Below are 72,089 nucleotides of genomic sequence, written 5' to 3' on the forward strand. Positions count from 1 at the left end.
TGAGGCTTGTTGAGCTATACGATCATCTAGTGCGCGCGCGTGTTAAACAACAGCCGAGCATTCGATACACAACGATCGTCTACCTCATCATCTACACGACACAACCAACACTTGATCGTCTTCTTCCACGAAGAACGACAACCCTTGCTCCGAACTTCATCACAGACGACTCAAGACTCAAACTAACTTAAGTAATTAATTGTGCCCAAAAACGCAGGGGCCTTTACAATTAACTTAAGAATTCAACAAACCAAGGTTACATCCCAGAAAACTCCATTAATCCACACATCCATAAACGAATTAACAATTAAAACAGAGACTAGACATGCTGCACGCACCGTGAATGTAAACGCAATTCTTTTGCAGAAATCGAGTTCTCTGATACCAATTGAAGAAACTCTTATTCAAGAGTACCTATGAGTGGAAGCGGATAATTCCAATTCATTGTGACAAAATTACCACATATACATTCAAACATACGAAAATGCATTCATAATGCTAAAGAGATCAAGAGATCATACCAAAGTTGAAGACTTTTTCTTCACAGCAAATCTAAAACCCAATCGTCTACCTCAAATAGTCACCACATGAACACGAACAGAAGGAAATGGAGATCATACCACCATTCAGAGCCCTCCGTATTCTTGGAGTGAGAATCCAAAGGGTGGGCTTTGTTCGGATTTGGTAGAGGGAAAGAGGAAGAGAGATCGTATACTACAATCAAGCAAGTGGGAGATGAGCTTGTCTATCGTATTGACAAAATGCTTGATCGTTTTGGTGAAGTATAGGATCGTGTAGGAAAAAGGTAATCGATCGACTAAACGATCGTGTAGGAAAACGAGCGAGCGATCGTCTAAACAATCGTGTAGGAAAAATTAAGCGATCGTCTATACAATCATTTAGTAAATATCGGGAGCTAAACGATTGCTTAGAAAAAGGTAAACGATCATTTAATAAATAGCGCGCGAGGGTGTAATCGGTAAGTAATCGCTTAGCACTATTGTATAGGTAAGCGATCGTGCAGTCACTATCATATACGCACAGATTTTCTAAGCGATGACACATTGTTTAACACAATGTCCACGCATCTCATGCATAACACACCGTGAGCTATTTATGCATCTCAAAGTGATCTTTCAACTCACTCATTCGTTATTAAAACAGAAGAGACGCCGTCCCATTTCCCTTTTAACCGTCCAATGAATGTGATCACATCATATTCATAACTTACAAATTAATATCATATATTAATTATAATATTTTTCCTCCACTAGATATAAATCATATTTATATCCAATTTCCTCCAAATTAATGTATCTCATACATAAATTTAATTATATCATATACAATTAACTAGTTCAATTATATGATATATAATCGATCTCCCTCTTGTCAATTTGAACACAAACTGACCCAAAAACTGACTCTCAACTTGTATCCAAGCTACCATGGGGACCTTATGGACCTATGGCTCGAAGCTTCAACAGTACGTGAATAGCTAACTAAACTCTTTAGTCATGATATCCACCATCTGTTAACTGCCAGGCATTCCATTAAAGACCGTCAGTTGAACTCTTTTTGCCATAGATATATTTCTATGTCCATTAGATATAACCAATCATTAGTATGATGACCCTTCACAGATGCTCGTAATTATAGCAGGTTAATTTACCATTTTTCCCCTATAATTACATCTTCCTCCTTAAGTACCATTGATCCCTCTAATGAACAATATAACATAATCCTACTATGTGTGAACTGAAGGAAATCGATCACGAGGATTTTCCATGAGCAACGGAAAAGATCATTTGAAATTACAATCACGTATAACATTATAATTGCAGTCATAAAACGAAACAAGCAGTTATGCATTCATTACAAAAATTATGACATGAATATATAGATGATCAAGAAGAAATCTACACACTTTTGTAGACTCATCTCCATGCTTCTTGATCACGAATGCTCGAACACAACAACCTCGAACGCTCGAACAAAACGACCACTACATAGCACGAACATCGCAAACTCGAATTCAGCGATCGCCGCGGTCACGAACAACCCAATAGCATGAACGACCTCCACAGCACCTCGACGGCGTCGAATTGAGTATGACACCATCAAGAAGGCTACCTTGGTATTCTCGGTCTAAGAATCCAGAGTGTGGGCTCTGTCGGGACTTGGTATGAGGCAGAAGAAGGAAGATTCAATAATCGTGTAAACGATTGAGCAAGTGGGAGATGCATGAAACCTATTGTATAGGTCGATGCCCAATCGTTAAGAAAAAGCTAAACGATTGTTTAGCTCATCGCTTAGTTTTATGTTTGTCGCTTACACAACACTACACGATCGTTTACATTGTCAAGCTATCGCTTAGTAAATCGTATTTACTTGACAACTTCCGTGAGATTCTTTTTTTTTCGAGAAAAAATCTCAAAATCAATTTTTTCCACATCTTACTAAAATTAGGAAAACAAATTTTCTTTTATTTCACGGTTACCTTCAAACCACCAATAACCTCCCGCTCAATTGGTTATTAAAAAAAAAGAATTAATTATCCAATAATTAATATTATTATAAATATAAATGATAACCAACTTATCATACTATATTTATAACCTATAGTTTTAATATTTCATCTCATGAAACATATAAACCATAGTTCTTTTTCTATTCCATGGTACTTAATGTAAATCTCATTTACATTAATACTCCACTAGATGTATCTCATACATTATACCAATCATATCATATATAATTGAATTACCTCTTATCAATTTGAACATTTCCAACCAACACCAAGAACTGATCCTCAATTGAATCCATTGAGCTACCGAGGGGACCTTATGGACCTATAGCTCGAAGCTCCACCAGTACGTGAATAACTGACTAAACTCTTTAGTCACGGGATCCACCATCTGTTAACTGCCAGGCACTTCACTAAAAATCGATAGCTAAACTCTCTTTGCCACAGATATATTATGTGTTCATCTTAACCAATCAGAAGTGCGACAACACTTCACAAATCACTCGTAAGTATAGCTGGGCCAATAACTGCTATACCCCTGTAGTTATATATAACTCCTTAAGTATCATTGATCCCTCGAATGAACATAAGTCATAGTCCTTCTATGACTGAGTCATTTCTTCCAAAGAGAAGCTGTGGCCATTATATTCAAGCCCTAGAATCAGCCCTTAAGGGAGCAATCTCTCTACTTATCCCTGCTACGGGAAAGGAGTGAATTCCATCTTGTGGATTCAGTTCCCAACTCCCAGATTAGACAAGTCCCCAAAAAGGTAGGCATGTTGAGTTGGCAATCTTGTTACTCTCATCCATACTAATCAAAGGACCGCCCTCAAAGGCAGAAGTTCGTAAAACACTCAGGATTGAGATTGTGTCACCTATGGTCGTTTACGTGAGATGTAAGTCTCTAGTATCAACAACGTTATATACAGAGTCTTGTCATCTCTTGGTCCGATCTTATACAAACTCTTTGTATAGGACACCCTCACTCGTACGTCTCCACATGAATGGTTAGAATCTACCATCTGTAGCAGTTTACAACACTTAGAAACCTCTACAAAGTGGGTCGTATCCGTAGTGTCACCAGGATCAGGTGTCCCACTTTAATCCTTACACTACAGACCTATTTAGGTTATCACTTAAGGCATGATCCACTTGTATACCACATATACATGCTTAAGTTCATATAAGATAACCAAGGAGCTTTAGTGAAGAATGGACTTCTAAGCGAGTTAGAAGAAAATTCTTTACCTGTGTGTGAGTCATGCCTTGAAGGCAAAATGAGAAAAAGGCCTTTTACTAGAAAAAGTCATAGGGCCAAAGAGCCTCTAGAGCTAGTGCATTCATACCTTTGTGGTTTGATGAATGTAAGAGCTAGAGAAGGTTATGAATATTTCATCACTTTCATTGATGATTATTTGAGGTATGGGTATGTTTATTTAATGCAACAAAAATCTAAGTCCTTTTAAAAGTTCAAAGAATTCAAGGCTGAAGTTGAAAATGCATTAAATAGAACGATTAAACACTTCGATCTGATCGAAGTGAAGAGTTTTTGGATTCGACTTTCCAGAACTATTTGAAAGAACATGGAATAGTATCCCAACTCTCAGTACCAGGTACACCTCAGTAGAATGGTATATCAGAGAGGATAAATTGAACCTTGATGGATATGGTTCGGTCTATGATGAGTTACGCTTCCTTACCTAACTCGTTTTGGGGTTATGTAGTGGAGACTGCGACTTATATCCTGAACTGCGTTCCCTCTGAGAGTGTTGCTAAAACACCTCTAGAGTTATAGAATGGTTGTAAAGCTAGTTTACGTCATTTTAGAATTTGGGGCTACTCAACACACGTGCTTGAGGCCAACCCTAAGAATGGAATCGCGTTCAAGGTTATGCCTATTTGTAGGCTACCTCAAGGGAACAAAAGGTGGTTATTTCTATGATCCCAAAGAAAACAAAGTATTTGTATCGATAAATGCTACTTTTCTTGAGGAGGACCACATAAGGAAGCATAGACTTAGAAGTAAAATCGTGTTGAATGAGCTTTCCAAAGAAACTACTGAATCTTCAACAAGAGTTGTTGAAAAGCCTATTACCTCAACAAGAGTTGTTGAAGTAGGTTCATCTAATATGTCAAATCCACCTCAAGTATTGAGGGAACCTTGACATAATGGGAGGGTTGAGAACCCACATATTCGCTATATGGGTTTAACTGAAATCCTAGCTATGGTAGCTGATGGTGAGGTTGAGGATCCATTGTCTTATAAGAAGGTAATGGAGGATGTTGAAGAGATGAATAGATCAAAGCCATGGATCTCGAAATGGAGGCTATGTACGTCAATTCAGTTTGGGTTATTGTAGATCAACTTGATGGGATTAAACCTATAGGTTGTAAATGGGATTAAACCTACAAGAGGAAATAGGGTACTGATGGGAAGGTGTTAACCTTCAAGGCTAGACTGGTGGCAAAGGGTTATACTAAGGTAGAGGGAGTTGACTATGATGAGACTTTCTCGCCTGTTGCCATGCTGAAGTCTATCCGGATCCTCCTATCCATTGCCTCATATTATGACTATGAAATATGACAAATGGATGTCAAGATTGCCTTTCTGAATGGCAATCTTGAGGAGACCATTTATATGGTGCAATTCGAGGGATTCATAGTCCACAGTCAAGAGCAAAAGGTTTGCAGGCTTAATCGATTCATTTATAGACTGAAACAAGCATCTCGATCTTGGAATATAAGGTTTGATATTGCAAACAAATCTTATGGCTTTGATCAAAATGTTGATGAGCCTTGTGTTTACAAGAAGATCATCAATAGTTCAGTGGTTTTCCTAGTGTTGTATGTAGATGATATCCTACTCATTGAGAATGATGTAGGTTTACTGACTACAGTTAAGAACTGGCTAGCGAGCCAATTCCAAATAAAAGATTTGGGAGAGACTCAGTTTGTTCTTGGTATTCAGATCTTGCGAGATCGAAGGAACAAAATGCTAGCACTATCTCAGACATCGTATATTGACAAGATGTTGATCAAGTATTCGATGCAGAACTTCAAGAAGGGCCTATTGCCTTTCAGACACGGAGTTACTTTGTCTAAGGAATAGTGTCCTAAGACACCTTAAGATGTTGAGGATATGAGATGGGTCCCCTATGCATCTTCCTTGGGCAGTTTGATACATGCGACGTTATGTACTAGACTTGACATCTGCTATGCAGTGGGGATAGTAAGTAGATATCAATCTTGAAGGAACTCTTATCAAAGAGTACCTATGACCGGAAGTAAGATCATTGCAAACTCATTGTGACAGAATTGTCGCATTAACAATCAAACAGGCTAGATATGCATTAACAACAAATTACAGGCATGCTTTGAAACTTCAACAAGAAAGAGATAAGATACATACCAGTTGAAGAACCCTTCTTCACTGAAATCTCCCTCTCGTCAAATAGACTGTTCTTCTTGCTCTCGCTGAGATCGTCCAAGCAATCATCCGCTAAATCACGGTCGTCTACCTACGAACGGACTCCACATGAACTCGACAGCAAGGAAGGCATCACCACTTGAAACCCTCAGTATTCTCGATGTTAGAATCCAGAAGGTGTGGGCTCTGTTGGATTTGGTAGAGGGAAGGAGGAAAGCACAATCGTATACCACGACCAAGCAAGTGGGAGAAGTTGGGTGTCTATCGTATAGAGATGCTTGATCGTTAAGGTAGAGGTACACGATCATTTAGTAAAAGGGCCGCGATCGTATAGACGATCGTTTAGTAAACACTCGGACGCGCGATCGTTTAGAAACAGTTAGACGATCGTTTAGCAAATCCTATGCGATTGTTTAGTAAACCGCGTGCGTGTATACGATTGTTTAGAATCTTTGAGTTATTGTGTAGGCTCTCGGTTTACTATACGATAATCAGTATACTCCACTTGTAAGCGAATGTCTGATCTCTTTGCAAAATGAAAACAATTTTCATTTTATCCTTTAGTTACGAAAACTGAATGCAACCTCCCACTATCATTCAGTTATGGAGAAAAAACCGGCACAATTATTAAATAATAAATATAATCATATTATATTCATTAAGCTATGGTTGAATATCAAATCAAATGCAACATATGAACCATAGTCTTTTCTCCTCCACTGGATATAAATCATATTTATATCAATTTCCTCTAAATAATGTATCTCATATATAATGTCAATCATATCATATATAATTGAACTCCTTTTTGTCAAATTGAACACTTCAAACTAACCCAAAAACTGATTCTCAACTTAAATCTATTGGAGTACCAAGGGACCTTATGGACCTATGGCTCGAAACTCCAATGGTATGTGAATAGCTGACTAAACTCTTTAGCCACGAGATCCACCATCTGTTAACTACTAGGCAATCCACTAAAGACCGGCAGCTGCACTCTTCTCACTAGAGATATATTTATGTGTCCATCGGATATAACCAATCATCAGTATGATACGCTTCACAGATGCTCGTAAGTACAGCTGGGCAAATTTACCGTTTTTCCCTCTGTAGTTATATTTGACTCCTTATGTATCATTGATCCTTCTAATGAACAATACAACATAGTTCTACTATGTGTTTGACACCTCTCGGGCCATGAGAAGATGTGTGGCACAACATCGTCTCAATCCCAGATTTATTATTAGGAGCAATCTATCTACTTACCCTTGCTTCAGGATTGAGGTCATGTTACCCTATGGTCATCTTAGTGAAGTGAAGTCTCTTGTCATGAATGGCATTCATATAACGAGACTATAACACTTCGTGGTCCGGTCTTATCAAACTCTTTATATAGGATGCCTCCGCTCGCATGTCTCCATATGAATGATTAGGGTCAAACCATCTGTAGTAAGTCATAATACTTGTAACTTTTCTACAAAGCGGGTCGCATCCAAAGCATTACCAGGATAAGATTTCTCTCCTTTATCCATATACTACAGACCATTTTGGTTATCAATTAAGACATGATCCATTTGTATGTCTCCACCATACATGCTTAAGTTACACAACAACAAACAGTGGATTTTGTTTATTTGTTTGTGGTAAAGAAAATAAAACATCCAATGTTCATAGACAAAAGTGAAGAAAATATCGTATATTATTACATCACAAGCGTTTGTTCAAAAACTGTGTTTACAAACTACAGAACCCAACAAGTGTTTCGGGCATCATCCCTAATAATAATCCAGGATATGATCACTGGACAGCCGTTAAGAACATCCTCAAGTATCTAAGGAGAACGAGAGACTACATGCTCATGTATGGTTCTAAGGATTTGATCCTTACAGGATACACGGACTCTGATTTTTCAGACTGATAAGGATTCTCGAAGCACCAAGCAGGGGTGCATCGCAGACTCCACCATGGAGACTGAGTATGTAGTGGCTTGTGAAGCTACTAAGGAGACTGTTTTGCTTAGGAAATTCCTGATTGATCTGGAAGTTATTTCAGACATGTCAAAGCCCATCACACTTTATTGTGATAATAGTGGTGCTATGGTTAATTCCTGTAAGCCTAGGAGTCATAAGTGAGACAAACACATAGAGCGGAAGTATCATCTCATCTGAGAGATTGTGCATCGAGGGGATGTGATTGTCACAAACATAGCTTCGAAGCACAACATTGCTGATCTGTTTACAAAGGCCATCACGGCTATAGTGTTTGAGGGTCACCTTTAGAGTATGGGTTTATGGGACAGACCACGGCTGAACTAGGGCAAATATGAGATCTTTTACCAGGCGTGTTGTGCCCTAGTTTATTGTTTTGTGTACTTATATTTTATTATCTTGTACACCCCACTAGCTTTAGGACAAGTGGGAGATTGTTGGGGTTGATGTCGTAAATCTCGTAGGGTTCTATAGTTTCTAAACCTTGTATAAACAAACTACTATGTGATTAATACTATTTGATATTTTATTCACTTTGTCAATAAAATATGTGATATTTTAGTTGCATTAACCACAAACAAATAAACTAACATCCAAGGTTATCGTTGTAACTTAAACATGTATGTGGAGACATACAGGTGGATCATGTTTAAGTGATAACCAAAATGGTCTGTAGTATATGGATAAGGCTGGGTACTTTATCTTGGTGACACTATGAGTATGGCCTGCTTTGTAGGTATTACAAATGTTGTAAAGTGCTACAAATGGTCTGATTCTGATCATTCATGTATTAGATATGTGAGTGGGGATATTCTATATAAAGAAGTTTGTATAAGACCAGACCATGAAATGCTTAGTCTCATTATATAACACCGTTCATAATAGAGATGTTCATTTCACAAGGATGACCATAGGTAACATGACCTTAACCTTGAGTAAGTTGTGAACTCCTGCCTATGAGGGCGGTCCTTTGATTTGTATGGGTGAGAATGGCCAGATTGTTGACTCAACAAACCTACAATTTTAGGGATTTGTCTGATTAAGGAGTTGGGAACTCAGCTACACAAGATGGAATTCACTCTTTCTCCATGCAGGGGTAAGTGGATAAATTGATCCCTTAAGGGCTGATTTTAGGTCTTGAATAATGTGTCACCACACCCTCTCCTGGCCCGAGAAGAGTTTAAGCATAGTAGGACTATGATCTATTGTTCATTAGAGGAAACAGTGGTACTTAAGAAGTTAGATGTAACTACAGGGCAAAACAATAATTTGACCCAACTGTACTTACAAGCAATTTGTAAAGGGTCATCGTACTGTTGATTGGTTATATCCAATGGACACAGAAATATATCTATAGTGCGAAGAGTGCAACTGTCGGCTTTTAGTGGATTGCCCGACAGTTAACGAATGGTGGATAATATAATTAAAGAGGTTAATTAATTATTCACGTACCGTTGGAGCTTCAAGCTACAGGTCCATAAGATCTCCTTGGTAGATTAAAAGGATTTAGTTGAGAATAAGTTTTCGGGTTAATTTGAATTGTTCAAATTAATAAGAGGGAATTTAATTATATATGATATAATTGACATAATGTATTTGATATATTATAGTTTAATTGGAGGAATAAATATTTGAATGTGATTCACATATATTTTTCTATGAATGAGATTCATAGTTGTTAAATTTAATATAAATATGATTTATATTAAATGCCATAGAATAGAGAAAAAGAATTATTGTTTATATTGTCTGTGATGCAATATTAAAACTATAGGTTATAAATATAATGTGATAAGTTGGTTATCATATTTATTTATATTATTTATTATTTTGGATTATTAATCCCTTTTGCTATCAAACCACCTTAGTGGGTAGTTAAACAGTTTTTTTTATGGTAAATAGAATAAATAAAATATAATTTTATTTTTTCCATAACTAATCTACATGAAAAAGGATAGAGCCTATATAATATACTACACAATTGAGAAACTTGGTATGAGATAGTCATCTTCCTCAATGTTCTTCCTCCTTCAAACTCACAAACTCCCTCCTAACCAAAATAATCAAAGCCCACAACTCTCGGGTTCTCATCCCGAGTATATTGAGGAATCCGAGTGGTTGTGTCTCGTTTTTTGTTCGTGAAATTCATGAAGAAAGTCTTCAAGGTTGTAGTTTGAGTTTTGTATCTATTCGAAGAGTTCGTGACAGTTCGAGGGTTGTACAAGAAGAAGTGTTCTTCAAAGGTATAATCACTTGATTCCTATTTCTTGTTTTAAAAAAAGCATGATGTAATCTACATAGAATGCATAATCTGTTTGTTTTACTGTAAATGTATGTCTTCAATCAAAATTGGATTTGGACGATCCATTTCTGCTCATGAATCTCTTTAAAATGAGTTCCTTCATTCAATGACTTCAAATGAATGACCTTACTCAATTGCATTACTCATTAGTTGAATATGCAGAAATATAGAAAAAAATAAAGGAAATGGAGCCATGCATTGGAGCCAAAGACAAGCCATGCACTGGTGCCAAAGATAAGCATGCGTTGGAACCAAAGAGAACCATGCGACTAGTGGTTCATGAAGAAAAGGAACATAAGAACAATCCATGTGGCGAAGCATCCTAAGCAGCAAGCATGAGAACCAAACGCATATGAGGGGACCAAAGACGACTGTTAGAAGGAACGTGCACATTCCTCGACGTGCCTACCACAGTACTGTGTAGACGCGACTTGATGCATTTTCCACTGTCCTGTATGGTAGAAGTGGTCCCACGCCCAATCCTATATATGCATCTCAACTTCAAAGAAGAAGGTATCATTCAATTATTTCAAATTGTAGTCAGAGTTCTACTCAAGAGGAAGAGCCCATTGGAATTCTCAGGGAAAGTTGAATCTACCTTCCATTGCCGCTAGAGAGGATAACTCGAGAGAGGATCTTCTCCATCCCTTATTCGCCATAGAGCATAAATCAATATTCATCTAAAAAATCACCGACGACCATCATCTCCTCCATTCATCTCCTTACTCTATCTATTTACCATTTTGTATTTTGTTTCTATTTCTATTCCATCAATTTACATTGTAAGAAATTCTTCCTATTTTAATACTTATATCATGACTTCATATTTATCTTCTTTTTCTACCACTTTTAAGTATTTTTCCACAAATCACTAATTCATTAGTGAGTTGGGATGAGTTAATCTTCATTCCGAGAGTTTAATGATAAGTAAAGGTTCATTTGATTTAGTGTGAACATATTTAATTGCTTGCATCCATTTGGCCAATCGGTGTAAGTAGAAACAGTCAACTATTCGAGAGAGCAAGTGGTTGTGGATCTCATTAAATCAAGTAAAAGATGTATTTCCACTCGAGAGAGCAAGGAAATGCATCCTTACGTTCCAAGGTTACCTAGGCATGCATCATTAGGTTCAAAGGTTTGAGATTGCTTATTCCAACTCTACTTTCTCACTTGTTTCTTCCCCTAACTCACTTCTGTGCTACATGTTCACTACCTCACGTCTACCATTGCACATGCATCTTTGCACTCCGATTATTTCATTTGCTTTACTTTATTTTTATGTTTTTCACTACACCAACACACCCATTCATCGATACCTTCACCCCTGCATTCTTTAGTAGAAAATCACTCACTAAGATTGGTTCGACCTCGGTCCTTACCGAGACTACCTTCTAATTAGTTTATACTTAAGCTATTAGAAGTAAAACTTGTGCGAATTATTAGGAAAATATTATGAATCATGAAACACGATTAAGCATATTTATCCAATTCAACTTATATTTAAATTTTCTTTGAAAGGGTCCAAAAGAATAAGACTAAAGTTGAAAATCAATTAGGTAAGTCTATCAATACATTATGATTCGGTTATAATGGAAAGTACAAAAATCTTAAGAACTAAACCTAACTGATATAAAATGGGATTACATCCCAACTTAAAGAAAATTGGGTGAAATTGTACTTCAAAAGGAGAAAGATGACCTTATATAAACTTGGTCATATCAATGATAGGTGCCTCACTATGGATATGACCCACTTCGTAATTATTACAAATGATGTGATCCAGATTCACTCATGTGGAGGCATGCGAGTGGAGATATCCTATACAAAGAGTTTGTATAACACTGGATCGCAAAATAATTCATCTTTCATTATAACACCATTGACTGAAGAGATTAATATTTCACAGGATTACCATATGTAACTCGATCTCAATCCTGAGTAGTTCAATTAAGTGCCAATTTTGGTTCATGAACAAAGGGTATTCACCTTCTCATTGGCCCAAGAGGGACTTGGTAAATGGTAAAACTATAAACAAATTGTTCATTAGAGGGATCGGTGCACTTAGAGAGTAAGATGTGATTATAAGGGTAAAAAGATAATTTGACCTAGTTGTAATTACGAACAACTCATGACGGATCGACTTACTTGTAATTGTTAAATCCACGGACGCAACATATTCCACAGTACTAAGAGTGCAATTATTAAGGGTGTTCAAAAAACTCGGTAACCCGACCAATCCGGACTGCCCAACCCAAACCGCTTGGGTTGGGTTAGATTTTATTTTGGATTGGGTTGGGTTAAAAATGTTAAAAAATATTAAATTCGGGTTGGGTCAAGGGTTACCCAATTTCAGGGTCGGGTCGACCCGACCCAACTCGAATATATATATATATATATACAAGTAACGAAAAAAATAGTCAAATTAAAAAAAAAAAAAACCAATGACCCAACCCGGCCCAACCCGAAAATTTTGGGTTGGGTTGACTCTCCAAAAAATAACTAATAGTGTTCATTATTAGCCAACCCGAATTTTTGGGTTGGTCCACAAAAATCTTCCAACCCGGCTCAACCTGGACTATGTACACCCCTAACAACTATGGATCTTTGGTAGGTGACCCATAGTTAATGAATACTAGGTTAATTTAATTAAGGAATTTTATTAATTAACCTCAAATCTTTGAAACTTATAATCTGTAGGTCTATTAGGCCCCTCTGCTAGCTCACAACAGGCAAACAAGAACCAATATTTCGAAAGAATCTGAATTGTTCAAATTAATTTAGGGAATAATATTAATTATATATGATAATACAATCAATATAATATATATAAATATATTAGTACATAAGTTGGTTTTGAATAAGATTCAAAATTAAATTACATAATAAAAGAAGATTTATATGAATTAGATTCATATTAAAATAATATACATTAAATTCATATTAAAACTATAGATTAAAAATATTAAAAACTATAAGTTACGAGAAAAATATAATTTGAATAAGATTCAAATATTTAATTAAAAGACTTTCTATACTAATAGCCTATTTAAATAGGCCTAATTTCACTAATAGCCTAAAGCCACCATTTTTTTCATTAATAGCCTATGAGCTACGATACTCAATAAAAATCAAGCTCAAATTTCATATATATCCCTTCATAAGTTTGACAGTTTTTTTAAATATAAAATGCCACATATGGAAACAAAATTGAAACATTAAAAAATAAAAAAAAATCATAAAAGGAAACTAAAGTGTCCTCTTCTATAAATTTAATAATAAAAAACAAAAAAAAAATCTATTTTTCTCTCGCCCTTACACAATTTTTTTCACTCCCTCTTCCACCACCTATAACACATTCTCCATCTTCTCTCCCACTCTCCATTTTTTTCTGCAACTCTTAGTGATGACCTCTTACCAGCAGTGACTCTCAAAGCGAGATCAAACACAGATGACGCCAGATCTGAGGTTACAATAGCAAATCTGAAGTCGGGTTTTAGATTGCATAGCTCCATGATGGATATGGGTTTTGTCGACACCAGATCTAAGGTTACAATAGCAAATCTGAAGTCGGGTTTTAGATTGCATAGCTCCATGATGGATATGGGTTTTGTCGACACCAGATCTGGGCTGGCCGACACTAGATGGTGGGCAGGTTGGATCTAAGGTGACAGAGCTCCTAGGATGGATGATGTATATGAGCGGTAACAAGTTCAAATAATCTGAGAATGTCATCTATCTTAATATAATATATATGAGTATATATGATATATATGTGAAATATATATCTTAATTTCAAATATATACCAGTGTATATATGACAAAATATGTGAAATATATATCTTAATAGAAACATTAAAATATGCATTATATATATGATATAACAACCTTAAATTTTTACTAATTCTAAATATATTTGGAGTTTAACCTCGTATATCTTTAAAATAACATTATATACATTTGAAATAAACCTCGTATCTATACATAAAAAGTGAAATGCATATAAAAACGAATATCTGTAATAATAATTCTGCTTTAATTAATACAAGCTACTGAAATTAGGAATTCTTAATTTTAAGTTAAAATATGAAATATGTAATCAAGGAAAATTTGTGACAAATTTGAAAGTAATTGAAAAAATATTGTTCAAAAGCAAAAACTCCTAAAATCATGAAATTATGTCCTTACAAATCTTACATTAAAGAAATATAAACCGAATTTATTAAAAAATGATACAAATATTTTCTTAAATTTAAGAGATATATACCATATATATTTTTTAGAATAGGTGATATTATTATATAACAACAAGGGGGATCCCACAGCCCGGAATCAAGGCATCAAAGCAACAAAGCATAAGCACGATTGAAATAAAGCAAAAAAAAAAAAAACGCAAACAACACCATCCATCTGGGAGAAAAATAGAGAAAAGGAAACAAAACCCCACAACCTGAAGCCAATAGCAAAACAAAGAATAACGACAAGTACAAAAGGAGGAAAACCATCTGTAAACGCACTAGATAAGACCAAGAGGATCAACTCGTTAAGAAGCAGCACGAGCACGAACCGTAGAGACCATAAGGTGAAACAGAGCAGACACCGTCCTCGGATTACCCCCATGAAGTCGCCGATTACGCTCCCTGCCAAATATAGTAGATAGAAGCACACCAGAAGACACGGAACAACTTATTACGCACCCCCTTACCCGACCCCATTTGACCCACCAAAGTCAACTCAACATCCTAACCCGCCACCCGATGAGACGAACCCAACTGATACAACACACCTGACCACACCTCTCTTCAAAACTCACACTAAAAAAATAGATGATCCCGCAACTCCACACCTCCCCCACACAGAAGACACCCCTCTCTAACAACACACCCTAACTCCTCAACTAATCCCGTGTACCCAACCTGTCCCTCACAGCTAACCACGCATAGAAAGAGTGACGCGGAATACCACCCCCATACCACAAAATACTTGTCCAAGACACCTTAGGACGACGAGGGCGCAAACTTTCCCACGCACTAGCGATAGAAAACCGACCACTAGCATCCGACACTCAAACTCAATAATCCTCCCTCCCACCCTAGGCCCCACTGCCTGAATAAGTCCCCAGATCTCAAGCAATTTCCATGACACTGTAGGCCAACTCCAACCTCCTTGACCATCCATAAAATCCAAGATCTGCCCCTCCATACTACTCTCTGCATCATAGACCACTGTAGACCCATATGAATCCATAATTGCATCCCTGGATAACCCAGGATCCCAAAGACCTCCCAACCTCACACCGAACAACCCACAAAGACCGCCCACACAAAACATATGCCTCCACCCACACCATCCATAATAAGCTCGATTTAATTAAAAGAAGCCACTTCATAATAGCAACCATATTCCATGAAGCCATATGTTTCACACCTAACCCTCCCTCACACTTAGGCAAGCACAGCTCATCCCACGGCACCCGCGCACCACCCTGATTCTTCGCACTGCCCTTCCATAAATAACTATGTAACAGATGATCAACCTCATGAGTTACACCGTAGGTAGGACGAAAATGCTACACCAAAACACTTGAAAGGACTGTATGACAGACCTACAAGTTGCAACTTCCTAGCAAATGAGAGGGACCGAGCCACCCAACTTCTAATACGGGCTGAAATCCTCTGTATCAAAGGTGCACAATCCACAACCCTCAATCGACCAGCGAATAAAGGTAACCTCAAATACCTAACAGGCAGCGACCTAAGAGAGAAACCCATAAAAGCAGCAAGCTCCTCCGCCTCACTAGATTCCACACTCGCAACAAACATGAGCCTCTTCCCAACATTCGCAACTAATCCAGACAGCTCTGCAAACTTTGCCAGAACCTGCCTCATAAACTATAAAAAACCCCTCTCAGCTACATAAAAAATCATCAAATCATTTGCAAAAACCAAATGAGTCAGGCCCACATGCTCACACCGATCATGGAACCTAAATCACACAAGAGGCTTATTCAACGAATTGGACAGGACCTCCATCAACACCACAAACAAAAGAGGAGACAACGCATCCCCCTGCCTCAACCCCTTTCTACTAGGGAAAACCCCTCAAGGGAACCATTAATTATCACAGAGGACATAGGCGAAGTAACACAAGCCCTTACCCAACTAACAAACTGAAGGGGCGTACCTATAGAAAGCAACACACCTAATAGAAAATCCCAATTGACCGAATCATACGCCTTCTGAAGATCAACCTTTAACAAAAAAAGTGACTTCCCTCTGCCCACCGTATATTCCCCTACAAGCTCCTGATATAATAAAATGTTATAAAAAATCGACCTACCAGGAACAAAGGAAGACTGGTTATCACTAATGAAAGAAGGCAACCATAACCACAATCTCTCAGCCAGGACCCTCGAGATACACTTATACATAACATTGCAACAAGAAATAGGATGAAAGTCCTCCATACGTTCAGCTCCCTGCCTCTTTGGGATAAGAGTAATAGTAGTAGAGTTAACTCCACTCGACAGATAAAATGACTAAAAAAAAACCAGAACAACGTCACAGAAATCATCCCTAACCACACTTTAAAAAGCTCTGTAAAAATCCACCGAAAACCCATCAGGCCCAGGAGCCTTCTCAGACTTCAACGAGAATAAAGCCTTCTGAATCTCATCCTGATTCACTAGGCGACCAAGCGCTTCTAACCCCTTTGTGAACCAGTTAAATTGCACAATATCCCCAATCTGGGCAGTAAGATCCCTATATCTCACACGCTGAGACCCCAAACTACCATAAAAGAAATCCACTGCCACCCCTAACACCCTGTCATGTACCGTCTGGCGAGTCCCCCCAGCATCCACAACTGAGAATAAACCACTGCAACCGTGGCGAGAGTGAACACATGATGAAAAATCGTCGTGTTCATATCACCTAACTCTAGCCACCTCACCCTAGCCTTCTGCCGGAGCGACGTCTCCTCCAATCTAGCCACTAACTAAAACACCTTAGTGGCCTGAGCCGCCTCCGCACACACCGTCTCTAAAACACCTTAGCTTGACAAGATGTATGAGATACATTAATTGGAGGAAAAGGATAAATATGATTTATATCTATTGGAGAAGAAAAGAACTATGATTCATATGTTTCATATGATGTGATATTAAACCATATGTAATAAATATAATATGATTATATTTATTTTTTAATTTAACAAATATGGATAATTGTTGGTGGTTTTTTCTCCGTAACCGAATGAGATAGTGGGAGGTTGTATTTAGTTTTCGTAACTGAAGGATAAAATGAAAATGGTTTTCATTTTGCAAAAGAGATCAGATATTCGCTCCCTGAGTTGATACATTACCTACTAGCAAACCAAGAGCATACACGACAGCTCAAAGTTTACTAAACGATAGTGTACACACGCGCATTTCCTAAACGATCGCATAGAATTACCTAAACAATCATCTAGCTTTTTCTAAACGATCGCGCGCCCCAGTGTTTTACTAAAAAATCGTCTATACGATCAGCTCTAGTTTACTACACGATCGTGTACCTCTACCTAAATGATCAAGCATCCATCTATACTATAAACTTTTGATATCTCCCACTTGCTTGGTCATGGTAAACGATCGTTCCTTCCTCCTTCCCTCTACCAAATCCAACAGAGCCCACACCTCCTGGATTCTAACTCTAAGAATACCGAGGTTTACGAGTGGTTGTGTTCTTCATTGTTTCCTTGTTCATGAGGAGTCCGTTCGTGGGTAGATGACAACGAGATTTGGTGCATGATTGGTTTGGCTTGCACAACGAAAATGAGAGGTGTAGTCCTTTGATGAGAGCGAGATCTAAAGCGAAGAAGAGTTATTCAACTGGTATGTATCTCGTTCCTTTTGTTGTTCAAAGCATGTCGTAATTTGTTGTTAAATGCATAACTTGTATGTTTGATTGTAAATCTGGTATTTCTGTTACAATGAGTTTGGAATGATCTTGCTTCCACTCAGAGATACTCTTTGATAAGAGTTCCTTCACATACCGTCTCTGTATAAAACACCTTAGTGGCCTGAGCCGCCTACACCTCCTCCAATTAATGTATCCTTTTCCCGAGCAGCCTCCATAACCTGCCTAGCAACCCGCACCTCATCAGATAACACTGAGATACGCCTACCAAACGAGGCACGTAAAACTCACTTCACTTCTTCAAATTTCGCACAAAGCTAACCATATGGGACACAACCTTAGACCTTTTCCACACTGACCTAATAGTATCAATAAAACCATCTGCCTTCGCCAATGAGAAAAATAGCGGAACGTAGAAGGCAGCTTAATCCTCGTCTCCCATGTAGAAACCAGAAGAGGGCTATGATTAGTAGAGTAAAAGGAAATAGAAATGATAATGGATCTAAAGAGGTAGAATGGAGTTCATGAATTGAAGTTTTCAAAGGATACTTTCACAAAAATTTCGTCCCTGATGAATTTGAATCGCATGATTATGCAGGGACTGCTCACTTTTTCTTTGGTCAGAATTCTTCAGGTACATGGAGGTGTTCTCGCGATGCAAGTCTTCTCCATGATATATTTTGACTCTTTGCCCGTTGACTTTGAATGTGTTGGTCCCATCCACAATGGATAACTCAACCGCTCCATGCGGGAATACCTCTCTGATTATGAAAGGACTAGACCATCGTGACTTTAATTTCCTAGGAAAGAGTCATAGCCGAAGGACGGACCGGACACCGCAAACCGGTCGTTAATAAGACCATTTGTTCGACTTGGAGATTCTTCTCACATAATTATTTGTCATGCAAACGTTTTGCACGCTCCTTGTAGATTTTGGCATTCTCGTCTGCGTAAGTTCTCCATTCATCAAGCTTGACCAGCTGAAGTTTCCTTGCTTCCCCTGCAGCCTTTAAGTCAAAATTGAGTTTTTTCACTGCCCACAGTGCTTTATACTCCAACTCAAGCGGTAAATGACATGCCTTTCTGAACACCGGCACATACGAGGACATGCCTATAGGTGTCTTATAGGCGGTCATGTATGCTCACAAGGCATCGTCCAACTTCATTGCCCAATCTTTTCGTGAAGGTTTTACCACATTCTCTAATAGTAGCTTGATTTCCTTGTTGGACACTTCAGCTTGACCATTTGTTTGTGGATGGTATGTGGTGGCTACCTTATGAAGGATATTATACTTGAGCAGCAATTTTTTGATGATGTGATTAACAAAGTGAGAGCCTTCGTCACTTATTATGGCACGTGGAGTGCCAAAACGAGTGAAAACATTCTTCCTTAAGAACTTGGAGACTACCGCTACATCGTTTGTGACACATGATACCACTTCTACCCATTTGGAAACATAGTCGACGGCTAATAGAATGTATTTGTGACCATTAGATATGGTCCCATAAAGTCTATGCCCCAGACGTTGAATAGTTCCAATTCTAAGATGATGTTCATGGGCATCGCATTCTTCCATAAAATGTTTCCCGTACATTGACACCGGTCACATTTCATTGCATAGTCTCTTGCATCCTTCAATAAAGTTGGCCAAAAATAACCACTTTGCAACACCTTTGCTGCTGTTCGTTCGCCTCCAAAGTGTCCTCAATATGGCAAGTCGTGGCATTGTGATAGTATGCGCTTGTGAGCAGCATCTAGTACGCATAGGCTAAGAATCTGGTCTGATCCCGTCTTATAAAGATTTGGCTCATCCCAATAGTATGATTTACATTCATGTCTGAGCCGTCTCTTCTGGTGGGCTGTATAGTCTTCGGAAAATTGTTCGCAAACCAGAAAGTTGACCACGTCTGTATACCATGGTAATTCTTCAATTTTAAATAGCTACTCATCTGGGAAAGTTGCGTTCACCTCTGACTGGTTGCGATCGACTTCTGGATTTTCTAATCTTGACAAATGGTCTGCAACCTGTTCTCCGTCACCTTGCGATCAATTATTTTCATGTTGAATTCTTGTAGGAGGAGAACCCATCGAATCAATCTCGCTTTGCATCTTTCTTTGTCATTAAGTACTTGATTATCGAGTGGTCAGTGTGAACAATCACCTGGATCCCAGTAGGTAAGCTCTGAATTTTTCCAACGCAAATATCACCGCAAGCAATTCTCTTTCTATGGTAGTATAATTTGTTTGAGCAGGGTTCAAGGTTTTACTCGCATATGCAATTGGGTGTAGCATTGTTTTTTTCTTTTGCGCCAGCACCGCTCCCATTGCATAACCGCTTGCGTCGCACATTAGTTCAAAAGGTTGTGTCCAGTCAGTGCGATTAACACAGGTGCAGTTATTAATTCGTTCTTCAGTATTTTGAATGCATTGAGGCATTGGTCATCAAAGTCAAACTTTCTTTCTGCCTCCATTAACGCACTCAATGGTCGTGCAATCTTTGAAAAGTCTTTCACAAAATGTCGATAAAAGCCAGCATGTCCTAAGAAGCTCCTGACAGCCTTCAGATTCGCTGGAGGTGGGAGCTTTTTAATTGCCTCAATCTTCGCCTCGTCCACCTCCAACCCATCCTTAGAGACTTTGTGCCTGAGCACAATACCTTCCTTCACTATGAAGTGGCATTTCTCCTGGTTTAGAAGAAGATTCGTCTCTTCACATCTCTTCAGTATCTTCTCTAGATTGTTGAGACAGACTTCGTATGTTTGTCCATACACCAAGAAGTCGTCCATGAAAGTTTCTACAAAATCTTCAAGATACTCTGAAAAGATGGCCATCATACACCTATGGCAAGTGCTCGGCGCATTGCGTAGGCCAAACGGCATGCGTCGAAACGCAAATTTTCCATAGGGGCAAGTGAATGTGGTTTTCTCTTGATCTTCAGGAGCAATCAAGATTTTATTATAGCCAGCATATCCATCCAAGAAGCAGTAATGGTCATTTTCTGCTAGGCGGTCTAGCATCTGGTCGATAAAAGGGAAAGGGAAATGATCCTTCTTTGTCACCGCATTCAGTTTATGGTAGTCCATCCAGATTCGCCAGCCAGTGACGATCATCATCGGTATTAGTTCATTATTTGCATGTGGGACCACCGTCATCCCTCTTTTTTTGGTACACATTGCACGAGGCTAACCCACATGCTATTGGTGGTTGGATAGATAATCCCTATATCCAACCACTTGATTATCTCCTTCTTCATGACCTCCTTCATCGCAGGATTGAGTCTACATTGATGTTCGATCGATCCTTTTTTATTGTCTTTGAGACAGATCCTATGCATGCAATATGCGAGGCTGATTCCTCTAATGTCTGCTAGCGTCTAACCAATTGCTTTTATATACTTTTTTAGGATGCTCAGCAGCGCATTTTCTTGACCTTCTTGAAGTGTAGAGGAAATTATTACTGGTAACGTTTCATTCTGTCAGAAAAGCATACTTCAGGTGGTTTGGAAGGGGCTTCAGCTCTACTGTCGATGGTTGTTATAACGATGGGTTGTGTGTTTTCCTTTCTTCATTCATTGTCAGATTCTCTTCTTTGGTTGTTGTTTCTGCGATCACATTGCAGGTTACTATAGATGCGGTCGCATCCTCTCTTTCATCTTCATCTTCAGACTTTTCTTCTTCCTATAAACTGGGTTCATCATCAGATTCAATGAGTTTTTCTTCTTCCGGGTACTTCATGGCTCTGATAATATCAAACCTGATCTTCCGTCCATTCACGCTCAATGTGATCTCTCCCTTGTACACATCAATCTGAGCGCGACCAGTGGATAAAAATGGTCATCCCAGGATGATGGGTACATCCTTGTCCGCTTCATATTCAAGGATGATGAAGTCTGCCAGTAGGATAAATTTGTCAATCGTGACAAGGACATCCTTCACCTTCCCTTCTGGATGCACAAGGGACCTGTCAGCTTATTGGAGAGTCTTCGTCGTGGGTACCAACTACCTCACATTTAGCTGCTTAAAAATTAAGAGGGCAATAAGTTGATGCTGACCCTAAGATCGCAAAGCGTTTGACTAATATATAACCCTCCGATCGAGCAGGGCATTGTGAAACTTCAAGGGTCGCTCATTTTCGATGGAATAATGGTTTTTTCTCTTTGCGTCAATGCCACCGTTGGGAACTTACCAGTGTTTCTTTTCTTTGTCACCATATCCTTCAGAAAATTCGCATACTTTGGCATCTGTTCAATCGCTTCAGTGAAAGGAATGTTGATATGCAACTGTGTCAGCATATCCATGAAGCGTTGATACTGCACTTCATCATTTTTCTTCTTTTTAAGTCTCTGGGGGGATGGTGGTAGGTTAATTTTCATGGTTCCCTGTTCTTTCGGCTTTGAAGTGGACGCAATCTCTAGTTCCATCATCTCTTGTTCTTCTGTTTCTTAATGAGTCAACGGGGTCTATGGTTCCATCGCAATTGGAGCAGTCCTACTCGGCTCCTTCTTCTCCTCCGTCACTGTCTTTCTGCTTCGCAAAGTCACAACTTGCATTGCTTTTTTCCCGTACTCCCTGGGTTGCGCAGGAGTTCTGTTGAAATCGGCAATGCCCTTTGCAGTCTACTTTTGAGTTCGCCCGCAATCTGTCCTATCTGTTTTCAAGATCGCGAAGAAACGTCGCTCAATTATGAAGCACCGTTTCATTCTTTTCAATATACTGCTTTAGTAGGTTCTCCAAAGATGAAGATTACAGCATCTGCGAACTACTTGCTTGATTTTGCGTTTGACCATTTGTCCGTGGGAAAAATCCTTGCGACCCTTCTTTTTGCGCCATTGGTTGAAAATTTTGTTGTTGATTTTTCCATGCGAAGTTAGGGTGGTTTCTCCACCCAGGGTTGTAAGTACTGGAAAACAGATTATTCTTCACGAAATAGACAGACTGTGGGTTTCTCGAACACTCTTCCATTGGATGGCCTACAATGCAAGTAGCACAACTTGCACTCGTTTGGTCGATTGCATTGACCTGCCCCCTATGCGTTCCTGGGCTGCTGATTGTGATTCCTTGTATCAAATTCATCATTGCAGCCATTTTGTTTTGCAGGGATGCGATGGCCCCATTATTTGCGTCGCTGTCTTTAATTCACATTCTTTTATCGCTTTCTCTCCATTCTTCATGGTTCTTCGAAATGCGATTAAGTATGTTCTTGGCCTCGTCGTATGTCTTGTCAAGCAGACCTCCAGCTGTTGCCACATTGGTAACCGTCTTCGATGCAGGGTTTAAACCGTGGTAGAAAATTTCCATCTGTAGACGATCTGGTAAGGCGTTATGCGGGCAATCTCTCGCCAGTCTTTTAAACCTCAGCTAGGCATCACTGAGCGATTCGTCTATATCTTGTTCAAAATTAGTAATCAACTTCCTCCTTCCGGCGTTCTCTGTTTGGGGGAAGTACTTCTTCATGAACTTTTCCACTACCTGTTCCCACGATGTAATCTCTCCTGGTTCGAGAGAATAAGCCCATTTCTGTTCTTGGTCATATAATAAAAATGGGAACAATATTAATCGAACCTCCTCAGCGAAGATATTTTGGAAAACAAACGTATTGTATATTTCAATAAAACTTCGGAGGTGGGATGTGGATCCTCGCCACGCCTACGCCACAAACTCTTCGTAGTTTTGAAACACTCTTGCAGCAATCATTCTATATTTTCATCTCGAGACCTCGATCCGTCAAGAGCTAGCCTCTCATGATTACCTGGGTGAAGTGATAACTTGTAGAAATACAAGTTATTTATGCCACCATTATCTAGATATTGCGGCCAAAAGTTAGTAATTATTCACCAACTGTATTGAAAATTAAGCCTAGTATTACAATAATTATAAATGTTTGCGATTACACCTACTAACACCAAAAAGATGGAAGATAAGCCGAACTTGACTCTGTTTTGCAGGAGACCAAATCATCGCTTGCGCTCAAGGCTCATGAGAGACTAATCAATGCATCTCTGTCACATTGCGCTCGTCAATCAACCATGAAGAGACGATTACCACAGTGACGGCACAATGCGACAGTCGGTCCAAAGATATGCTTCAACCGTATGCGGTAATAAAAACAAACACCGCATGTGAATCTATGATCGAAAGATGCAGCTGAGCAATGCAAGAGCAGAAGATTGAGACACGTGTACAACTAACGTTGTGCAGAGTTGATGGTCTGATTGCATAATAGAAGGAATAGTATCCCTCCATCTTCGGAATTATCATAACAATCAAGTGGGGACCACAAGGCCAAAGTCACAGATCTGCACCTATAAATACCCCATTGATTTCAGAGAAAAATATGCTACTGGATACTGGGCTAAGTGCTGCGAGATTGTAGAGAGAAAAGGTTGAGCTGAGTGCTTAAGAGAAGAAATCCAGGAAGATGACGAGATAAGGCCGAGAGGTGAATCTTAGATCTAAGCTGCCAAACACCCGATCAAAAGCTTTGTGCAAAGATCCCTGCTACAGGTGGAGCAAGCCTGAGAGGGAAGCTCTTCCTACCATCGAATCCATCCTATCCGGCAAGCAGATCTCCATCAAATCTGTGCCAAGACATTAGCACTTGTTTGTATCTGTTCTATCTCTTTCTCCATTGTATCTCACCATTTCTTTATCTCTTCATTCACACACCATGTACCATATGCTTAATAGAGATATTAAATGTTTCGATAGATTTGATTTACCATTCTCTGTCTATTTCCGTTCACCCATCAATCACTTTCTCCACGATGTCTTTTTAATTATTTGATAAGGAATATGAATTAGTCAAGCGCTTAATCTGTATTAAAGTTATAAAATACGTTTAGCTAAGGCATGCTAGACGACATCCTCATCTGTGAGAGAAAAAGTGAGGATGCCATTCTGATCTATCGAGAGAAGGTCAGGAGAATGCGTTAACTAAAGCGAGTAGTACTTCTAAACATGGAAGCAACCTTGCGTTCATTACGTTAGTCTCTGTTTCACCACAAACATGTGGAAGCGTGGCCGATCATCGAGAGGTGTACGCCAAGAGAAGAGCGGAACAGCATTTGTACCTTCAATGCAATTAAAAATTTGTGCTATCTGTATTATTTGTCTTTCTTTCTATTCTATTCATAAGACTTGCCGACGCATCCCACGTCTTTGCACAACTTTCACAGCCAGCCTAGATCCATGTACCTTGTACATGAAGCCTGTATCTTGTAACATCTAGCTTAGGTTTACTGTATTTTTATGTTTCGATCGCATCTTTACTACTTTCCTTTACTTTATTGCAATTTCTATACTTGTACAAACTCATTTTTAAAGATTGAAAACATGGTCGCATATACCATGAACGTACCACAATAACCCAAACCATTCCCTGTGTTTGATCTCAGATCACACCGAGAAACTTGCAGTGAAATTACACTTGGTTCCATCATAAGGAAACTTGTGACAACGCATGGCATACTACATGAACACCCATAATTAATGCATAACTAGAAGTAGTATCACATCATTGTGAGCACTTTATATCATACATCCAAATGAGTTACAAGTTTATGGCGTCGTTGTCGGGGAACTAGTTAACGGTTTATTGTTTGAGTGGTTTTTGGTATTTTGCAGGACAGATCTCATTGTACTGGCTGTTCAATGTGGAGAGCAGCCTGACGATTTATGAGTCCTGGTGTTGAACCGTAATTCGTAGCTGACCTTGAGATCGAGCGAACTTTCCGCACAAGGGTACATCAGAACCGCATTCGGCGAAAAAAGGCAGCCAGTGTGGAAGATAATAACGATAATGCGGTGCCAGTGGTAAACCAAGAGGCTGTTTGACCGACTCAGGATCCTGTATTCCTAGCGGCCGATCGCAATATCTCGATGCGAAATTATGCGGCACCTAACCTGTATGATTTTTTTCCTGGAATCTCGAGGCCAACTGTGGAGGAGAATGCGTGCTTTGAGATCAAGCCGGTCATGTTGCAGATGATTCAAAACGCCAGTCAGTTTGGGGGTCTGTAAGGTGAAGACCCATATGCCCACCTGACCAGCTTTGTCGAGATGTGCAGTAATTTCTCCTTATCTGGCATGACCCAAGAGAATATAAGATTATATCTGTTCCCTTACACCTTGAGGGATGAGGCTAAGAAATGGGCTTATTCACTGGAGCCCAACGAGATCACTTCCTAGGAGCAATTGGTTGAGTGGTTTATGAAGAAGCTCTTCCCACCTGCTGTCAATGCAAGGCGACGAAAGGATGTGTTGAACTTTGAGCAGAAGGAGAATGATACCCTGAGCACCGCCTGGGTGCGATTCAGGAGGTTGGTGAAAAACTGCCCGCATATCGGGATCCCCGATTGTGTCTTGATGGAAACATTCTACAATGGCCTGACCAAAGCAACGCAGGCTGTTGCTGATGCCTCCACGACATGAGGTTTTATGGATAAGATATACACCAAGGCCAAAGTCATCCTCGACCGCATCTTGCGGAATATAGATGACTGGATAGATGATGGGTATGGAGCCCGATGTTCCGATAGAAGGAAAACTGAAACAACCATTGTCCCTGCAGAGACAATGACCACGTTGGCCGCCCAGATGACCACGGTGACCTCGATCCTTCAATCAATGGCAATTAATCAAGAAGCCATTGCTCCACAATCAGTGCAACCCGCTACGCTATCTCAAGTAGCCGCAATTAGTTGCGTCAACTGTGGAGGGGCTCACGGAGCTGATGGATGTCCATTGAATCTTCAACAAATGTCTGCTATCTAGAACAACCCCTTCAACAACACCTACAATCCGGGCTGGAGGAACCATCCTAACTTTGGTTGGGTTGGCAATCCCAACCTAAGAAGGCCAATGAACCATTAATGGGGCAGCAGAGGAAATCCTCTGTTTCACCACAATCTGGGGCAATCAAGACCGCATAACCAGCAACCATCATCATCATCTAATGCCTCGAGAGGCTCGCTAGAGACGCTACTGAAGCAATATATTGATAAGAATGATGTAGTGATGCAAGCACAAGCGTCCTTTATAAGGAATCTGGAGATCCAAATGGGCCAGCCTGGCCTCTGAGCTAAGAAGTCGAACACCTGGAACACTGCCCAACAATTCTAAAAACCTGGGGTCTACAGGGAAGGAGCAATATCCTTAGAGACATTGAGCAGGCAAGCCTGACCACCTACGGAGATGTGGATTGCGATCACCAAGGACTACACAATTTTGGGTCCATATCTCAATACTATGTTTAAATTGCTTTATTGAATTTTTTCTCTTCATATTCTGAATCCTGTTTAAATTCTTCATTTAATTCAAATTTGACTTTATGAATTTATTTCTTCGTTTACTTCTGTGCATTTAATTTGGTCCTGTCTTTAATTCTTTGACTTTTTGTAATCAGTACGTGTGCTTTAAATTGTGAATGATTGAGTAATAAAGAAAAATGTATCGCCGCAAGTCACAGCACTTGTGCTGATGAAAAATGTAAAATAAAGATGATAAAACAATTAACAACAAGAAAGCAAGACGATAATGGACGCATCCCAAACTAATTAGGAATACCTTGCATTCAGCTAACTCAACTGTATTGAGTTTAGGGGTGTGTTGCGCTCGCATGTGTCCTTTGCCTGTCCTTAGCCAAATGCACTATGTTGAGGCATCCTCCAGAAATGCATTGGTTAGCGGGTGTGTTGCGGGGATATATGCGCTGTTGCCCATCCTCTGCAAAGATACAGTTGCGCTAGTGAACACAATGCATTGTGCCTTATCATACGTCCATTCAAATAAAATATTAAAGAAAAAAAATTTGTTTGGCAATGTGGGAAGAAGTCCAATCGATTCGTATCCCCAAGAAATTATGACTTCACAAACGAAAGGACGCTTTATATGAAAATTCCATGAATGAGGGAGGTACAACGACGCGTCTGTTAAGCTGCTCGAGGCTAGTCACCGTGAAAATCGCGTGGGCCCCACCACGACCCAACCTATAAATACGGGCTCCCCCTTCGTTGGAAATCCTTGACCCTACATTGGCAACCCAGAACCTTAGTGTCTTGCATTCTGAATCGTTTTTTCTCCCCAGAAACCCAAAATCTCACCAGACCTTTCCATGCTCGATTCCATGGCTGACCAAACCCCAAACCCATCCGCTTCACCTTCTACCCCTGACCAAGCAGCCATGCGAGAGGCAGCATTTCTGGTTGCCAGTTGCCAGCTTGTTGCCCAAGCCCCCACTGGATCAAGACTTGCAGAAAGAACCCAGGGAAACCCTTTGGCCGTTAGGCCTTCTGTGTTCAAAAGAAGAGGAAGCACCAAAAGCATGCCTACGCCAACACCTTCCGTCTCCACTGAAAACAAAAGGAAGAGACGAGATGATACAGAGGTGTTTGGCAACATCCTCATTACTTTGGAGCAAGAAGGTGGATTGCCCGAGGCAGAGGTTGTAATCCAACCATTGCCTACAAAGGAGGAGGCGACGGTAGTGGCAAATGAAATAGTAAAGGATGGAGTAGTGGTGGTGGAAGAAGTTGTGGTTGAAAAAGAAGAAAAGGAAAATGATATCTTAGTCCCGGAGACACAAGAGGCTATTTTCATCGCAGAAAATTATGAAGAGCCTCCAAAATAAGAAGACGAGGAAATTGCGATCAAGCAAAGAGAAGAGGAAGAGATCGCAATCGAGGATGCCAGGGAAGAGAAGGTTGCATTAGTAACCCCTGACATTGTGATGGAGGAGGTTACAGGGGGTGTGCTACCAGAAGAGGCCGAGAAGGAAGATATGAAGAAGGCAGCACAGTCTAAGAAGGAAGAGAAGAAGAAGAAGAAGAAGAAGAAGAAGAAGAAGAAGAAGAAGAGCAAAGGAAAGAAGGCTGGAGAGGCGGAGTCTTCACGTCATCGCAAGGCAAGAAAGAACAAAGAGCAAAATGATAATGATGAAGATGAAGAGACCAAGAAGGAGAGGAAGAAGAAGGAGAAAGAGAAGAAAAGATTGCGCCGACGGGAGAAGAGGCACCTAAGAAAAGATGAAATGGCAAGGCAGAGAGCTGCAAGACCTGAGAAGGATGGAGAATCAACCTTCGTAAGGGAGGATAGGGGGAAACGATGCAACTGATGGAACCGCCGCATCCTGAAGCAACATAATTGGTTGCGACGGACGAAGGAGAAGAAACAGAGGGAACCCCCCTAATGCGGCATCGTAGAGAGAATGCGCCGCAAGGGTCAAACGTCGACCCTTAAAAGTTTAATTTTAGCTTTGGAAGAGGAGGAGAGAAAAAGAAAAGAAGAAGAAGAGAAGCAAGAAAAGATGGAGAGGGGCAAGCTTATCATCGCAGAGGGGAATAGAAGAAGAAGATTGGAGTTTGAGGAGATGCGAAGCAATAACAAGCTTGCCTGACTTGAAGGGATCCAAAAGCGTGAGGAGGAACTGCGCCTATTGCTGGGCTCTGAGCAGTTTGAAGAAGAGTTTGAGAGAGAAGAGAGAGAGGACGAAGAAGAAGAAAGGAGGAAGAAGGAAGAAGAGGAGAGACTGTTTTTTGAGGAGAAGCGGAGGAAGCGCGAAGGTAACAAGAAGCGCTTTTATAAAAGCAAGGGCAAGGAACTCGCTGAATGCGAGAAAGAAGAACAACGCATGGAGTGGGAAAAGAGACTAAGGAAAGCATCCCACCTTGCACAGGCAAAAGGCAAGGACGTAGCAGGCAGCGCACCCACATCGGCTAAGAAACGGTCATCAAAAAGAAAAGAAAATGATGACATGTTGATCGAGATGGGCTTCTAGCCTACGTCGACCCCACTACCTAACCTCATCACGAGCGTCATTGTGGAGCATGGGTGGGACATGTTCTGTCAGTGTCCATCCACCATCGTGCCTCAGGTAATGCGGGACTCCTACCGCGGACGTCTGCACGGAAATAGGGATGCGGTGACTTTAAGGGAGAGACTGTATACTTCAGTGCAAAGGACATCAATGAGCTTTATCAAATGAAGGACAACCTTGATGCACCACGGAACAAGATTATTGATGATCCTACAGAAGAACTGATGAAGATGCACTAAGGGTACTAACGCAAACGGGCACAGGATGGACAGTCTCACCTAAAGGCATCCGCACCGTGGAGTCCAAGTCTTATCTACCGAAGGGAAGGCTCTGGGTTTATCTGGTCAAGAAGTGGCTGATCCCAACAACGCACGACAGAACTGTATCAAGGGATTGGGTGATGGTCGTTTACTGTATTGCTCGCGGCATTCCTATCGACGTGGGATGGTTGATCGCAAGGCAGATCAGAGCATTGGTGGGGCATATACAGGGGCAGTACTTCTTCCCGTGGATCGTCTCAAGTTTATGCCTAACTGTGGATGTAGGCATTGATGAGGAGCCCATGCCAGAAGTCCACGACTTCATCAACATCGAAATTCTGAGGATGCTCCTCAAGGATTCCCCGCATTGCCCCAAGCTGCCAGTAAAGAGACCTGCGATCGATTTGAATGCGCTGCAGAAACCCAGGCCAAAAAGAAGACGAAGAGAAGAGAAGGGAAAAAAAAGGGTTCATGAGTCACCAGTGCAAGATCCAGAGCCCATAAACCCTTTTCTCTTAGTTATTCGATCTCCAAGCCCTCCGAGCCCACCAGGCAACCTTCTTCCCCTTTACATGAACCTTTTACAAACCTTCCTCTTGTCCCCAACTCTCTTGTTATTCAACCAGTAGCCCCACCTTCACCAATAACTTCATCACCACACCCCACCATCCCACCGTCGCAAGTTGATGACCCACATGATTTCGGTGAAGGCACATTTGCCCAACCCCAAATGGTGCTGGCGAGACATCACAAGCACAACCATCCTCCACCTCCCTGGCTGCTGAGTTAGCTGAAATGAGAACCCTCTTCTCTCAACAGCAAGAACTTGTCTCTCAGTAGCATCATTTCTTCAATCATCAATTTGAGGTAGCAATGGAGCTCATTAATGAGATTCAACACAGTGGTGTGACTTCAAGGGAAGCACTCATCAATATCTAGTGCAGTATGCATAGGATCTTCCTACACCAAAGACAAATAGCGGAGCGCAATCAAGAGTATTTCAACTTTCTTACCGCCTATCTGCATGGTTTGATGGTGCCTCTGCATCTAAGGCAGCACTTACTATTTGATGATGCCTCTGTTGCACTGCCTCAACATCCTCCACCGGATCCCCCATCTTCTCAGCTTTAATGTTTATTCTTTCTTCCAATTTGAGTTTTTTTGTTTTATGCAGCCATTCTTTATTTGTATTCAATTATTTTGTTATTTGTAAGTTAATCAAATTCTTTGACTCTTGTACAGGCAATAGAATTTTTTTTATAATTCGTTCATTTGTAATATATTTGTATACTTTGTTAATAGTCAATACAATCAAAGTACATAATTCATTCTACTCTTTGCCTATGCCTCTTTCTTTATCTTCCTTTGTTAATTTTTGTGACATTCTTAATCTTTTATTTTTATGATCTTCATTGCGTTGCTATGATGTATTATTTGTTTACACTTAGAAACATTTCCCATACTTAGTAAATTATGACTAACACTTAATTAACTCTTAGTTTAGCAGTACTTTACCTTTTATCTTTCAAAGTTCTGCTCAAACCTTCTTTTTGAAATTTTCTTCTAAGTGTTTGTCTAGTCTATCCAAACAATGCAATGAGAACCTTGCTCATCTTTAAATTTGGGGGTGGGGAAGGTCTGAGCAGATGAAATCAAGAATATGCAGTATTTAAGAAAATGCGTTCATTTTTCAGTACCAATTAAAAAAAATAAAAAATAAAATAAAAAGTAAGTTATGTAAAACTCTAATGTCAGCGCAAGGGAAAATTTCAAAACTGTTCCCAACCTGATAAGAGTTTAGTTGTGAAAGGAGCCTGCTCATAGTTGGATGTTCATATGACACCCATAGGAGCAAGCCAAAACGAAGGTGGGTTTCCAAGAACAACGTAGTATAAACAAAAAAAGAGAAAAATTAAAAAATGCAAGGGACAACTCCTCTGATTATCATGAGTTAAAGTTGAAACTAGCACACAACCGTAGTTGGATGTTCGCATGACACCTGTAGGGACAAGCCAAAATGAAAAGTGTAGCCATGATCAATAGTCTCTAAGTAAAGAAATGACGCAAAGTTTTGCTCACCGCATATAGATACATCAAGTTGTTTTGATAAAGAAGAGATAAACATTCTATTTTGAAAACTAGAAAAGTGTCTTTGAGCAGAATTTTGTTACATAGAAGAATAAAGTAGGGCTTCCTAAGAATTAACAAGGATAAAAGGAAAGTGTGATGTCAGGTAATGTGCCTAAGTGTAACATTCGGAGCAACCAATCATCGTAGAAATATAGGATGGGATTGGAGCATGATTGCCTTAGTAAAAGATATGCTAGAGGACAAGCATATATCTAAATTTGGGTGTGTGATAACTTGTAGAAATATAAGTTATTTAAGCCACTTTATCTAGATATTGCGGCCAAAAGTTAGTAATTATGCATCATTGTATGAAAATTAGCCTAGTATTATAATAGTTATAAATGTTTGCGATTACACCCACTAACACCAAAAAGATGGAAGACAAGTCGAACTTTACTCTGTTTTGCAGGAGACCAAGCCACCGCTTCCGCTTAAGGCTAATGAGAGACTAATCAATGCATTTCTGTCACATTGCACCCGTCAATCAACCATGAAGAGACGATTACCACAGTGAGGCACAATGCGACGGTCAGTCCAGAGCTATGCTTCAACCGCATGCAGTAATAAAAATAAACACTGCATGCGAATCTATTATCGAAAGATGCAGCTGAGCAATGCAAGAGCGGAGGATTGAGACATGTGTACAACTAACGGTTGTGCATAATTGATGGTCTGATTGCATAACAGAAGGAATAATATCCCTCCATCTTCGAAATTACCATAACAATCAAGTGGGGACCACAATGCCGGAGTCAAAGATCTTCACCTATAAATACCTCATTGATTTCAGAGAAAAATATGCTACTGGATACGGGGCTAAGTGCTGCGAGATTGTAGAGAGAAAAGGCTGAGCTGAGTGCTTCAGAGAAGAAATCTGGGAAGAAGACGAGATAAGGCCGAGAGGAGAATCTTAGATCCAACCTGCCAAACACCCGATCGGAAGCTCTGTGCAAAGATCCCTGCTACNCAAACACCCGATCGGAAGCTCTGTGCAAAGATCCCTGCTACTGGTGGAGCAAGCCTGAGAGGGAAGCTCTTCCTACCATCGAATCCATCCTATCCAACAAGCAAATCTCCATCAAATCTATGCCAAGACATTGGCACTTGTTTGTATCTGTTCTATCTCTTTCTCCATTGTATCTCACTGTTTCTTTATCTCTTCATTCACACACCATGTATCAAACACTTAATAGAGATATTAAATGTTTCGATAGATTTGATTTACCATTCTCTGTCTATTTCCGTTCACCCATCAATCACATTCTCCACGATGTCTTCTTAATTCTTTGATAAGCAATATGAATTAGTCAAGTGCTTAATCTGTATTAAAGTTATAAAATACGTTTAGCTAAGGCATGCTAGATGGCATCCTCACCTATGAAAACAAAAGTGAAGATGCCATTCTGATCTATTGAAAGAAGGTCAGAAGAATGCGTTAACTAAAACGAGTAGTACTTCCAGACATGGAAGCAACTTTGCGTTCTTTACGTTAGTCTCTGTTTCACCACAGACATGTGGGAGCGTGGCCGATCACTGAGAGGTGTATGCCAAGAGAAGAGTGGAACAGTTTTTGTGCCTTCAATGCAATTAAGAATTTGCGCTATTTGTATTATTTGTCTTTCGTTCTATTCTATTCATAAGACTTGCCGACGCATCCCACATCTTTGCACAACTTTCACAGCCAGCCTAGATCCCTGTACCTTGTACATGAAGCCTGAATCTTGTAACATCTAGCTTAGGTTTACTGTATTTTTATGTTTTTATCGCATCTTTACTGCTTTCCTTTATTTTATTGCAATTTCTATACTTGTACAAACTCATTTTTAAAGATTGAAAACATGGTCGCATATACCATGAACGTACCGTAATAACCCAAACCATTCCCCGTGTTCGACCTCGGATCAAACCGAGAAACTTGCAGTGGAATTACACTTGGTTCCATCGTAAGGAAACTTGTGATAACGCATGGCATACTACATGAACACCCATAATTAACGAATAACTAGAAGTAGTATCGCATCATTATGAGCACTTTATATTATACATCCAAATGAGTTACAGTGAGAACTTATAGAGGTTGGGTGACGCATAGTCCCGGATGGCCTATTGTGGTCGTTCGCCAAGGGGATGGGGTTCACCGTGATATTATTTGCATTTGGTGCTCTATCTTCTGGTTGCTCCACCTTGTTTGGATCTCTCTTGTTGTCGTTGTTGGCGGCTATTTCTTCTTCTTCTTCGGAAAGTTTTCTCAATCTCTGGGATGTAATTGGGCTCAGGATTTTGTCCTTCGCTCATATGACGATCGCTTCTTCCCTTACTAAGGAGAGGTAGTGCATAGAGATGGAAAGTATGCAAAGAAAATCAAAAAGTTACCGTTAGCACAACTTGTACTGCCGTAGTCCCCGACAATGGCGCTAAAAACTTGATGCATTGTGAATATGATGAAATTGTGGTGTATATTGTGATGGTGGTGTATGTGTTGTGCATGCAAGTTTTCCTAGAAAAATCCAAGTATAAATTCTACTAGGTTGCCTGGTAAGCCCAGGGTCGAACACAGTGACTATGGAGACAATATGCGATGGTGATTTCTGATAACCTTGCGATGACAAATAAAACAATGTGTTGGTTGGTATGTTCTCTAAGATATAGGTTTTATGCGGCAGAATTGAGAAAAGAGTTAATAACATGAAAGATACAATGAGTATGCGGGGGAATGGGTTGAGAAGGGATTTAGCTAACACTTCCTAAGATTACGTTCACGTTATGCGATTATGCTACACACATACAACAGTAAATCATCTCTCAATGCAAATGCTATAGCTCCTTGTTTTAGAACCATGTGATGTATGTGATGATGTCTATAGGACTTATGTCTAAGCCTCTATTCTTGTCTATGCGATGATGAATGACTCATGCATACACAAGGCGACCGCAAACTACCATAACCTATTTCTAGCGTGCATGCGATGCATGTTAGCAAACAGAACTTATCTCTAAGTCTCTATCTCTTGCTTATGCAGATCTAATCTTGCTTTTTCAAGTCTAGATTCTAACCTAGCTCACTCAAGTCTAGGTTATTTCTTTAGACTTTCTCTCGAGTAGCTCTAAAGGGGTGATGGACGCATACATAAGACAAGATGATCGCATATAATGAAGATCTTAGGTCATGCTAGCTAAGTGCTTCTCAACCCATTCGGAGTTTTAGTTACTCATGCGTAATGTAAAGAGAGTGAACAAATATAGAGACACAAGTTCAATTTTATAAATGAAATAAAGATACAGGATGACAATGGAAAGTAAAGATAGGGGGCCTGGTAGTAATTTCTTGCTTCCCAAGACTTTTACACTGTTTTTCTCTATGCTGCTCCAAAGAATATTCTTGCTTTCGCAAGAGTCGGCCCTCTCTCCATTCCCAACGCTTCTCGACACTCTTTCGAGCTGACCAGGAACGATCTTCCGGTGTCTTCTCTCTTCTCTCCCCTCCGCCTTCTAAGTGTAACAAAACTATGACTAAAGGCTAACTATCTTCTATATGGTGAACTCTCTATATGTGGCTAAACTGGAATGGAACCGAACTCCTTTAATGAAAGTGGCCTTCGGTATTTATAGAGCTTCAGGGTGAAGAGCTTTTTCTCTCAAATGATTGCACTGATGGGATATTATTAATTCTCTATCTGATGCGCCGAATAATTGTCATCGAAAAGTTGAGTGTACTTGCTACAGTGTGTCGTTAACGACTTGTCAACTAAATTCGAATTCGATCGTCTTCAGCTTTCTGTCCCATTGTGATTTATTAAGCTTCTACCTTTATGTGCCGGCTCTATGCAGCCACCTTCTTGAGCGAATCTTCGCGAATGCATACGATTGCATAGCCTTGCGATCACAATCGTTTAATGCGCTCGGAAGCTGAATTCATTGGATCACAACTCTACCTTGCGCCAACTCATTTTCCTGCAACAAATACATAAATTAGCTGCTTTAATTCGATGGACACATGCGATCGCAATGTTCTAAACATAATGCTTTTGGACACGATTTTATATATTTTTACTGTCGCAATCCTGCATTGTTTTATATCTTTGTGTTGTAATAACGTGCATTTCTGCCCGTTATCAGTAAACACTATTCAAACCCATGGGAAAATGATGTAGGAAGTCAAGACTTCATAAATTCATGCCCCAAACAAGGGTTGGGCTTAGAATGCCTAACCCATCCAATCCCAACCCTTGAAATAAACAATCCCTCCACTAGAGATTACATGCTAGTGGAGTTTGAGGTGGAAGACATGCATAATGGTATTTTACATGTGTTTTCTCTACAAATGGCTTTGTTTTTTGAAATTTGCAAGACTGATGCTTCCACAACTTTTGACCTAAACTCTTCCACATCAACTCTCCTCTACTCTCCTTCTTTCTATAAAGAAATTCCCTTATTTTCACTAACAAAACGGTCCCACAACTATGTTCTTCAACCGGAGAATAACAAGGATTTACCGTTGGTGATATCGTTCGTGCTTAAGAGAGGAAGTTTGCGGTGGAGTCTTCAAAGGTTGTATTTTTTATCCATTTTGCATGTGTATTCTTATTTTTATTGCAATTAGAACGTTGTCAGTTTCATCGGTTCCGCTGTGCATGCGTTCTTTATGTTCCATCAATATAATGTGTAGTTTAATATTGTAGCAAATACAAGATAACCTATAGTTTTCATTCTCTCATTAATATATGGTATTTAATATAAATCTCAATTAAACTAAATTTAATTATATGAATCCAATTCACATAATTAATATTTGAATCATATTCAAATATTTATTTCCTCTCAGATAAACTTTATATTATAACGCATCAAATACATTATAGTAATTATATCATATATAATTAAATTAAATAAATTATGTCACATATAATTAATTCCCTCGATTTATTTTAAAAATTCAAATTAATCTAAAATTGATTCTCATTTAATCACTGTTCAACTACAGAGGGGACCTCATGAACCTGTAGCTTGAAGCTCCAATGGTACTTGAATAATTAATTAAACTCCTTTAATTATACTATTCAACATACAATAACTGTCAAACAATCTACTTAAGACTGACAGCTGCACTCTTCGTACTACAGATATATTTCTATTTCCATTGGACATAACCAATCAACAGTGCGATGACCCTTCATAAATTGCTCGTAAGTACAGCTAGGTCGGTCAAAATTATATTTTTCCCTTCTAATTACATCTAACTTCTTAAGTACCATTGATACCTCTAATGGACAATACGTCATAGTTCAACTATGACCAAACCCCTCTCGGGCCAGGAGAGGGTGTGGTGCGATATTGTTCAAGCCCCGAATCAGCCCTTAAGGGAGAAATTTTTCTACTTACCCCAACGTTGAGGAATGAGTGAATTTTGTCTTGTGTAGCTGTGTTTCAAACTGCCTAATTAGACGAATCCCCAAAATAGTGGTTTATTGAGTTGGCGATTTGGCCGCTCTCACCCATACAAATCAAAGGATCACCATCATAGGCAGGAGTTCACAACTCACTCAGGATTCAAGTCTTATTACCTATGGTCATCCTAATGAAATGTAAGTCTTAATTATGAATGGAGTTATGTAATGAGACTGGTCATTTTGTGGTCCGGTCTTATACAAACTTCTTTGTATAGAATACCCCCACTCACATGTATCCATATGAATGATCAGGATGATATAACTTGTAGCACATTATAACAATTGTAACATTTACAAAGCAGGCCATACTCGTAGTGTCACCAGGATAAGGAATCCGGCCTTATCCATCTACTACAGACCATTTAGGTTATCACTTAAACTTCATCCACCTATATGTCTCTACATACATGTTTAAGCTGCAAAAGATAACCTTGGATGTTAGTTGATTAGTTTTGTTGGGAATGTCCTAAAACTCAGAGTTTGTAAACATTAAAAATATTCTACTCACAAATAAAGTTTTTATTGAAATTTCAATCAATAAAGGTGTTATTGTATTGCATTATTTTATAAATCCAATAAACTAACTCGTGGTTACAATATGAATACTTAAACTTTATGTAGAGACATAAAAGAGGATCAAGTTTTAGTATATAGCCATAAAGGTCTATAAATATATGGATAGAGTTGGGTACCTTATCTTGAAGACACTATGAATGCGACCTTCTTTGTATATTAATACAAACGATGTGATCTCAAAGTCGTTTATGTGGAGACATGCGAGTGGATGCATCCTATGCAAAAGATGTTTGCATAAGACCGGACCACGAAATAGTCATTTTTGTTTATAACAACCGTTTATTGTTAAAACTTAATATTTCAAATTTGATGACCTAATGTAACTTAATCTTAATCAATGAGCTAACTATGAACTCCTGTTTATTCGAGATTATCCTTTAATCTGCATAGGTGAGAGTGTTTCAACATCACCACTCAATAAGCCTCCCATTTTAGGGGCAAGACCATATAGATAGCTGGTGAGAAAGTCTTGCAAGACGGAATTCACTTCTACCCATCTTAGGGTCAGCAGATAGGTTGTTCCTTTAAGTATTGACTCCTGATCTTTAACAAAGGTGTCACACCCCACCCCAGATTACCCTTTTAACCTGTAAGGGAGTATAACTGCAGCAGTTACCAACCTTTTTGCTAGCACTTACTGCCTAACCTAAGTTCATAACCTGTATAGAAACCTTGATATACAAACATTTTTAAATACATACTGAATAGAACAACTAGAACTTATCTACATTCATCTCACAGGGTTTTACAAACTATTCCCATATATACAACTTATGTACATTACCACTAGGTGAGCGAACATACAACACTAGTCCCCGTATGACAGACACATGTGTACTAACATTTACAGAATCATCAACCAAGCTTCTTTCAACTTGAGTCTATGAGTAGTAGAGCAACAGCAGAGTCAACTTCTGGGAAATGACCACTACTTGTGGGGGAAAAACATTTTGAAAACCATGAGCTAAAAGACCAGTGAGTGACTAACTTTTAAAACATAAGTATCATACATAAAACTAATAATAAAACTAAAAGCTTTAATTGGAAACAAAAACTTAGGCAACCATCATTCATATAATCATTAATATAAAAAATCATATCTATGCTTAGTTGGACTATCCTCAGTTCAGAGTGGTCCTATTGCTCAACTCCCAATACTTATACTTAGCCTCTTATCTGAGAGCGAACCCTCTTGTTCGCTCTCTACCTTACTTAACTGCATTACTTCTTAGTTGAGAGAAGGAGCTCTTTTGTCCAACTCTCCATACTATTCTAGGTTCAGGTGTGTACCTTACCCCGTACTAACCTAGGTTAAGGTGTGTCACCTTTGTCCATCACTTTACCTAGTCCCTCTCATGCTTTCCCAGGATAAGGTGTGTTGCCTCTGCCATCACCTCCCTCTTAGTCTTACCTGTCCTACGTGCACATAGACTGGATTCTGTCATCAGAATTCATATCTAAGACTTTGCTCCAGTACCTTTACATCTTAGTCCTTCAGCACTGAGCTACACATACTTTCTAAGGAATATTCTTAGCTTTATTAAGGCTTAGTTTCCTTAAGGCATTCAATCCTAACACATACTCAGGATCATTGAATTTAATAACTTAAACATACTTAGTAGCATTCTAGATCAATGCATAACATTGCATTTAAGAGATGCCTTATTTCGAATAACTATTGGAAACTAGTTATCATGAATAGCTTTCAGTCAAAACATATTACTAAATCTTTTTGTAAAACATTTTCAAATCATTTAAAGCATTTAAAGTCACTCAGGGTCTTGATCTTAGTTTCCTCAAGCTTGTAAGCTTCTCCTATGGTCGTTATTCCTACACATAAGAACAACACTTTAACTATTACATTGGTCCCCCTTTTGAGACTACTCTTTAAACCAAGCTCATATTTATTCTCATCACATTTAACTTTCATAACCTACCTTAGGGCATCGGATGCTTAGTCAAATTTAAAGGGCTTAAACTTCAAGTGATGGAGCTGCTCGCTTATTCTTGCTAAGTAGCTGGCTGCTTGTTCAATAGATTCTAAATTCAACGTCTAACGTAAATAACACGAATTTCAGAACTCATCTTAAGAAAATTACTTCTAAAAACTTGCTTAAAATTGAGATAACAACATTACCTAAAAATTTTAGCTTTAGAATCTTCGTGGTTTGATCTGGAGCTTCAAATTTTCATCATCGGCCCCAATTCAAGTAGTTGTCTGCTTGTTTAACAATTTCTAGTTTCAACTTCCAAAATATATTACTCGACTTCCAGACCTTATCTTATGAAAATGCCTTCTACAAACTTGCTTATAACGGTGTCAACAACATTACCTTAACATTTCAACTTAAAAATCCATGTGGTTTGACCTGGAGTTTCAATTCTTCATCGATGACTCAGATTCACCTGAGAACTAAACCCTTTGTCACTTTCATCCTTCTACGGCCTTCATTTGAGGAGATTTTCTTCCAGCAGCCGGTCCTTAGAAACTAGACTCATACATTCCAACGACACCAATATTACTCAATTTGCACTGAGCAATTTTCCCAAAATGGTCTCTTGATGTTCTTCTCTTTTATACCGTTGGTCACACACTTGCATGAAATCCTATCATGCCACCTCGTCCACTAATGACTTATGGCCAAATATTAAGTTGTCCGGATTTATTAGTGCTTAAAGCTAATCGCTCATGCAAAACTCAATGCTTGATGGCTTAGTCGATGCACGATGGCATACTCGATGCTTGATTGCTTACTGGATGCACGATGGCATACTCGATGCACGATGGCCTTTACTCGATGCATGATGGCCTTTATTTGATGCATGATGGATTTTACTCGATGTATGATGGCTTTTACTTGATCACATTTTGGTAATTACTCGATGATACTTGATGGCAAATTCGATGCCTGATCCCTTCCTCGCTCATGCATACTCGATGCACGATCATTTCCTTGATCATGCATTGTTTTTACTCAATGCTTATGTCATGCTTACTCGATGCTTACCTAGTGTTTACTTGATGGTTGCCTGGTGTTTACTCGATGCTTGGCCACCCTTTTCATGGCCAACATTTAGCCAAAATTTCTACTTGCTAAGCCCAACTTATAAAACACCCGAGGGCCAAGTTTTCCATACTTAAGCATTTTCCCTCTTCATTTCCTTATTCTTTATCCATTTCCCTACAATTCCACATTAACATAAATATTAAACCCTTTATTTGACTAATCTGAACAATAAACATATTTAAATAGGAAAAGTAGGGTTCAGGTTTGACAAAAAGGGCCCCACCCTCTCATGGTAGTGACGGACTTGGTTCATTGGTTGGACCATAAACCAATTGTTCAATAGAGGATCAGTGGAGACTTAAGGAGCAATATGTATTATAGGGGTAAAACAATAATTTTTTCCTAGCTATAAATATGAATGACCTACGAAGGATCGATTTACTAATTATGGTTAAATTAAGTGCAACTATCGAGCTATAGTGGTATGTCTCAGTAGTTAAGGAATAATGATTAACTCGGTTTCAAAAGTATAGCTAATTAATCTCAAATCGTTGGAGCTTATGATCTGTAGGTCCATTAGGTCTCTCTACTAGCTCGTAAAAGGATTAAAGCTTAGAATAGCCTGTTGAGAGAAATTGGAATATTCAAACTCGACTTAGGGTTTGGATTATTATATTTGATATAATTGACGTTTGATGAACGAATTAAACATTACGGTTTTAGAGAGTTGACAATATTTAAATTAGATAAGGTGTTATATTAATTTAATATTTGATATTAAATTAAATTTATTAAAATTAGTTTAACTAATTATCCAATTTTGAATTATCAAATTTTGAATTCATGAAATTCAAAATAAAGAAATTAATTAATTACTTTTTGAATTTATGAAATAAAAAATTATAAAACGTATTTATTTAAAATTAAACAAAAATTTCAGTTTTTTTTTTTTATAAGTTTTTTTATATTAATTAATTTTTGGGAAAGTCTCATAAATTCTATTGATCTCCATCGCATGCCACTCAATTCTTAATGGAAAATTGAGTGGGTGAACCTCCTTAATTCAAATCTACATGGTGAACCTCTACATATCGAGTTTAGACTTCAAAATTTGTGGTTCATGCAAGACTAAAGATCTGGAAAAGAAAACTGTTTATCTCCATCTTCAAAATCTTCAAAAGCTCATACCAATTTCATCTCAATTTAAGTTCCACAACTCAATCTAAGGCTTGAGGATAGTAAAGAAGACTTTGGTGGTGGTCTACTACCGAGATTGAAGAAGAAATCAGAGAAGATCAAGCAATTTGGTAGAATCTACAAAGGTCGTATACTTAACCCTATTTCTTTTATTTTTTTTAATTGAACATGTATGTTTTTTTATTTAAAATTGATGTAATTAGAGTACTTATATCCTTAATAGCTTCCATTTTTTTAATGTAAACTCCATCAATTGGTATCATAGAATGTTTTAAGGACTCAATTTATGTTGATTTTAGCATGGTGGGCATTTTTTTTCAATTGCATGAAATGGTTGCTGAAATGGATATTTTATGGATTTGGCATCAAAATTTATGTTCAATTTTCAATTAAGTGTTGTAGTTAGCTCTTTGTTTATAGGCCTTAATGTATGATGAAGAGTCTAAATAGAGTTGCAATTAGGTTGTAATTGAAAGAAATTCGTAGCAAGCTCAGCAGCAGATGTTCAAGATTGAAGCTTCTGCCAGACAGCTTTGCAACGCCACCTTCACAGCATTGCAACGCTGTTCTTCAGCCAACCTAACTAAGAAGATGATGTCTCGTGGCATTGCAATGCTGGAAAGAAGCATGGCGATGTTGTTCATCCTAGCCCAATTCCCGCGCACGCCAAACGACCAACGGTTCAAAAGAACCGATTTGACTGGTTCAGGTCTAGAAGGTCTTGTTAAGCATGATTTTGACTAGTTTAGCCCTTTTTAAAGCCCTGGGGGTTTGTTTAGGTCTGGTTCGGGTCAGTTCTAGTGGTCCATAGGTTTTTGGAAGCCGTTTTTCTTTTATTAATGTAATAATTAGCTTGTTTGCTTGCTTATGATGCCAAAATCAGTCCATAAAGGTGTGTGTTTAAATAATTGTGCATTATGAATTTATGTTTAATTAAATTAAATCTTGAATGTGCATAAAGTATGCCATGTAGATTTAAAATCCCACCACAGAAAGCATGTATCATGCATTGAAAATATGTTATAATATGTTATAATATATAGTATGCATGATTTAGGATTTCGTGGTTTTAATATAATTGTTATATTAAAATGTTGAATGATTGATGTATGTTATAGCATGTCTATAGTTTGATTAGGTGTTATAAAATGGGTTAGACATTTAAAATTTATAACAAAGTTGAGTAGTGTGCTCACTTAAGGTTAACAAATAACAACTTGTTTTAATAGTTAAAATAGATCGTTATCTTGTAAAACTTTGGTTACAATCTCAATTGATCAATAATCCCATCTAAGGATAGAGGTACCTAAGTTGATGTTTTACAGAAGACTTGCTACCTCGATCTTATAAGCATGTGTGAGTGGTGTGGGGTAATAAAATGGTTTTATCACTTAGACATTATAGGTTAAAATCCAAATATAAACATTATACTTGCATAAACCACCTAGACATAGGATGTTTTTTTAGTTAGAATATACATAAGTAATAGAATAATCCCAAACAATCAAAACAGTTTAGTGGGAGATTAATAATATATATGATATATTGTTTTTAGCTTTCACGACCCTAAGTGTTCACAACATGAGATTCTTTCTCGTTTTCGTGTCGTTTTTATTGTGACTACTCCATTCGGAAAGTTTTATGGGTCAATAACAAGGTGGATAGTGGGAATCGTTCATAATAAGTAGGTGCAGGAAATGTGTTAGCATCTTCTACAGTCTTTTCCATTACTTTCAACCGTGAGATTCTTATGTTGCGCCTGTTGTCGTTTTTTAGGCGGAATTAGCTAGTTGTTTTCCACGACGATTCCCTTGAAGGGTTGTAACATAAGATTTGGAACAACTCAAACTTAAAAAATGAATAGGGATTCTTAGTTCCATCTTCAACATTGCCTACCATTCGGGGGGGTTGTTGATACTATTCTATGAAATCTATAAATGGAGGGTTATACTTGCAAGAGTTACTAATTGTTAATAAGTTCTTGACCAAAAATGGAAACTAAATAACTAATAGAATAAAGAGTTATTCTGGAATTAATGTTTAGTCAAGAATGTCTTGCTTCAGTGAAGGAGTATTTGATTGCTCCTTAGTAGATTCTATTCTGACTCACTAAAGTATCATTGCAAATAAATAAAGAAATTTGGGTACTTTATTATTTTTGCTAAAAATCTAATTCAAATGCAATTTTCTGATAGAATTTGTTTATATTTCAGTATGTCAAACTCAATAACTCAACTCTTAGCTTTTGATAAGTTTAATGGCGAGGGTTATTCAAATTGGAAATCAAAAATAAATACGATACTAGTTGTTGATAACCTAAGGTTCGTTTTAAGGGAGGAATGTCTTCTTCTTCCTAGTTCATATGTAAACCAAAATATTCGGGATGCCTATGACAGGTTGGTTAGGGCTAATGAAAAATCCAGAGCCTATATATTAGGGAGCATATCTAATGTGCTTATTAAAAAACATGAATCCATGGTCATCGCTAGTGAGATGATGGAGTCGTACAAGGGATGTTTGGGCAGCCATCCTCATCTGTTTGACATGATTCTATAAAGTAGATTTATAATTCCCACATGAAAGAAGGGACCTTTGTTAGGGAATATGTCGTTAACATGTTGGTCCACTTCAATATTGCGGAAGCAAATGGCGCTGTCATAGATGAGAAAAGTCAAGTCAGTACGATCACGGAATCTCTTCCGAAGAGCTTCCTAAATTTTTGCACAAACATTGTGATGAATAAGATTGATTGTAATTTGACAACTCTCCTAAATGAACTCCAGACTTATCAATCATAAATGAAAAATAGAAGTCAATAAGGGGAAGAAAATGTTGTTACTGAAAATAAATTTCTAAAGATATCTACATCTGGTACAAAATCTTCAGAAAAGAAGTCAGGTTGTTCAAAGGATAAGAGTATCCAAACTGAGAAAAAGGTTAGAGGGAAGGAGAAGGCTCCTATTAAAAAGATCAAGACTAAAGTTGCAAAAGGAAAGTGTTTCTTACTGTAATGTTTATGGGCATTAGAAATTAAATTGCCAAAAATATCTTGCAGAAAAGAAAGCTGAGAAGGAAAACCCAGGTAAATCTGATTTACTTGTAATTGAAACATGTTTAGTGGAAAGTTCTCACTTAACCTTGATATTGGATTCATGTACAGCTAATCATATTTGCCCTTTCATTCAGGAAACTAGTTCTTAGAGGCAGCTAATGGAAAACGAGATGACTTTAAAGGTAGGAACAAGTGAAATCATTTCGGCTCAAGCAGTGGGAGATCTCAAGTTATTTTTTTGAGAAGCTTACATTTTGCTAAAAAATGTGTATAATGTCCCTAATATGAAAAGGAACTTAATCTTTGTCTCCTATTTATTAGAACTTATGTAAAAAGTTACTTAGAAATGAAGTGTTCATTACTTCAAGAGGTATTCAAATATATTTTGCTAAACTTGAAAATAACTTATATGTGTTAAAACCTACTGAGGTAAAAGCTATTTTAAATATAGAGATGTTTAAAATAGCCAAAACTCAAAATTAGAAAAGAAAGATTTCTCCTAAAGCCTATCTTTGGTGCTTCACACTTGAACACATAAATCTCAACATGATTGAGAGGTTAGTAAAGAAGGGACTACTAAATAAGTTAGAAGACAATTCTTTGCCTCTATGTTAGTCATGTCTTGAGCTAAAAATGACCAAAAGATATTTTTTTAGGAAAAAATCATAGAGCCAAGGAACCTTTAGAGTTAGTATAATCAGATCTCTGTGGTCTGATGAATGTTACAACACGAGGAGGGTATGAATATTTCATTAGCTTTACGATAACGGGCAAAAATGCACGTTATTACAGTACTAAGTTATTAAACAATGAAGGTTTGCGTTGATAAAATAAGTTAGATTGCGGTCGCATGCGTTCATCACATTAGAACAATTAACTTTGGTATTTTTATGCAGAATATGCGTTAACATAGGGCGGAAAGCATGATCACAAGAAAACAATGGTCGAGCGCAGCATTACCGCAAGGCTTTGCGGTGATTTATGCTCGCAGACATCTACTCAAGAAGGATTGTCACATAGAGCCGGCGCAACTTGGTGGACGCATCTGGGTGAAAAGCATGATTAATCACGATGGGACAGAAAGCTGACGATGGTCGAATCCGAATTAAGTTGACAAGCCGCTAACGATAACAAGTACACTCAGCTTTTCGGTGACAAATATTCTGCGCATCAGTCAGATAATTAAAGCCATCCCATCTGTGCAATCATAAGAGAGAAGCCGCTTTTCACCCCGAAGCTCTATAAATACCGAAGGGGTTCAGCAAGTTCAGATACTTAGAGAATTTTCTTCATAGTTAGAGTAGCTTTGTTCTTAGATTTCTTTAATTTTAAGACGGAAGCGAGAGAAGGAGATTGTGCCGATAGATCGTTCCGATGAGCTTGGGAGAGTGCCAGAAGCATTAAGATCAGAGAGAGGGCCAGCTTCTGCGGAAGCAGGAATATCTTTTGAACCGAATAGAGTTGCCAGTGTAAAAGCCTTGAGCAGCAAAAGATTGCTACCTGGCTCTCTACCCTTATCTTCCATTGTTATTTTGTACTCAAACTCATATATAAAAATGGAATTTACTTCTCTATATCTGTTCACTCTCTGTTTATCACACACGCGTAGCTAAATCTGTCGAATGGGTTGAGAAGTACTTAACTAGCTTAACTGGGGATATTCATTCTATGCGATTATCTTATATTATGTATGCCTCATTCGTCCATTAGAGATTCTCGGGAGGGTAGTCTGAGGACATTATCTATGCTCGGAAAAGTCAGGTTAGAATTTAGGCTTGGGAGAGTCATATTAGAAAGCTAATCAAGAGATATGAGCTTAGGAATAAGCACTGTCTGCTATTAACGCATCACATGCATCCTAGAGATAGGATATGATTGTGTGCTGTCACCTTGTCTTCGTTTGCATCTTGCATCATCGCATAGGAAAAGAGTAGAGACTTAAAAATAAGCTCTATGGACACTTTTTTCATTCAACACATGCATCCTAGACTTAGGAGCACCGCATTTGCATTGAAAAATGATTTGCTGTTGCGTGAGTGTAGCATGATCGCATAGTCTGACACATTCTCAAGTAACACTAGCTAAAGACCTTCTCAACCTGTTTCTCTGCATACTCAGTGCATCTATCACATAATCAAACTTTTCTCAAATCCGCCACAGTTGTTTATTTTCATTACCGCAACAACAACACCAAACAACTATTTGAGTTACCGGTTTTCGCAAAGTTTTCTGAGAAATTACCACCGCATATTGTTTTCCCAAGTCCCTGAGTTCGACCCTGGACTTACCAGGAAAATCAGTGGGGTTTACACTTGGATTCCACTAAGAAAACTTGATTTCTCAATGCATTTTCATCATTGGATTTCATCCATAATTCCACCTCAGAAAACAACGCATCAAGCTTTTGGCGCCGTTGCCAAGGACTTCGGAAAATCAGTGTGCTAACAGTAATTTTTCTGATTTCTTTGCAGACTCTCAATCTTTGGCGAATTAGGACCCAAAAATTGAGAGGACGTTCAGATGGAGACTAAGAGACAGTCGCCAACAACAACAGTCAGATAAAGAAGATATGGCGGAGTACGCCTGGAAACAGAGCCACCAAAACGAAAACAAACGTCATGGCGAATCCAATCCGACTGAAAAACGATCGTAATAGGCCATTAACGGACTATGCATCGCCAAACCCTCATGATTTCTCTCCAAGAATCATGAGGCCTACCCTCGGATGGAAGCTGATTTGAAATGAAACCATGATGCTACAATGATCCGACTGCAGGGACAAATTCAAGGACGGCCTACGGGACCCGCACACCCACCTTCGAAGTTTTATAGAAAAATCTACAACGCTTTTGTGTTCCCAAAACATTCTCTACCGAGAAGTTTGACTAATTCTGTTTCATTTTTCTTCCCTTTTGTGTGATTCAGGCCAAAAAATGGGCGTATTCCTCGAGTCGGACAGATCACTTCATGGGAACAGGTATTAGAGACGTTCATGAAGAAATATGTTTCCACCTACTGAGAGATGCTTAGGACGAAGGAGAACTAATAACTAATTTTTTGAGCAAGACATGGATGAATCGTCTCAGCGATGCCTGGGAAACGGTTATAAGAGGTTGGTCAGTGACTGTCCACACAACGGATTTCCAGGGACTGCTTTAAATGAAAATCTTTTATCATGGTTTAAATCCTGCTTTCGCAAATTGCTGACCAATGCGGCAATCCGCTCGGTGTATGCTAGACAAAATGTATTGACGAGGCTAAGAATCACGAGGAATTGGAAGAGAGAGGTGATCAGAGACTGAGATATCAAGCAAGAGATAACGATGCAGTAATAATGCTATATGGCTTTCAACTTCAGAATTCAGAGGAACCGCAAGATGAACATGATTCAAGAATCGTGATCAACAGTCCGACACCACAAATGCGCAAGTAAACGCCAATTAATCAGAACACTCGCAAGGTGTTCGGGAAACTTACGGTGATGGACACGCAATGGAAAATGCCTACAGAATCCATTGTCTATTACTTGTGAAAAATATCCATTTTCTAACACCTACAACCCCGGGTGGAGAAACCACCCCAATTTTGCATGGAAGAATCAGCAGCAGAATTTCCAATCTATGGCGCAAAAAGAAGGGCCACCTGGATTCTTCCCGCAAAATAACGGTCAGACAAGCAATCAAGCCAGTAGCTCGCAACCGCCACAATCTTCCTCCTTAGAAAGTTTGTTGAAGCAGTATATAGAGAAAAACGAAACTGTGCTTCAAAGCCAGGCGACGTCCATCCATAATCTAGAATTACAGATGGGTCAGATTGCGAGCGAGCTAAAGAATAGACTGTAATGGGCCCTGCTGAGTTCAACAGAACTCCTACATAACCCGGGGGGATCAGGTAAAGAGCAATGTTAGGTTGTGACATTGCAGAGTGGAAAAACTATGGAGGGAGAAAGAAAGGAGCCTAGTCGGACTGCTCCCATTGCGTTGGACCCTGAGATTACGGTGACTCAAGAAGAAGAAGGAGGAAAAGAAGTGATAGAACCAGAAGTTGCATCCACCTCAAAGCCAACAGAGAAGGGGACCATGAGAGTGTAGTTGCCACCTTTCCTACAAAGACTCAGAAAGAAGAAAAATGACGAGGTTCAGTAGCAATGCTTCATGACTAAGTTAAAAAAATTGCATATTGATATTTCGTTCAATGAAGCAATTGAGGAGATGCCCGCATACGCGAAGTTTCTAAAGGATATGGTAACCAAGAAAAAGGGCACTAGTAAGTTTGCCACGGTGGCTTTAACACTAAGTTCGAAATCAATAATTCCAGCGAAGATGAGCGACCCTGGGAGCTTTACTATACCTTGCTCCATTGGAGGACTATACATCGGGCAAACATTGTGTGACCTTGGAGCCATCATCAACTTGATGCCTCTGTCGATCTTTAAGCAGCTAAATGTGGGGCAACTTGTACCCATGACCGTTACTCTCCAACTTACAGATAGATCTCTGGTGCATCCAGAGGGGAAGGTGAAGGACCTGGTGATTACCATTAACAAATTGATATTACCAGCCGACTTCATCATCTTAAAGCCGACAAAGATGTGCCCATCATCTTGGGGCTGTCTCTTATACACATCTAGATGTGTATAAGAGACAGATCTAGAGGGGAAGGTGAAGGACGTGCTGGTCACAATCGACAAATTTATATTACCAGCCGACTTCATCATCTTGGACTACGAAGCCGACAAGGATGTGCCCATCATCCTGGGGCGACCATTTTTATCAACAGGTCATGCCTAGATTGATGTGCACAAAGGAGAGATCACTTTGAACATAAATGGACAGAAGCTCAAGTTTATCATCATCCGTGCCATGAAGTTTCGTGACGACGAAGACTTGAATGAATCTGATGACAACCAGAGTTTGAATGAAGAAGAGAAACCTGATAATGAAAACGAAGATGGGGATGTAAACACATCCAATGCGACATGTAATGAGATCATAGAAAAAACAAACAAAGAAGAAGAGATGATTACAACCCAAGAAGAAGAGCCAACGAAAAATAAAGAAAGAAAAACAACGCAACCGTCCCTGAAAGAACCATTAACAATAGAGTTGAAGACCCTGGTGAATCATCTAAAGTATGCATTTTTGGCGTAGAATGAAAAGCTGCCAGTCATTATTTCCTCTGAGCTTAATGAAGACTAGAAGAATGCGTTGATGAGCATTCAGAGGAAACATGTGTGAGCAATTGGCTGGACCCTCGTAGATATTCGAGGAATTAGCCCAGCATATTGTATGCACCGAATTTGTCTTGATGAAAACCACAAGGCATCGATCGAACATCAGCACAGACTCAACCTTACGATGAAAGAGGTCGTTAAAAAAGAGATCATTAAGTGGTTAGATGCGGGAATTATTTATCTGATAGCAGACAGCACATGGATCAACCCCATGTAGTGCGTGCCAAAAAAGGGTGGCATGATGGTAGTCCCGAATGAAAATAATGAGCTGATACCGCAAAGAACCATCACCGGGTGGTGTATTTGCATGGACTACTGCAAGCTGAATGCGGCCATAAAGAAAGATCATTTTCCTTTACCGTTCATTGACTAAAATCTAGATCGTCTAGCCGGAAATGACTTCTAGTGCTTTCTGGATGGGTATGTCGGGTATAACCAGATTATGATTGCTCTGGAAGATCAGAACAAGACCACATTCACCTGCCCATATGGGACTTTTGCTTTTCGCCACATGTCGTTCGGCCTCTGCAATGCGCCTAGTACGTTCCAAAGGTGCATGATGGCCATCTTTTTAGATTATCTTGAGGATTCTGTTGAAATATTCATGGACGACTTCTCTGTCTATGGGCACACATACGAAGTTTGTCTTGCCAACCTAGAGAAGATATTGAAAAGATGCGATGAGACGAATCTCGTTCTTAATTGGGAAAAATGCCATTTTATGGTGAAGGAGGGCATCGTGTTGGGGCATAAAGTATCTCAGGACGGGTTGAAGGTGGATAAGACAAAAATAGAAGCAATTGAAAAACTCCCACCTCCAACAAATGTAAAGGTTGTAAGGAGTTTCTTGGGGCATGCCGGATTCTACAGACGATTTGTCAAAGATTTTTAAAAAATAACACGACCACTGAGTGCGTTATTGGAAGCTGATAGGAAATTTGATTTTGATGATAATTTATGCAACGCATTCATGATTTTAAAGAACGCATTGACGACTGCACCTGTTTTGATTGCGCCAGATTGGACACTTCTTTTTGAAATAATGTGCGATGCAAGCGGGTACGCAATGGGAGCAATACTAGCACAGAAGAGAAAAACAATCTTGCATCCCATCGCATATGCAAGTAAGACGTTAAACCCTGCTCAAACTAACTACCCCACCACAAAAAAAGAGCTACTTGCGGTAATATTTGCGTTAGAAAAGTTAAGAGCCTATCTACTGGGAACAAAAGTGCTCATCCATACTGACCACTCGACGATAAAATATCTAATGACAAAGAAGGACGTAAAGTTGAGGCTGATTAGATGGGTTCTCCTCCTTTAAGAAGTTGATATGGAAATAGTTGACCGCAAAGGAATGGAGAATCATGTTGTGGATCATTTATCCAGATTGGAGAATCCTGAGGTTGACCGCAAGGAGTCAGAGGTAGGCATAGTGTTTCCAGATGAGCAGCTGTTTCAGATTGAAGAATTACCGTGGTATGCTGACATGGTCAACTATCTGGTTTGCGAGCAATTTCCTGAAGATTATACTTACCACCAACATAAGAAACTCAAACATGAATGCAGACATTATTATTGGGATGAGTCGAATCTGTATAAGAGGGGGTCTGACCAGGTTATGCAACTATGTGTACCAGAGGCTGCTCATCAACGCATATTATTGCGATGTCATGATTCACCATATGGTGGACACTTTGGAGGGCAACACACTGCAGCAAAAGTCTTGCAAAGTGGGTTCTATTGGCCAACATTATTTAAGGATGCCAGAGACTATGCAATGAAGGGTGATCGGTCCCAACACACGGTAACATTTCATGGAAACATGTGATGCCCATGAACATCATTCTAGGGCTGAAGTTGTTCGAGTTTGGGGCATTGATTTCATGGGACCATTCCCACCTTCAAATGGTCACAAGTATATTCTGCTAGCCGTCAACTATGTGTCCATATGGGTAGAAGCAATAGCATGCACCACAAGTGATGCGACCATAGTCTCCAAATTCTTGAAGAAAAATATTTTCACGCGTTTTGGCACTCCACGTGCCATAATAAGTGATGAAGGCTCCCACTTTGTCAATTACTCTGTCAAGAATCTGCTGCTGAAATATAATATCCTCCACAAAGTGGCCACTATATACCATCCACAGACGAATGGTCAGGCTGAAGTGTCCAATCGAGAAATTAAGTTGATACTGGAGAAGGTGGAAAAGCCTTCGCGAAAAGATTGGGCAACAAAGTTGGACGATGCGTTATGGGCATACTAGACTACTTATAAAACACCGATAGGCATGTCCCCATATGCGTTTGTATTTGGTAAAGCATGTCATTTGCCATTGGAGCTGGAGCATAAGGCGTTGTGGGTAGTGAAAAAGCTTAACTTTGATTTAAAAGCAGCAGGGGATGCAAGAAAGCTACAAGTGGTTGAGCTTGATGAGTGGAGAACGCAAGCTTATGAAAATTCCAAAATATACAAAGAATGAGCAAAACGGTGGCATGACAGTAGGCTATGCGGTAAAAATTTCCATGTGGGACAAAAGGCCTTGCTCTTCAATTCACGGCTATGGCTCTTTCCTAGCAAGTTAAAGTCGCGCTGGTCCGGACCCTTCATCATTAAAGAAATATTCCAGCACGGTGCGGTGGAGCTGATTACTGAGGATGGAAGCTGTACATTTAAGGTTAATGGGCAGCGAGTTAAGGCATATTGCGGGGGTGATTTTCAGCGAGAAAATACCTTTGTAGACCTGAGAAGCCCGGAATAGAGGAAAATGGAGTAGCCCCTGCACTGGCATGCAACATCATCTGGGGCGCAAGTCTTCGGGAATATCCTTTTGCTTATTTATGATTCATGAACTCTTTTTACTACGACACTTCAATTATCGTTCATCTATCTTCATGTTACCTTATCTTTTGAAAAAAAATGGCGAGAAAAATTTTGTTAACTTTTTTTATCATTTGACCCTCTCGATGTTTCTTTGCAAACGATCAAGGTACATGATTGCGGAGGCACTACACGAAGATGCAACTTCACTTCGTCACCGCAATCTAAAGAAAGTAGATCGCCGCAAAGCAGGATGCAGCAACGAACAATGCGAGCGGCAATAAAAATTTGGGGGTTGTATTCTTCCTTGACTTTGTTCCAAATCTTGCACTATCGCATCGCATTTTGATTTTGGACGTTTTATCACCGCATCCTCTCTGATTACCACAATCATTTAATATTGATAAATTTAGTAAGTCACCGCATGCTTTCTCTTTGCCAATTATGATTTCAATGATGAAACACATGCTTCTATTTTTTCGTATATACTAGAGTCATCTTAATTTTAAGATAGTCGCCTCATGAAATATTTCTTGAAGTTAGTGGACTACTAGTTTTCTTTCAAACTGATCGTTTACCAAACTGCCTAAGAACATCGCATGACTTCTTTCAGTCTTTTGGCAATGAGGACATTGCCGCATTTTAAATTTAAGGGTGAGGTATTTATTTTCGACCTTGCTATTTTTAGCTCTAAAAAAAAAGAGAAAAATTTTGAGAATAACAACTCCCTGTCAACGCAATGGGGAAACCATGTTGATAAGAGTTAAGTTGTGTAAGGCACTTACCTATAGTTGGATGTTCGCATGACACACGTGGGGGCAAGCTAAAACGAAAGTAAATCGCCAGGATCAACACATAAATGAATGGGTAGGTATGAGTTTAGTCTGAGAAAGAGTGTCTTGCTCGTAGTTGGATGTCTGCATGACACAGGTGGGGGCAAGCCAAAATGAAGGTGAGGCACTTGGATCAGCGCAAGGTCAGAAAAAAATAACAATGTAAACAATGTGCAAGGATAAAATCATTTTACACCCCAGTGAAAAAGTTTTTTTTTTCTGTTGAAATAAATCATGCGATGTCATGGAATCCAGTAAAGTTCTTTTGAAGGTTAAACTTGCAGTCCCTGGGTCTTAAAAATATTTTAAGAGGAGACTTGAATAAGAATTGAGGAAATTTTGGTGTATAGACTTGAATGAAGTATCCTTGAGAAATCTAGGAAAAGAGATTTACAGTCGACTTTCTAAAGGAATCTTTAACTTGTGCTTGAGGACAAGCATTGTTTAAATTTGGGGGAGTGATAATGGGCAGAAATGCACGTTATTACAATACTAAGTTATTAAACAATGAAAGTTTGCATTGATAAAATATATTGGATTGCGTCTAAAAGAGCATTAAGTTCATAATATTGTGGTCGCATGCGTTCATCGCATTAGAACAGTTAACTTTGGTATTTTTATGCAGAATATGCATTAATGCAGGACGGAAAGTGCGATCACAAGAAATCAATGGTCGAGCGCAGCATTACCGCAAGGCTTTGTGGTGATTTGTGCTTGCAAACATCTGCTCAAGAAGGATTGTCGAATAGAGCCGGCGCAACTTGGTGGGGGCATCTGGGTGAAAAACATAATTAATCACGATGGGAAAAAAAACTGATGACGGTCAAATCTGAATTAAGTTTACAAGCCGCTAACGATAACAAGTACACTCAGCTTTTCGGTGACAAATATTCAGCGCATCAGTCAGAGAATTAAAGTCATCTCATCTGTGCAATCATAAGAGAAAAGCGCTTTTCACCCCGAAGCTCTATAAATACCGAAGGCATCTTTCAAAAAAGGGGTTCAGCAAGTTCAGATACTTGGAGAATTTTCTTCATAGTTAGAGTAGCTTTGTTTTTATATTTTTTTAATTTTAAGACGGAAGCGAGAGAAGAAGATTGTGCCGATAGATCGTTCCGATGAGCTCGGGAGAGTGCCGGAAGCATCAAGATCAGAGAGAGGGCTAGCTTCTGTGGAAGCAGGAATATCTTTTGAACCGAATAGAGTTGCCAGTGTAAAAGCCTTGGGCAGCAAAAGATTGCTATCTGGCTCTCTACCCTTATCTTCCACTGTTATTTTGTACTTAAACTCATATATAAAAATGGAATTTACTTCTCTATATCTGTTCACTCTCTGTTTATCACACATGAGTAGCTAAATCTGTCGAATGGGTTGAGAAGTACTTAGCTAACTTAACTGGGGATATACATTCTATGCGATTATCTTGTATTATGTATGCTTCATTCGTACATTAAAGATACTCAGAAGGGTAGTCTAGGGACAGGATCTAGGCTTCGAAAAGTCAGGTTAGATATTAGGCTCGGGAGAGTCAGATTAGAACGCATAATCAAGAGATAAGAGCTTAGAAATAAGCACTGTCTGCTATTAACGTATCGCATGCATCTTAGAGATAGGATATGATTATGTGTTGTCACCTTGTCTTCATGTGCATCTTGCATCATCACATAGGAAAAAAGTAGAGACTTAAGAATAAGCTCTATGGACACTTTTGCATTCAACACATGCGTCCTAGACTTAGGATCACCGCATTTACATTGGAAAATGATTTGTTCTTGCATAAGTGTAGCATGATCGCAGAGTCTGACGCATTCCCAGGTAACGCTAGCTAAAGACCTACTCAACCCGTTCCTCTGCATACTCAGTCTATCTACCACATAATCAAACTTTTCTCAAATCTGCCGCAGTTGTTTATTTTCATTACCACAACAACAACACAAAACAACTATTTGAGTTACCAGTCACTGTAAAGTTTTCTTAGAAATTACCACCGCATATAATTTTCTCAAGTCCCTGAGTTCGACCCTGGACTTACTAGGAAACTCAGTGGGGTTTACACTTGGATTCCACTGAGAAAACTTGATTTCTCAACGCATTTTCATCATCGTATTTCATCCATAATTCCACCTCATAAAATAACACATCACTTTATTGACAACTATTAATGATATGGCTATGTTTACCTGATTCATCATAAGTCCGATACTTTTGAAAAACTCAAAGAGTATAAGGCAGTGTTTTAGAATTTATTAGGTAATAAGATTTAAACACTTCGATTAGATCGAGGTGGTGAGTATATGGATTTACACTTCTAGAACTATTTAGTAGAATATGGCATTCAATCCCAACTTATTGCACCTGATACATAACAACAAGACAGTGTAGCAGAAAGGAGAAATTGAACCCTGTTAGACATGGTTTGTTCGATGATGAGTTATGTCCAGTTACCTCAATCCTTTTGGGGGTATGCACTGTGAACTATAGTATTTATTTTGAACATGGTTCCCACAAAAAGTGTTTTAAAGACACCATACGAGCTATGGAGAGGATGTAAAGGTAGTTTACGTCACTTCATAAATGTGTTTAGCGATAGTACAAAGAAGTTCAAGACGCTCTATTTGAACAAGCGGCAAACAAAGCCAATGTCTCATTCTCTCGAGAAGCCACCAATGCTTGAGCTTAAACCACTCCCTGATCATCTAAAATATGTTTTTCTTGGAATTAATGATACTTTACCTATTATCATCTCATCAAGAATCTCTCATACCAATAAAGAAATTCTGTTGCAAGTATTGAAGAAGCATACATGCGCCATGAGATGCATTCTTGCTGATATTTGAGGAATCAGACCATCATACTATATGCATAAAATAGGGTTGGAAGAAGGAAGGACCGGATATGTTGAGCCCCAACGCAGGCTCAACCTTATCATGAAAGAAGTTTTGAAGAAAAAGATTATTAACCTGCTCGACGTAGGGGTCATTTACCCCATCTCTGACAGTAGTTGGGTAAGCCCAGTGCAATGTGTGCCAAAGATAGAATGTACCACTGTAGTCATGAATAGCAATAACGAGTTTATTCGATCGAAGACAGTCATTGAGTGGCACATTTGCATGGACTACAAAAAGCTGAATGCGAAAACCAAGAAACACCACTTCCCACTTCCTTTCATTGATCAAATGTTAGATAAACTTGCTAGAAAAGAGTTTTATTATTTCCTAGACGGTTATTCTGGTTATAATCAAATTCTAATGGCTCCATAAGATCAAGACAAGACAACTTTTTCTTGTCCCTATAGAACATTTGCATTCCGTTATGGGCTATGCAATGCACCCGAAACATTCCAAGGATTTTGAAGCTAATTGTCAGCTGGCATTTATGGCTCCTGACTAGACGCAACCTTTATTGGTGGCTCCTGACTAGACACATTCCAAGGATTTTCATGCATTAATTACAGCCAAAGTATTGGTGGCTCCTGACTAGACGCAACCTTTCTTCTGATGTGTGATGCTAGTGATATGGAAGTTTATGTAATGTTGTGACAAAAGAACAAAATGGTTATCATCCCATCTCCTATGCATCCAATACATTGAATGAGTCTCAAGAGAATTATACCACAACAGAAAAGGAAATGTTGGCACTAGTGTTTACTATTGACAAATTTCCAGCCTACTTGGTTGGTTCATCTACAATAATTTACACTGGTCACTCTGCCTTAAAATACCTAGTGAAAAATAAGTACACAAAGTCAAGACTAATCCACTGGTTTCTTCTGCTACAAAAGTTTGACTTAGTGATTGAGGACATGAAGAGAACTGAAAATTAGGTGGTTGATCACCTCTCCCATCTAGAGAACAAAGAATTTCAATTGGGTGTGATAGAAATCGAAGAGAAATTTTTGGATGAACGCCTGTTGAAAATCAAGGATCAGAAACCTTGGTACGCTGACATTGTTAATTACTTAACCACCAAGGAATTCCATGAGGATTTCAACACCCAACAAAGAATAAGGCTCATACATGATAGCAAATTTTATTTCTGGGACGAGCCATTTCTCTACAAACAAGGTCCTGATCTTATCATGCATCGGTATATTCCAAAGGTTGAAATGAAATGTATACTTTCTGAGTGCCATGATATCTCTATATGGTGCCCACTTTGAGGGTCAAATGACTACTGCCAAAGTCATTCAAAGCAATTACTTCTGGCCTACGTTGTTTAAAGACACAATATACTATACGCCTAAATGTGACCGCTGCCAATGCATAGGTAATATCTCAGCATGAAATGAAATGCCCTTGAACAATATCCTTGAGACAGAACTTTTTGACATATGAGACATTGACTTTATAGGACCATTCTTCTCTTCCTGTTGCCAACAATATATCTTAGTAGCAGTTGACTACATGTCCAACTGGGTTGAAGTGGTGCTCTATGCCAAGAATGATGTGGTGACAGTCAAATTTTTTTACCAAGTATATCTTCACTCATTTTGGAAAGCCCATGGCATTGATCAATGATGAAGGTACTCATTTTATTAAATGCATTATTTCTAAATTGTTTGCTAGTATAATGTCTTTCACAAGGTAGCCAGTGCCTATCACCCCTAAACAAATGGCCAAGTAGAAGTCTCCAACAGGGAGATCAAGTCCATCCTAGAGAAAGTTGTCAATGCGTCGAGGAAAGACTGGGCACAAAGATTAGATGAAGCACTTTGGGCATATCTCACCACATATAAAATGCCTATTGCCATGTCCCCATATGCCCTTGTGTTGGGGAAAGCATGTCACCTGTCGTTAGATCTAGAACATAAAGCATTTTGGGCAGTAAAAGAGCTCAACATGGATTTGGAAGCATCGGGGGACACTAGAAAATTACAACTAAACGAGTTAGATGAATGGAGACTTAACACATATGAAAATGCGAAAATCTATAAGGAGAAGAAAAAGTGTTGGCATGATTAATGCATCGATAAGAAAATTTTGTTTGTTGGACAAAAAGTCTTGCTTTTTAATTTGCGTTTACGTTTATTTCCAGGAAAGTTGAAATCACGTTGGTTTTGACCTTTCATCATAAAAAAAAACCTTTCCTCATGGGGTGGTCGATCTGACTCGAGAAGATGGATCAGACCCTTTCAAAGTCGATGGACAAAGGATAAATCCCTACTTTGAAGGAGAAGGTGAGCGAATCAAAACATCCATCGATTTTCGTGAGCCTATTTGATGCTCGCATTGGAGACGCCCCTGTGTCGGAAACAGAAAACCACATTCCAACGATGATTCCTTGACTTTTCTTTATTTCTGCTTTTTTTATGTTGCTTTCTTTACTTCTCTAGTTTGTTAACTTGTTTGGTTTAGAGATTCATTTTGTGACTTTCGAGAATGAATTACTTTGTTTGTTTGCAAAAAGACAATCAAAACCATGGCTAACACTTAAGTGCTGAGAACCAATGCATGGTTATGGGTTAGAATAAAACTAGCCGTTACATTAGGGAAATACACCACTCAAGTGGTGCAGTGTCCCATGCACGTTTCTTCAACTGCACATTTAATGCACCACCTTGGGGCACGTGCGAGTGATACGTGTTCCACTCTCTCTCTCTTTCTCTCTTTTTGCATCTATCTATTTAAACGAGGCCCTCTCCCTCGATTAAGGATGGGTGCCTTATCCTGGTAACACTATGGATACGACCCACTTTGTAATTGTTACAAATGTTGCTAGAAATGATTTGATCTAAATCGTTCATGCAAATACATGCGAGTGGAGGTATAGTTTGCATAAGATAGGACAATGAAATAGTTAATCTCTCATTCTAATACCATTAATTGAAGAGATTAATATTTCATAGAATAATCATTTAACTCAATCTCAATTTTGAGTGATTTATGAACTTTTGCTCATAAAATTCGTTCTTTGATTTGTATAAGGGAGAATGACTTTAGTTGGTGACTCAATATGCCTACCATTTTGCGGAAGATACCCAAAGTAGGCTCAGAAACTAGGTCCGTCTACCCCCTGACCATTCCATGTGAGGTTCTTTCCATAGGCTCAAGAACTAGTCCTTATGACCCCCTAACCATCCAGTGAGATTCTGCCACAGGCTCAGGAACTAGGCCTTTACGACTCCCTAACCATCCTGTGCGAATTCGCTACAGGCTTGGAACTAGGCCTTTACGACCCACTGACAATCCCGTGAAATTATATCACAGGCTTAAGAACTAGGCCCTAAGACCCTCTGACCATCTCGTGCAGTATATTCTTTATAACCATACAAATTACACATATAGAAGTATGGAAATTCACAATGACATCAAAAGGAATACCAATCACAGTTTACTAACAGAGATTCCTCCCATTCCAAGCCTTCTAGTTTCCTGGTTCCTTCTTGAATCCTGGGCCTTCATTAACCCAATTTTAGCTTCGAATCTCATGTTTAGGGCTAGAATAACCTTAGAAGACTTTATTGTCCCTAAACCTAGCTTACCAACTCTAACGAACGTGAAACTAGGCTTTGGAACAACCTAGGACAGTAGTGGCCGCAAGGTAGACTTTCTCAACACCAGTTCGACACATGATTGCTCTCCCAGATCATTTGGATGCATGGGCTGCTTTTTCAGCTCATCTTAGAGTTGGACATCAGGATTGCTTCATGGATGTATGGGTGGTCCACTTCAACGCATGGCCTACCATCAAAACTCTAATTCTCTCCAACACTCCCCTTTTTCAGTATTCTTTGGGAGGACTTTGAGTTGGTAGGTGAAATAATGCTCTTTAGAGGTATTTATAGGTAATCTCAGAACATCCTTTTCATCCCAACTGTTTCTCCAAGCACGACACCTTGACAATAAGTGGCCTCGTCATGCATGAGCCAACATTCCTCTCCATGCATGCTGCCAACTCATTCAAATGTCTAGTGTCCAACCAAGGTGAAAATTCATCTCAGGATTCGCCACCTCTAGCTTTGACACTTAGTAAAATTCATGCTATGTTGTCACTTAACTTCCTAAGGTGTCTACCTCCAGCTTTGACACTTAGTCAAATTCATGCTATGCTGCCACTTAACTTCCTAAGGTGTCCACCTTCAAGTTAGCCACCTCCGAGTTACAAATTTGGTCCAATTAGTGCATGCATAACATAATTCTAGATCCATCTATTGGAATTGGTGTCCTAATTCTTCCGCTGGTCTCGTAGATTGTAAACATTTTGTAAGCATTTTGTACACATATTGTTATTAATAAAATAAGTGTTATTTTATAAGCATTTACTCAAATCCAATAAACTAAGATTCGTGGTTATTTCATGTAACTTAAGCATGTATGTGAGACATACAAGTGGATCATGCCTTAAGTAATAACCTACATGGTTTGTAGTAGATGGATGAGGAAGGATACCTTATCCTTATGACACAACGGATACAATCCGCTTTGTAGATGTTACTAGTGTTGTAAAGTGATACAAATGGTCCAATCCTGACAATTCATATGGAGACATGCGAGCGAGGGTATCCTATACAAAAAGTATGTATAGGACCGGATCATGAGATGATGAGTCTCTTTATATAACATCGTTGATAATTGAGACTTACATTTCACTAAAATGACCATAGGTGACATCACTTCAATCCTTAGGGAGTTGGAAACTCCTCCTCATAAGGGCGGTCCTTTGATTAGTATGGGTGAAAGTGGCCAGATTGCAAACTCAAAAAGTCTATTTTTTTTTGGGATTCGTCTGATTGGGGAGATGGGAACTCAACTACATAAAACAGATAATTGTTTAGTTGTATCTAATACATCAAATCAAGGAGTTAGATGTAACTACAGAGGCAAAACGGTAAATTCGTCTAGCTGTACTTACGAGCGATTTGTGAAGAGTCATCACACTATTGATTGGTTATATAGACACAAAAATATATCTATAGTGTGAAAACTACAGCTGTCGATCTTTAGTGGAGTGACCGACAGTTAACGGATGGCGGATCTCGTGACTAAAGAGTTTAGTCAGTTATTCACGTACCGTTGGAGCTTCAAGCTATAGGTCCATAAGGTCCCCTTGGTAGCTCAATGGATTCAAGTTGAGTATCAGTTTTTGGGTTAGTTTGAAGTGTTCAAATTAACAAGAGGGAATTTAATTATATATTACATAATTAAATTGGTTCAATTATATGTGATATAATTGATTTGATGTATTAGATACATTAATTGGAGGAATTGATATAAATATGATTTATATCAAATAAGGAGAAAAGAACTATGGTTTAAATATTACATATGATATGATATTTAAACTATAGGGTATAAATTTAATATGATAGGTTAGTTATTATATTTATTAATAATAAAAGCAATTATCAGATAATTGTTTAGTTGGTTATTTTCTCCATTAACCGTACTAGTGGGAGGTTAATTTCAGTTTTGAATAATTGAAGGATAAAATGAAAAGATTTTTCATTTCATGGATAGATCACTTCATAAGTTGCATTACTAATCGTTTGCTTACGAGAGACTACGCAATAGCCTTCACGAGAGACTAAACAATCGTGTAAAGCGAGAGTCTAAACGAACATGTAAACAAATTTACTAAATGATCGTGTAAACGATCTAGCGAGAGACTAAACGATCGGCTAGACGATTCTCATGAGAACGAGATTTACTAAACGATCAAGCATTCTCAGTCTATGCGATAGACAGAACCTTTTCCCACTTGATTGATCGCATAGTTCGATCGTTTCCTTCCTCCATCCCTCTACCAAATTCACATAGAGCCCACACCTCCTGGATTCTCACTTCAAGAATACCAAGGTTGCCGAGTGGTTGTGTCAAGGAGCTGCTGTGCGTGGATCAGGCAGTTCGTGATTACTAGATGATTTGCTAGGCGATCTGAACGATAGCAAGAGGTTGCTGTCCAATTCTTCACGAGAGCGAGAGAATTAGAGAAGAAGTGTTCTTCAAAGGTATATCTCTCATTCCTTTTGTATTTGATTAAGAAAGCATGCTGTAATTTTGTTTAAGATGCATAACTGTTCTTGTATGTTTGGGAATGCATTTCATTCTTTCACAATGGGCTTGGAAAGATCTTGCTTCTGCTCATGGAGATCTATGTTTATATTTCCTTCAATTGGTATCAGAGCCAGGTTCTGATATTCCAAATCCATTGTTGTAATGAATTGCATTTACATTCTTGGTGGGTGTTAAGCATGTTTATATTATGTTTAAGTGTTAAATATATTTATGGATGTGGATTAATGGAGTTTTTGGGATAGTTTCCTCTGGTTAATAATTTCTTTTACATTTCAAAGATAATTGTAAGGGCCCTTGTGTTTTTGGGCACATTAGCTTGCTATCGAGTATTTAATTCAAAGAGTTTGAGTCTGTATGAGTCCCTCGTGATGAAGCTTCAAGGCATGGAGATGCATTTTACTTCGAGGAAGAAGAATACCAAGAGTTGGTTAGATCGTGTAAACGATGGGGGTGAACGATCATTGAGTATGGGATACTCATAGCATGGTACGTGCGCACACTAAACGATCGCATAGGCCAACATGCTTCATCGCATAGTCACTGGCTACACGATCGCTCTGTAAGTGTTACTTAGTGCTTGCTCTTTGATCGTCTAGACGATCATGCTTCACAGCATAGTAGTCATCTACACGATCGTTCAGGCTTACGTTTAAACTTAGTGCACTGCACGATCGAGTGGATTTCATGCTTCATCGCATAGTGAAAGGCACTCGATCATTGCTACACGATTGTGATTACTCGACCAACTTTACTAGACGATCACTAAGAAGGCTTCACCCGGGCGGTTCAAGACCCGGTTCACTTGTTGAACCAGTTTACTTGATGGTTTAATGTAATAGATAGATCTTATTTCCGTTTTTTAGGCCTCATTCCAGTCCATTATTTTTGGTGAATGTACATGAGATGTATGTTTTTATAATATGTCATATTGTATGCCATATAGTTTTAAATCCCACCATAGATTATGCATTTTCTCATGCATCATCTCTATATTGTAAGAGTTATGATATAGTAGCTTGCATGATTAAATTACTTTAAGAGTGTGCTCATGCATCATATAATATAAGAGTTATATTTATGCATGCATTAAGCATATTCATGCATCATCTTTATATTATAAGAGTTATAGTATGAGGGTGTATGAGAGCATGTATGCTTGTTCATTACTTTATTATATAAGTGTTATATAAAAAGTAGTAATGAATGAACAATGCATAGAGCATGACACTTAGGCTTATTTATAAGAGTTATGAATGCCTTGAATGTGTTGAGGCATTGTGGTTGGTTTTAGTTGGTTCCTGTTATAATTGTTATAATGGAAATTAGAACTAAAATCAATAAGAAAGAGTTGCATGCAAACATAGGTGAACTCATGCTTTAAAAGGGTTTTAAAATTTGATTGAGATAGACCTAAGTTCATGGTTTTAATGAGATTAGATACCTAAGTTTAATCTTTTAAATTGGTTTAATAGGATTAAATTAAATTCCATAAAAGATTAAATTTGTATTAAATATATTTATAAGAGACCTTTTGTCTAAGGCGGGTTCTGGCTAGGCTGGGGTATTTAAGCTGATGGAAATGGAACACCCCTACCTGGGAACCTACCTAGAAAGGTGAATTAGATAGATTTGCTACAAGCATGCAACAGTTGATCAAAGACTTCGTTAAAGAGTTTATTAAATGATGATCAAAAGTTGTTTAAGTTTCCAAAGTAAGTGTTACTTTTGGGCAAACCTAAAAAGTCACTTAGTTAAAATCATTAACCCTGTTTTTTTCTAAGTAAACTAAACCCTAGGTTATAAAATACTCAGTTGAAGGAGAAGATATATATGATATGTAAACTCCACTCACGTTTCTTCCTGAATGTTCACACCGTGAGATTCATGCTTGGCCTCGTGGTGCCCTATGAGCATACCCCTTCGGATGGTGTTTGCATGAATCAATATCAAGATGGATGGAGAGTGTATTTATAGTAAGTGGGTGAAGTATGTGTGTCAACACGTCCTACGGTCTCCTTCATCGGGTTGCACCATGAGATCTTCTTGCACGACCTCGTGGTGCCCTGGGAGCATCCCCCTTCGGATGGTTTATGCAGTTGGTCAATATCAAGGTGAACTCCAGAAATCGATTGGGTCGCTTTAGTTTTTGCCCTAATCGGATTTTTTCCCTTCAAATTGGCTACTTGGGGCGAAACACTATGATCTAAAATGAAGGGTCACACTTACGGGAAATTGTTAAACAAGTTAATGATTTGTTGACTAAATCAATGATGGCTAGTCGCTATAGGAACAAGAGTTTTTCTGGTGTTAATAACTGGTTAAGAGTTTCTCAATTTAGAGGAGGGATAAATTGACTGTCCTTTGGTGGCTTTTGTCCTAAACCACTGAAGCGTCATTGCAAAACTAGATTTCACACGGGGTTCATTTAGATTTTGCTGAACCAGATTGGATTTTGTTTTAAAGAGTATTTTCTAAAATCTAATGTAGATCAATGTGTGTATTTTTCAGAAACATGTATGATTTTCTGTTAGTTGCCTCTTTTAATTTGACTGATTATATACATTGGAAAAAGTCTCTTAAAACATATTTCGTGTGGTAAACGACCTCGAGTCTGTCATGGTTGAGGAGTGTCCTCAAGTCCCGACCCTTGATGCTTCAAGAAATGTTCGCAATGCATATGAGGTGTGGATGAAGGCTAACTCGTTGGCCCGACTTCACATTTTGGCTAGCATATCTGATGCATTAGCGACAGGGGTTGAAAACATGGTCATTGCGCGTAAGATCATGGACTCGTTGTATGAATTGTTTGAACGTCAGTTCTCACTTTTTGAGAAAAAAGGGATGGATGACAAAGAAATCAATGGTATCAGTTTCCAAGATAACCTCCAATCTTTCTTGAATGTCAAGGGACTAAAAGAGAAAGCAATTGTTGCTAACTTAATAAAAGTTCATCGATGAGAATTGTTCTCTGAAATGGAACTTGGAGCTTATATAGATTCTGACACTGATCCCACTACTCTAGGAGGAAGAAGTCTAATGACAGTAAATGTAATTTATTTGTCTTGGAGACGTGTTTGGTAGAGAATAATGATTCTACCTGGATAATTGATTCAGGTGCTACTAATCACGTAAGTTCTTCCTACCAAGGATTTTGTTCTTGGAAAAAGTTGGAAGATGGAGAGTTGGCTCTTTGAGTCAGTACTGGTGAGGTTGTTTTAGTTTTTGCTGTAGGCAGGCTAAAGTTATTTTTGGACAAGAAACGTTATCTATTACTAGATAATGTTTATGTAGTTCCTCATATCAAGAGGAACTTAATTTCAGTTTCTTGTCTAATTGAACAAAGTTATTCCATCTATTTTTCTGAGAATAAAGTATTTATTTTCAAGAATGGTATGGAGATTAGTTTTGGTTCAATGGACAATAACTTATATGTACTAAGGTCGTTAGTCATAAAAGCCTTGCTTAATACTGAAATGTTCAGAACAGCAACAACTGCAAAAAGACCACAAGTTTCTCCTAAGAAAAACGTCCATATTTGGCATCTAAGGTTAGGTCACATCAACCTTAATAGGATTGAGAAGTTTGTGAAATGTAGACTTTTAAAAGTTTAGAAGAAAACTCATTGTTGGTATGTGAATCATGCCTTGAAGGTAAGATGGCCAAATGACTTTTTACTGGAAAAGGTTATAGAGCCAAGGAAACCTTGGAGCTTATACATTCAGACGTTTGTGGTCCGATGAGTGTAAAAGCTCGAGGTAGGTATGAGTATTTCATCTCTTTCATAGATGATTATTCAAGATATGGGTATCTATACCAATGTAACATAAGTATGATGCTCTTAAAAGTTTAAGGAGTATAAGGCTGAAGTTGAAAACTTGTTATGTAAGAAGATGAAAACACTACAATCTGATCGTGGTGGGGAGTATATGAACCTCGAATTCCAGAAATATATGATAGAACATGGAATTACATCCCAACTCTCGACCCCAGGTACACATCAGCAGAATGGTGTATCAGAAAGGAGAAACAGAACCCTGTTGGACATGGATCGGTCTATGATGAGCTATGCTCATCTTTCAAACTCGTTTTGGGGATTTATAGTGGAGATTACATGTTATATTTTGAACAGCATTCCCTCAAAGAGGGTTTCTAAAACATCTTTTGAGCTATGGAGAGGTCGTAAAGGTAGTTTACGCCACTTTAGGATTTGGGAATGTCTAGCCCACGTGCTTGTGGCTAACCCTAAAAAGTTGGAACTGTGTTCGAAAGTTTTCCTCTTTGTAGACGACTTCAAAGAAATGAGAGGTGGATACTTCTATGATCCAAGTGAGAATAAGGTGTTTGTGTCGACAAATGCCATCTTCTTGGAAAAAGACCACATCAAGGATCATAAACCACGAAGCAAGCTTCTTTTACATGACATTTCTAGTGAGACTATTGAGTGTTCAACAAGAGTTGTTGAACAGACTGATAGATCAACAAATGTTATTGATGTCGGTTCATCTAGTCAATCATCTCAAGAGTTCAGACTGCCTTGACGTAGTGGGAGGGTTGCATGAAGGAAATGAGACAGTAGGATTTCCATGGGCAACAGAATGATCATTCCAAATTCCATTCGTATTTGAACATACACAATTACAGTCAAGAAACAAAAACTAACTGGTCATGCACAAAGAGAAATTATAGCATGCTTTACAATACAATTGATGACATGCAAAAATGCATGTCATCTTAGGCCTTTTACTTAGAATTATGAAGGTTATTAGGCAGAATATACGCCGATCATGATAGGAATTCATGAGAATATGAGTTTGCGTCGATCAGCATAACGAATCTCAGCTAACCTATTATCTTACGTTAATTGTGCGTTCAATGTTCTATTTTTGTAGCTAATGTAGGAAATGAACGCAAACGGGGAAACCAGACCACCGCATAGACGACCACATATGGAGAAGCTCTCCATCGCAAGGCAAATGCATTAGATCAATGTATGGGTGCTACAGTGATCAGTCGCATGCGTTCATCGTATGAGAATTGCACTCGTCAGGCGATTGCGGTCATTGTGTAGAGTTGCGATATTAAGCTAATGCGGCCATTGAATGATTGCAGCTATGCGATAACGCAAACTAATGGTTCAATGCAAGGTAGGTGAAATGAACGCATCAACGCATCTACCTCGAGAAAATCCAAAGCTGATGTTGACATTTCACATACCACGCCGTTAGTGGTAGAGGTTCAGAAAGGACGAACGCGCCGAACGTCAGACTCAGAGCAGTCTAATTAATGCTATCGGCGATCCAAGCTCTATAAATAGAAGCCGATGAGCTGAAATTTATGGTATCCAAGATTTTCGCCTGAGGTTCGCCTATGGCAGATCCTTGCGATCTAGTCAAACGCATGAGAAGATGGCTGACAGTTCTTCACCTCCTTCATCCATTCCGAGTGACGACCGGAGCCTTCGATCGGAGCTAGATCTCGACAGAGTCAGTTCCTCTGCCCATCCATGGCACCAGCGGTAGCCTTGACATACATCCACTAGAAGCAAATCTTTGCTTCCAGCCGGTCATTTCCTTTTCCCTTCTTTCTTATATTGTATTGTATGACATTTTGAAATTAAGGAATTAATACAATTTGTTTTCAATGCATTTCTCTGTTCCTTCGACTCTATCTCCATCTTCTTGCTTAACATCTTTACGTTCATTGCAACACTTAGTGGGATTGCTTGGGTATTGCATACTTATCATGTGGATTAGGGATATGAAGCATGTAGCAAACCACCGAGAGGTTTGCATTGCGTGAGTGTGTGAGAAAATCTTATTTTCTTAGTGTGGAGTTACGGCAACTTCTATCTATAGGCTACCACATTGCTTGTTTATGAGTAAAGTCAGCAATAATCAATTGCTCAGGAGAGTAACTAGTTGGACCCATTAAGTAAGGTTTGCATTGTTCACTAGGGATAGTAACAATCTTGCGTCAACCAAGTTCATGTGGTTACCTTGTCTTATGTATGCGCCCATCACACCTTTAGAGCTGCTCAAGAGAGAGTCTAAAGAAAGAACCTAATGACTCAAGAGAGCTAGGTTAGAATCGATGCTCGGGAGGGCTAAGGTTTGCATAAGCAAGAATGGAGACTTAGGAATAAGCTTTGTTTGTTATTACACAGCGTATGCACCCTGTGTAGAGGACAATGGTTGTGTCCAGGAAGTAGGATATTGTGGCGGTATGCGATCATTTCGACATTTATGTATACACACCGCATACGTCCTAGATTTAGGCTTTTAGTGTGTGTAGCATGATCACATGGCTTGCGTTAACTAAGGTTGCCCTTGCGATCACTCTTAAGTATTGCAATGAAAACATCTCCGCATTTCATCTATTTTCCCGCACATTTATTTCATGTCAAGGTTGTCGCATCTCTACCTTTCATGCCTAATCTCATTGCGTTGTCTGTTAGATAGAAGTAGGAGTAGGATTAACTTAGCAACGTCCCCTCCATTCTTTTATTTAAACCGTTGCATGCATACCACCGCAAACATATAGCTACAAGTCCCTGTGTTCGACCTTGGATCACCAAGAAACTTGCGTCCATGTTATACTTGGCGTGAACACAAGAAAACTTGTGGCAGGACGCATGGTCATCGCATATATCCGTTAATGCATTATCACTCCCACGCATGACCATCGACGCATGACTATCAACGCATATCTTAGGAGCATGCATCGCATACCGCGTCCTCGAGATTTTGGGTGTTGAGTAAAATTGACTTCTAATTTCCCACCATAACCAATCAAGGGAAAGATTACACATACCTTTGAACACTCACCTTCAAACTCCCTTGATCACGAATGCTCGCTCAATCTCCAAGACTACAACACACGAACGCTCGAACACAGCAACCGTAACACTTCACGATCAATCAACAACCACCACATGAACACTGCGAACTCAACGAATGAACATAAAAAACCTCAACTTCACTGAGTTGAGTACGACACCACCACAATGGCTACCTTGGTATTCTCGGTGCGAGAATCCAGAAGTGGGTTGTGTGTGAACTTGGTTAGAGGATGAGACTAGAGAAATAACAATCATTTAAACGATTGAGCAAGTGTGAGATGACAAAAGTCTATCGTATAGACGATGCCCAATCGTTTAACAAATGCTCTGTGATCGTATAGCAAATGCTCTGCGATAGTTTAGCTAATGACCAATTGAGTGAACTATCATGTAGTGTGACTCCACAATCGTTTAGTCTTTCTTCAGCTATCGTTTAGAGAATCCTATTCATTTGACATCAATTTCGTGAGTGAGTTTCTGAGAATAGCAATTTTCATACACAACTCCTAAATTTAGGAAAACATTTTTCCTTTTATCTCACGATTACCATGAAACCACCAATAACCTCCCACTCAATTGGTTATTAGAGAAAAAGATATAATTGTCCAATAATTAATATTATTATAAATATATATGTTAACCAACATACCATACTATATTTATAACCTATAGTTTTAATATTTCATCTCATGAAACATATACACCATAGTTCTTTTTATATTTCATGGTACTTAATGTAAATTTCATTTACATTAATCATCCACTTGATGCATTTCATACATCACACCGATCATATCATATATAATTGAATTTCCTCTTGTTAACTTGAACATTTCAAATCAACACCAAGAACTGATTCTCAACTTGAATCCATTGAGCTACCAAGGGAACCTTATGGACCTGTAGCTTGAAGCTCCAACGATACGTGAATAACTGACTAAACTCTTTAGTCACCAGATCCATCATCCGTTAACTGCCAGGCACTCCACTAAAGACCAACAGCTGAACTCTCTTTACTACAAATATATTATGTGTCCGTATCAACCAATCAACAGTGCGATAACTCTTCACAGATCACTCGTAAGTACAGCTCGACCAATAACCGTAATGCCCTTGTAGTTACATCTAACTCCTTAAGTGCCACTGATCCCTCTAATGAACATAAGTCATAGTCCTACTATAACTGAGTCCTCTCTTACAAAGAGAAGTTGTGGCCACTATGTTCAAGACCCAGAATTAGCCCTTAAGGGAGCAATCTATCTACTTACCCCTGCTTCGGGGAAGGAGTGAATCTATCTCGTGTAACTGAGTTTCCAGCTCCCAAATCAGATAAATCTCCAAAAAGGTAGGCATGTTGAGTTGAAAATCTGGCCACTCTCACCCATACTAATCAAAGGACTACCCTCAAAGGAATGAGTTCCGAAAACACTCAGGATTGAGGTCATGTCACCTATGGTCGTTTAGTTGAGATATAAGTCTCAAGTATCAACAACTTTATATATAGAGACTAGTCATCTCGTGGTCTGATCTTATACAAACTCTTTATATAAGATACCCCCGCTCACATGTCTTCACATGAATGTTAGGATGTACCATCTGTAGTAGTTCATAACACTTGCAAACCTCTAAAAAGGCATGGTCCACTTGTATATCTCATATACATGCTTAGGTTATTACTTAAGGCATGTATAGGATACCCCCGCTCCTAGTGTCAACAGGATTAGATATC

This window comes from Benincasa hispida, chromosome 4 (assembly GCF_009727055.1).
Source record: "Benincasa hispida cultivar B227 chromosome 4, ASM972705v1, whole genome shotgun sequence".
NCBI classification, from domain to species: Eukaryota; Viridiplantae; Streptophyta; class Magnoliopsida; order Cucurbitales; family Cucurbitaceae; genus Benincasa; species Benincasa hispida.